The 71,570-nt window shown below is 41.5% G+C and overlaps 5 protein-coding genes across 9 annotated transcripts; 4 read left to right on the forward strand and 1 right to left on the reverse strand.

Moving 5' to 3' along the window:
* Nucleotides 1-1,707: 1,707 nt before the first annotated feature.
* Nucleotides 1,708-4,064, forward strand: LOC115202374 (ecto-ADP-ribosyltransferase 5). 4 transcript variants are annotated; one of them, XM_029766503.1, is made up of 4 exons: nucleotides 1,708-1,974; nucleotides 2,094-2,169; nucleotides 2,292-2,374; nucleotides 2,982-4,064. In XM_029766503.1, the coding sequence occupies exons 2-4, from the start codon at nucleotides 2,142-2,144 to the stop codon at nucleotides 3,762-3,764; spliced, it is 894 nt and encodes a 297-aa protein (XP_029622363.1). In that variant the 5' UTR covers nucleotides 1,708-1,974; nucleotides 2,094-2,141; the 3' UTR covers nucleotides 3,765-4,064. The 4 variants fall into 4 exon arrangements, with proteins under 4 accessions (XP_029622363.1, XP_029622362.1, XP_029622364.1 ...); XM_029766502.1 differs by having other exon boundaries at nucleotides 2,099-2,169; XM_029766504.1 differs by having other exon boundaries at nucleotides 2,105-2,169.
* Nucleotides 4,065-4,754: 690 nt separating this feature from the next.
* Nucleotides 4,755-8,465, forward strand: LOC115202368 (ecto-ADP-ribosyltransferase 5-like). The gene is made up of 3 exons (XM_029766491.1): nucleotides 4,755-5,841; nucleotides 6,998-7,105; nucleotides 7,259-8,465. Exons 2-3 carry the CDS (start codon nucleotides 6,998-7,000, stop codon nucleotides 8,126-8,128), a joined length of 978 nt encoding a protein of 325 aa, XP_029622351.1. The 5' UTR covers nucleotides 4,755-5,841; the 3' UTR covers nucleotides 8,129-8,465.
* A 17,016-nt stretch (nucleotides 8,466-25,481) lies between these two features.
* Nucleotides 25,482-43,455, forward strand: LOC115202373 (CD209 antigen-like protein C). 2 transcript variants are annotated; one of them, XM_029766499.1, is made up of 6 exons: nucleotides 25,482-25,740; nucleotides 25,939-26,040; nucleotides 26,145-26,420; nucleotides 26,521-26,663; nucleotides 38,019-38,113; nucleotides 38,379-38,817. In XM_029766499.1, exons 1-6 carry the CDS (start codon nucleotides 25,599-25,601, stop codon nucleotides 38,524-38,526), a joined length of 906 nt encoding a protein of 301 aa, XP_029622359.1. In that variant the 5' UTR covers nucleotides 25,482-25,598; the 3' UTR covers nucleotides 38,527-38,817. The 2 variants fall into 2 exon arrangements, with proteins under 2 accessions (XP_029622359.1, XP_029622360.1); XM_029766500.1 differs by lacking the exons at nucleotides 38,019-38,113; nucleotides 38,379-38,817 and adding an exon at nucleotides 43,289-43,455.
* On the reverse strand, nucleotides 42,367-44,152 carry LOC115202377 (ecto-ADP-ribosyltransferase 5-like). The gene is made up of 2 exons (XM_029766507.1): nucleotides 44,026-44,152; nucleotides 42,367-43,408 (listed from the first exon to the last, which is right to left on the reverse strand). Exons 1-2 carry the CDS (start codon nucleotides 44,101-44,103, stop codon nucleotides 42,656-42,658), a joined length of 831 nt encoding a protein of 276 aa, XP_029622367.1. The 5' UTR covers nucleotides 44,104-44,152; the 3' UTR covers nucleotides 42,367-42,655.
* Nucleotides 44,153-63,362: 19,210 nt separating this feature from the next.
* Nucleotides 63,363-65,483, forward strand: LOC115202379 (C-type lectin domain family 7 member A-like). The gene is made up of 5 exons (XM_029766513.1): nucleotides 63,363-63,866; nucleotides 64,069-64,170; nucleotides 64,275-64,424; nucleotides 64,520-64,662; nucleotides 65,241-65,483. The coding sequence occupies exons 1-5, from the start codon at nucleotides 63,725-63,727 to the stop codon at nucleotides 65,301-65,303; spliced, it is 600 nt and encodes a 199-aa protein (XP_029622373.1). The 5' UTR covers nucleotides 63,363-63,724; the 3' UTR covers nucleotides 65,304-65,483.
* The last annotated feature ends 6,087 nt before the right edge of the window (nucleotides 65,484-71,570 follow it).

Raw genomic sequence — 71,570 nt, forward strand, 5'->3', positions numbered from 1 at the left:
CAACTAATCCAAACCGGACCTCATTTCTCAACCCAGGAAGCACCGTCAATGTGTTTCACCTTTGCTAGATTACATAGCACTAGCAATACTGTATGACTTGTATGACTACAACATAAATTATTGTAACTTTCGTGACCCAGGTCAGATGTACAACAATGGAACCATTTTATCCAAACACATCAGAATGTTTGCTGAACGTTGCTGGAATGCAGACATCCAGCATTCTGTTCTCCAGAATTCTTGAGATAACATTAACCCCACTTCAGAATCTGTAGAAATATGTGACTGTGTGCCAATGTATCCTCCTTCTGAAGCCTTCTGCTGTTTCGACACAGTCACCCACAGGGGAAACTCTTAACATTCACTGTGTGTGCATACCATAGCAGCACCCACTCGTAGCATGCGCTCCAGCAGGTATGTCTCACTGGTCACCCCCAAAGCCAATTCCTCCTTTGGTCGTCTTTCCTTCCGGTTCTCTGCTGCAAATGACTGGAACGAACTGCAAAAATCTCTGAAGCTGGAGACTCATATCTCCCTCACTAGCTTTAAGCACCAGCTGTCAGAGCAGCTCACAGATCACTGCACCTGTACATAGCCCATCTGTAAACAGCCCATCTATCTACCTACCTCATCCCCATACTGTATTTATTTATTTATTCATCTTGCTCCTTTGCACCCCAGTATCTCTACTTGCACATTCATCTTCTGCACATCTACCATTCCAGTGTTTAATTGCTGTATTGTAATTACTTCGCCACCATGGCCTATTTATTGTCTTAACTTACCTCATTTGCACTCACTGTATATAGACTTTTTGTTTTCTTTTACTATATTATTGACTGTATGTTTTGTTTATTCCATGTGTAACTCTGTGTTGTTGTATGTGTCGAATTGCTACGCTTTATCTTGGCCAGGTCGCAGTTGTAAATGAGAACTTGTTCTCAACTAGACTACCTGGTTAAATGAAGGTGAAATAAATAAATAAAAAAACACGTGTTTGGGTGTGTCCGATGTGTTGACATTCTGAAGGACAGCAATCCATCAGTCTTTATCAATAGAAACTTTGTCCTGAACAAACACTGAGGGGTTATTCATCTGACATATTACTGTGTTATGGAGACAAAAGAAAGTGTGTGTGTGTGTGTTAGAATATGAGCTGTATTGATCTGTGCAAACAGACATCACTGTACATATACAGTATAGCTGTTGGATTAGGTGCTACCTCTACAGTGGCTGCATAAACTACACAGTCAGCCGCTGTGATACCAAACACCCGTAAGGTCACGTCCCAATCTGATTAATTCCTTTCCTTGTCCTCTTTCCTTGTCTCCTGTCATCATTCCTTTGTAACCACCACAGATCTGAAAGACCTTGCCATATGAAAGCAATATGATGGAACACCAATAGAATTAAATAGAATGTAATGAGTCTCTGTGGGGAAAACATCCGGGTCTCACGCTGACAACAAAGTAAAGGAAACAACAATAGGAAGCTGTTTGAGAGTAAGCGGGAAACTGCCTAAATCGTCGTCTTGACATGATGCACTGTGGGCACAAGAAGTCAGAATCTCACCAGCTGAGAACATGATTGGCAGACGAAGCTTAGAAACAACTGACACTCCCTGCCATTGCAGTTACCCTGGTAACCTTTGACAATTCCCCTTTCTGGCTACATGCAAATATAATAATAATCTGAGCTAAATTATGTCTAGTATGACCATACCTCACTATCACAGAAATATATTATATTGTAATGAAGAAAATGAAGTTAAAGTTTTATCCAAATTGAAAGAGAAAGTAACTTTAAAGTTGTCTTTCAGTTTAGACCTCAACGTCACTGTGGGGTGGATCATCATTATCACAGCCATAAAAAGAAACACATGACTGGGATGACAGAGAGAACTGATCCACTGTAAGAAGAGTTTGACTGAAGAGCTCCTTGCATCACCAGTTACTGTACTAGTACAGAGTGCAGGTGAGTAATTCTCCATTTGACAGGATGTGATCTTTTATTCCAGTCTTAGGAACAGGGATCACTTGTTGCATCACTTGGAAGTTGAATTAAGAGTTAATTTCATATTTTTTTAATGTTTGATTATACTTTGAACATGCTCTAGACTTGAGGTCAACAACTTCTGCAACATGGGTGGTGGATATCTCTTAATTGATGGTGAGATGTTTTTATAATGTTTTACAATGACAACAGTTTTGTATGTATCTGTAACTTATTTGTATGTAAAGGCACAATGGAAATATTTATCATCCTTTCACTGGTTTTGTTCTCATCTTTAGATGTGAAGAGAACTGAGAAGAAGACAAACACAATATTTGTCTTTATGTTGATTCTCTGTCTTCACTTTGGACGGGTGAAACAGGTACACTAAGAAAAATACAACCTCAAACGTAATATTTAATTTACCTAGTTTAGTTTATTTACCCTGCTTATAATAAATTATTTCAAATCAGGAAATCAAGTTGAGTAGACGAAAAGCCAATGAAATACAGTTACATTGTAACATATTTGTTACACGTTCCTACAACTTTACATTTAACACCAGCAGGGTTCATTTATATTTCTAAGTTGAACAGGTATTCCTTTTACAGAGACATAAGAAGAGAAAATAGTGTCCCACTACTGTTTTTTCTGACAAGAAAAGAAAGGCCTTAAATGTTATGGGAAATACCTGTGAATAGTCTTCATGTTGTTTTGACTACGCCCTGAGCTATGCAGAAAAAACAATTGTGGATCATATCTTTGGCATCCTGCTTTAGGACTTGAGCAGTGCCATTATTTTGTACTTTCATTTTGCACATTGACATAAAACCACAGACAAACACACAACTTAATATTGTTTTCCTCACATTTAGCCTCACAAACAGGAAACTGCGTCCAATAAGGGATTGGTAAACATTTTATAACCCAAGCAGGGACCTGTTAGGTCTGTATCAGGAGAATGTCACTAAAGAATGTTACTGTTACAGAACAAGATTTTCCCACTGGACATGGCACCTGATTCTGTTGATGACAAATATGATGGCTGCAGAGACGAAGCCTTTAAGAGGGTGGATAGCTACTATCTCCCACATGAGAAAAACACCACCACTAACTTCATAAAAGCCTGGGACATAGCAGAGAAACATGCATCCATTCCAAAAGATGGTCTGCAAAAAGTGCATTCCATCTCTATGTATTTGTACACAAATAACAAACCCCAACCTCCATCCGAATCCATCTACCTAGACTTCAACGAAGCAGTTAGAGAAGGCAGTTATGGGTATGGAAGATCATTCCAGTACCATTCCCTGCACTTCTATCTAACTGACGCCATTCAGATTCTCAAACAAAGTCAAACAACATGTAGGACCACCTACCTTAGAACCAACGTAACTTTTGATCAGGATGTTGTCAACAAAGAAATGCGCTTAGGTTATTTTGTCTCAAGTTCTATACATAAGACCTTATACGATTTTAGAGACACATCCTGCTTTGAGATCAACACATGTTTTGGTGTTAACCTGACATATTACTCTGCCTATGCAAACAAGGGGGACATTTTGATTCCTCCCTATGAGGTATTCAAAGTCACCAACATCCAGACAAAGTCAGCAGTCAGTAACCTGTGGTGTAAAGTCGTCTACACTCTAAAGAGCACTGGGAAATGGAAGAGCGACCTGAATTGTAAAGCAATAGATACAGGCTACTGCTACATAAAGCTATTAACTGTGTTCATAGTCACAATAGTGTTCATATATTTACAACACTAAAATAGGTATTTAGTCAGACAGCATAGGCAGCAGCTCTATAGAGATGAGATGATGACTTGGAATGACATCCTCAAGTCATAAAATAAAACCAATGTAACTGAAATATTTAATTAAAGTAATGTGAATAAATGATGGTTAAAAATGATTAAGTGATAACCAGTAATGGTCAGCCACTACCATCATGGGACCTTTATTAATAGTTTTATTATGTGTTGTTACATCATTCAACCCACATATTGCATAGTGTATTTAATGTTTACAAAAATAATAAAACCATTTTTTATTATCAAACAAACCAAACCAACCTCAAAAAGCACTAATCGTTCAGCACTACTAGCTATCATAGAACCAAAGTTTATTTTGATCAGAATGTTGTCAACAAAAAAGATTAGGCACATTCACCTTGGACACTATGCAGGGAAATAGACAGAGATTCATTTGGAGAAACGCCCTGCTTTGAGATCTCCACATGTTTTGGAGTTGACATATTATATTACTCTGTATTTACAGGGGAGAGAGAAGTCTTAATTCCTCCCTATGAGGTATTCACAGTGACCAACATCCAGATGAAGCCACCAGAGAAAAAACTGTGGTGTGACGTCATCTACACATTAGAGACCACTGGACTTTGTAAGAGCTGAACTGCAAATTGGTGGCAAAATTAATCAGAAAAGTCATTTTTTTTAAGTTTCTTTTACGACCAGCTGATACAGGCAACATAATTATCTTTAATTATGTTCTGTATATTACTGATCATCCCCCCAGCAATGTACAACCGGAAGTCATCTGAAACAAAGACATCTTTGTCACGTCCTGACCCTAGTAAGATGTCATTTTCATTAGTAGAGTAGGACAGGGCATGACAGGGAGTGTTTTTGGTTGTTCTATGTTTTCTATTTCTAGGTTTTAGTTGTAGTTGTTCTATTTCTATGTTGGGATTGTTTGGGGTTGATCTCTAATTGGAGGCAGCTGATCCTCATTGCCTCTGATTAGAGATAATTCTTAAGTAGGGTTTTTTGTCTTACTGTTTTGTGGGTGATTATCTTTTGAGTAGTGTGTTTCTCTCTCTGTGTCACGGTTTGTTGTTTTGTGATTTCAAGTTACTTATGTACGGCATTCAGTTTCACTTCTAATAATTATGTGGAACGAAACAGACGCTGCATTTTGGTCCGCTCATTCAAACAGCCGTGACAGAATAACCCACCACCAAAGGACCAAGCAGCGTGGAATGGAGCAGCAGGAGAAATGGACTTGGGAAGAAATCCTAGATTGTATTAGAACACAGATAACTAACCCAAACCCATCTACCTAGACTGTATGAGAACACATAACTAAACCCATCTATCTCCTCTCTGAAGTGTGCATGTGTAACAACTTGAATTCGACCTTGCACTCCTAAATCTGATGCCCGACCGCTAAGTCGATGACGTGGCACACAACAATTGGGCGCGGTAGGTAGCCTAGTGGTTAGAGCATTGGGCCACTAACTGAAAGGTTGCTAGATCAAATCCCCGAGCTAACAAGATAAAAAATCTGTCGTTCTGTCCCTGAACAAAACAGTAAACCCACTGTTCCTAGGCCGTCATTGTAAGTAAGAATAATTCTTAACTGACTTGCCTAGTTAAATAAATTATGCCATTTTTAGAAACTTTCTCAAATGTTGAAGAATACTGAGATCAGATGTTGAATTTATTATAACATTATCAGAATGTTGGCCCAGTTACATATTGTCCGTCTTCTCCCACGTCTGGCCACTGGGCTTCCTCTCATCACCATATTTGGTAGTGAGTGGAAGCCCCCACCGGATGCTTCAGGTTTTTACCCCTTGTGACACATCAGTGTTAACTCTTTTACCTGTGCTAGAACTGTAATGCAAGGTATACTCAGGGTTAAAGTCACCAAGGACCAGAAAAAACAATGATGTGTCATACATGGGTGGTTCCATAAAAAGAACCTGTTGTGCGTATTGACCTAACAATGGAACACACAAGAGAAGAGGATTAATAGGTTTTGCTCATAACTTGGCTTCATAAAAAAAGGATACTGTAACGTTGAGTGACCACAATTCAACTAACAGGTAAGAATGTAACATTTCTACCTGTACATCCAGTTTTCTACAGATTATTTCACAAGCAAAATACACTAAAAAGTAATGATTAAAGAATGATTATAGTGGTAACTTTGCCCTCTCACAGAGTACAGTATAACACTAACTTGTGAGTGATAAGGAAAAGTGACTAACTAGCAAGAACAGAGAGCACAAATACATTTGATGGCAGATATTACAAATGCCACATTTACATTTCATTTAATTTCAAGTTCTTCCAATTGTACCTCTCAATATGAATACCTCTGGAACAGGCACAGTAGGACCTGAGCTGTGTTGGAATACTCAAACTATCCGCATGAACCATACTATTTGTGATGTAAATGGAGTATGTAATATGCTTATTGGTCATAGTAAGTCCCCGGATGTCGTACTAAAATAGGAAGTATAACAAGCAGTGGACACTATTTCAATGCAATTCTTCAGAAAATGGGCTTGGCTTCACAACATTTTCAGATTTGAAGAAAATTGCGAAAATATGCAGCTGAAGTCCGATGAAAGCGGACACAAATGCATTGCTTTAACTAATTATGAAAAATGTTAAGAAAATGTTGAGCAATGTAATAATGTAATGACTTTTCAAATAAATGTTACACGTTATGTTGGGTGACAATTTGTTAGGTACGCTAGCCTTACGAACCGTATAGCATATCATTACAGCAGTTGCTTGTATGTACCGGTATGTTAGCTAGCTACCTAACGTTAGTTGGCTACTAATACATCAAACTTGCCAGGATATTAACTATATGCTATCTAACTAACTACCCAACATTTATTGACTTTATTATTCAAATCATTCTTAGGTTAGTTAAGTGGTATAGTCATTGTGCGTTCTCATTGGACATTGTTCACAAAGTCGTAAGATGTCTAGCTAGTCATTTGTTAGCTATGCTAACAAGCTAGCAAGAAGTTGCATAGCAACAGCATCAACTTCCGGTAGACAGGCAAAGCGCTAGTACACTCAACTGAAAGGATACTGTTCATTTACAGTACCAACATGAAATTATAGTGTGTAGTATGTACTCATTAATATGTAGTATACAGTATGTAAGTATGGGTATTCGAACACAGCACTGGTTTCTTGTTGAAATTAACTGTAATCTTTTACTCCCTTCAACGTCACTAGATGGAAATCAATAACATACACAAAAAGAAGACAATCGTCTTTTCTGTTATTTTTCTACTTGTTTTGATGGTAATCTTAGTTTTGATCCTCGGCATTCCCCATTCAAAGGTGAGATATTTTACATTTTAATTAAATACATTTTTTTTATTACATATTAAATAGAAATTTTGCCCCTACAGTAGATCAGCATTTCCAAACTTTAGTACAGTTTGCCATAAGTTTTATGAATGGAAACGTGTTTAAAAATTTTCACTGTTACAGGATGGAGAAACTGAGATCGCAGGGATTCAAGATGGAGGGATTCAAGATGGAGGGATTCAAGATGGAGGGATGCAAGAGATTCTACCTCTAGACATGGTCCGTTCTTCTGTTGATGATAAATACGATGGTTGCAGAGATTTAATGTTGTGGGCGGTTGAAAACATGTACCTCTACGATGAGTTAAACACGAATCCTCAATTCAATACATCCTGGAACATAGCAAAACCACATGCTATACCACATGGAGACAGTTTGAATACAGAGCATTCCATTGCTATCTATTTGTATACAAAAAACAAACCAGGACACAATTCCAGATCGATGTACCTGGACTTTAACAAAGCAGTTCAAGAGGACAAGTCTGCATATATGACAATATCATTCAAGTACCATGCATTGCATTTCTACCTGACTGATGCCATTCAGATTCTTAGAGAAAGACAAGAGACATGTAAAGAAACCTTTCACAGAACCAACAAGAAGTTTGATCTGAGTGTTCTCAACCACGAGATCCGTTTCGGCACCTTCGCCACAAGCTCTTTAAGATCTGACTTAACCAACTTTGGGAATGTGTCTTGCTTTGAGATCCACACTTGCTTTGGCGCTGAGCTAACTTCTTACTCAGCCTTTCCTGAAGAGAGAGAAGTTTTAATTCCGCCATATGAGATTTTTGAAGTCACCAAAATCCAGACAAAGTCACCAGTGAATAACCTGTTGTGTGAAGTCGTCTACACACTAAAGAGCAAGGGAGTAGACAGTGATCTGAATTGCAAATTGATTTTGAATGGAGGAGAATCAAACATCATCAGAGCATCAGATACAGGCTACATAATTCTCTATATTATGTTGATTACTACTGTATATTACTGATCATTACCAACGTACGATGAGAAGTAGCCTGATCTGACACAGCTGACCCAGCTTTACAGTGTAAAGATTCTGGCTGTGTTCCAGGTCAGCTACATTGCAGACGCATGCCTAATCTCACGCCTGGATAGGCCTTTAATAACATATCAACTAACCACATCATATCGCAATCTGATGCCGATTGCGCAGTCGAGGACGTGGCACACAACCATTGGTTGATGCAATGCAACATCAGAAATGTATTCGGCCTGTAATGCAACCCCTGTTCAGGCTTGTTTTAACCAGCATTGACTGCTACTGTATTACAATTGTTGAGATTAAATGTCTTGGTCATATGTAATAATTTCTTGACATTTGCTGGCATGTACACCTTGACCACGGCTAGCTACAGTACACGTGGCAGCTTTTGAGGTTTGGGAGGGGAGGGATGTTTCGGCCTTACGTTGCACGAGACTTGCAAAGAGGGGGGGGGGGGGGGGTTCTACCAAAGATGATCGTCCCTAGTTTCACCACTAGTCCAACATCTCAATCCCCCACAACCAACACTAGTAACTGTCCAGAGGCCAGTGCTTATGCAATAATTGGTTCTGAGTTGCCGAGATGAAGCCAAAGAGAACCAGCCACTATCATCACATACACATCTGAGTGACATTGTGGCTAACATGATAAAGCTTCTTTCACATTACACCATTTTCAAAATCCTTAAAATCACCTTATGTGCCTGACTGTCATGCCTAATGGCTGTACAAAGACATGACATGTTAGTACTGGCTTTAAAGCTTGCATCACATTTCATGGTTTACAAAATCCTACAGTTTACCTTTCACACTATGCAAGTCTTGACAGGATTGCACGTGTCTCATCATGTCTAATCTGAAATGAATTATACCAGACAAGCTGACTCAATTGAACCTAAGGTCAGTTCATACCGGGTTGTAAGAGTGAGGAGAAAATAAAACTTGGAGGACTCTCTGAGGCTGAGTGAGAGGGTTGGGTGAGAGAGCACTGAGAAAGGTTAGTCTTTTCCTGTCTGTGAGATCACTGGCTGTACGCCTCTCAGAGTAGGAGTGCTGATCTAGGATCAGTTTTGCCTTTTAGATCATAATCAATATGATTATATGGACAAGGGATCCTAGATCAGCACCAGAGCTCCATACTGCTCAATAAACCAATCACAACTAGGAGAGAGAGTGGGAAGAGGAGGCTGTATCAAAGATGAATGATACAGCTACAGTACCTATCCTAAATACCATGCTAGCCTTTTCATGCAAGTGATATTCTGTCGGTTTCATTAAGTACGTTGTTCACCTGGAAAAACTGGTTTGAGAGACTCAGTCAAGCATAACCGACATACGTTGATAACGTGTAAGAACAATATAGGCCATAGGTTAATAGAGAGAAAGGACTATATCTAGGTACTGTCTGGTATGTTGTTCTACCATATGACTAAACACACTGGCCACGTCCAACTCCCCATACTAACTAGTAGGCTGATGGATATGAGAAAATACAATGTTTTAAAGTACGTGAAATGTCTTCTATTGAGTATGCTTTCAACGCCAGGACGTCATTCATTTCAGCCTTAATGTCACGTCCTGACCAGTAAAGGGGTCATTTTGTTATTGTAGTTTGGTCAGGACGTGGCAGGGGTGTGTTTGTTTTGTGTGTTTTGGGGTTTTATGTATGTTCTATATTTTCTATTTCTATGTTCCTATCTATGTTGGGTATTTCTTTGTGTTGGCCTGGTATGGCTCTCAATCAGGCACAGCTGTACATCATTGTCGCTGATTGGGAGCCACATTTAGGTAGCCCTTTTTCCACCTGTCTTTTGTGGAAAGTTGTTTTTGCATTGCTGTGTGTAGCCTGCAAAACTGTCTAGCTGTTGTTCGTTTTCTTGTTTTTCTTCAAGTGTTCAATGAAAGTTAAAGGTGAGCACTCAACCCGCTGCGCCTTGGTCCATTCACTACGACGGCCGTTACACTTAATCTGGTGTAATTCACTACATACTATTGAGGAAGAGAATTGTCACATCAGACACAGATTATAAACTGATAATAAGATATGTGGATAGACTGTAGAAGACATTCTCAGTGTGGGTGAGTCTAGTATGTTAAAATGTGTTATTGTATACATTTTAAATAGACTATACATTATAAGTAGGGTAGCAATAACCAGACAGATAACCATGTAGCATAATATTAATGTAACAGATCCGGCCGGCTCGCCAGGCTACATTCTAAATAGTATGTAGTATGATTAGAACACAGTAGTTTTAGTCAGTAGTAGTCAAGACAGATGTCAGACACAGTCTAGGTGGTTTGTCTAAGAGGCAGGTTGACAATAAACATCAAATAGTAAAACAATCAAAGATATATTTTAGTCATTAACCTTTTAGTAATTGATCTGATAAAGGAGTTTTCATATTCACATGACTGTCTCACACCTGCAAATGGGCCACACACTTATTTAGGAGTTGGATTCTGGGGAAATAAACATTTTCAATAGATGGTTGACAGATGCTTCGGTCTAGGTAGGCTGCAGTGACATGGAGCATTGTTCATAGTTACCAGAAGAGGGAAGCATTTCACTTAACCAATTACAGGCATGATTGACAGAGAAAGCTTAGACTAGGGTTATTCAAATCCAGTGTCACACAGTAGGGGTCAGTTCAGTGATTGCCTAAATTCAACACACCTGGTCTTCTCTGTGGCATTCCAGGACAACGGTTGCCTACAAGGTGCAGTACTTCCCAACCCTCTCCTCTGGATTCACCAGACTGGCACACCTGCATCAATTAGTCAAGGGGTTGATGGTTAGTAGACTGAATCAGGTGTGCCAGATTAGGGCTAAAACCAAAATGTCCCTTTTTCTCCCCCACCTCTTCATGCAAATCACAGAGATCCGGGCCTGTTCCCGAGAAAGCAGTATATCGTCGGCTTCGTCAGACTTGTTAAAGGAAAAATAGGATTCTGCCAGTCGTGGTGAGTAATCACAGTCCTGATGTCCAGAAGTTATTTTCGGTCATAAGAGAAGATAGCGGCAACATTATGTACAAAATAAGTTAAAAAAAGAAGTTACAGACAATGCAAATAAACAAACAAAAAACATGTAAAATGTCTGCCTTCTTCTCCGGCGCCATCTTAGTCATCTGTCCTGTTATAAACGATACCCACATTGTTTGCTTATATTGTTAATATTTCTTCTGCCAGTGAATTGGCATTTGTTGTCATGTGCACCGCAGCTTTTGTTAAAACCAATAAAGAAAAGCATTGAGCATTATTACATCTCCTGTCCTATTTATCCGCTACCTGTACATCTGTTATAAAGATATTAATTTCAGCTCACTTGAGGACATTTTGTTTGTTGTCAGGAATAATTAGAAGTGGCTACAAAGATATTTAGATTTGTTAAAGTTGTGTCTATTCGTTTCTGGTATCAGAACAAAATAGTCAGCACATAGTAACTTCTGATTTAGCTGTACTTTAATTAATGCAAACACGTGTATGGTAAATATGTCGTTCGTATACGGTCTCTCTGTGACACCTCGCAGGGCAGACAGAAGAAGAGAGCATCACATTCTATTGTTCTCTCTTTTATACTCTGACAGAGATCGTTCCCGCTCAATGCTGGCCTGTCAGAGGGAGGAGGAGCGTGGTTTAAACTTGCTCATCCTAACGTCGGCGTGCAGGCAGGTCCCAGCCTAGTGACACACTTCCTGTCGCCGGGTGTCATTCTTCCTGTCTTCAGCAGTTGATTTATCCGTAGTTTATATAGGTGCAGACAAACAGAGAACACGACTCTGGGGCCGATGAGAGCTTTTTGGACGCTACCCTGGCTTCCGAGCTGAACATCCCCACTCAGTCCTGATGTTAGAGTGCAGGACGGGTGCTCAATAGGCCGGGTCACTCATAATACCACTCCAATCAACCTATGGGTGTCAGGGAATCACCGCGAGACAATTACATTTCTGCTCATCAAGTGTCCTCAGATTCCCGTGGTTTTGGGATTCTCCTGGCTCCAGCGACACAATGCCATCATTGGCTGAAGTCTATTCTGCCATGCCCATAGTCTAAACGCAGTGCAACCTGCCCCGTGACGTCTTCCTGGGGGCTCAGATGGTGCCCCAGACCTCTCCGCATGGAGTACCAGGACCTCCGGGAGGTGTTCAGCAAGACCCCTGCCACTTCGGCCGCACCAACCCTATGACTGCGGGAATACATTTACATTTTAGTCATTTAGCAGACGCTCTTATCCAGAACGACTTACAGTAGTGAATGCATACATTTCATACATTTTTTTTTTCTCCATACTGGTCCCCCGTGGGAATCGAACCCAGAACCCTGGTGTTGCAAACACCATGCTCTACCAACTGAGCCACACGGGAGCCACACGGGATTGACCTTCTCCCTAGCACCACGCCACCCCGGGGACGTTTGTACTCTCTGTCGGGACCGGAGACCAAGGCTATGGAGACCTACATTGCAACAGGATTTATACGACCAGCGGCCACTACGAGTATCTGGTCATGCGTTTTGGCCTCACCAATGCCCCTGCTGTTACAGGCTCCAGTAAATGATGTTCTCCAAGACATGTTGAACCGGTTTGTCTTCGTCTACATTGAATAAATCATTGTCTTCTCCACGTCCGACAGGTTCTTCAACGCTTTCTGGAGTATCAGCTGTTTGTGAAGGCAGAGAAGTGTGAGTTCCATCGCTCCACCATCCCTTTTCTGGGTTACATATTCTCTGCTGGGTGTGTCTAGATGGATCCCGGGAAGGTGAGAGTGATGGTGGATTGGCCTCAGCCTATGTCCAGGGTGCAGCTGCAACGTTTCCTGGAGTTTGTCAACTTTTATTGCCGTTTTCTCCGGGGTCACAGCATGTGCTGACTAACAGAGAACACAGGGAGGTAGTGAACAATCTTACAATATACCGTCTATCCACTTTGACACTTAACGGTTGCTTTGACACTAATACAAAAAAAAGTATTTGTTATCTAAGAGATGGACATGATAATGAATGTCTTTTACAGTAATGGCACATACAAAGTTACATATTGGTAACTAAATGACATTTATCTTATCTTTGTTAGGTTTTTTGTCTGTTGTGCTTTACACCAAACTCAACCTGATGACAGTCTCTCACACCTTCAAGAGGGTCTCAAACTTGTTAGCAGGGGGTTTCTGAGGGGGGAAAGATCACAAAAGATATCTGTTAGGGACAGTTAGAAATTGTTCAACGTAGGGGTAGGTTGTCAAACTTTTCTTTTGCATTTGGGAGGGTAGTGCGGGTTTTTCTGGGCACAGGGGCACATTCTTTCCCTGGTTTACATCTACCATTTGGCAGGTTTTACTATTGAATGTATTCTACTGCATATAACCACATGTCCTCATCTGCTTGCATGCACTTCTGCTATTAAGGTGAATGGTACTTGTCTTATGCACTATGCTTTTCCGCACGCTTACTATACCACAGGTCAATATAGTCTACCAGCCAACTGTCCATCCTGCCCTCTATCCACCATTCATAGTGACAATAGTGGTAGGTGGATCATTTCTCCAGGTCTGCAATCGGCTGGCTAGCAATCATACCACACATACAAGCATTCAAAGCTGCATCAATGTTTAATATAAATCCACAACAACAAATAGGAATTGCTGATAGGCACCACAGAGGCCAGGTGCATCATTGCGCATGAAAGAACAGTGAAGACGCATGCAGATCCCTTATTGATCTTGCTTAGGGACAATACAATAATCCTACCTAGACTACAACACCAAAAACCAATGAACAATTGTATTATTGTTCTACTCTAGGCAGTAGACTGCAGTAAAATGTAATTATAAGCCTTGTTTTTGGAATGTTTCATTCCATTCATTCCATTTGGATCAGTTGTGTGTCTACTCTGATAGATTCTAGAAAGGCACAGCAGCAGACCAGTCTAGCTGTATTTTTACTGCTGATACTGATGTGCTGTCTCTTGCCGATCATCATTCTCCCAAGTTGTTCCATATAGTGTGGCCACATTGACCTATGATCCCAGCAGGCCCAGTTATTCAGAAAAGCTCAACACACCTGCCTGCTTTCTGATCCGAGCTCCTATTTCTCAACCTAGAGCCTAAAGCTTAAATATAGCCTAAATGCTTGTCATTTAACTTTTAAAATGTATCACCTTTTATGTGTGGTGTAAACATAAGTAGTCACAATGTTTTAGTCTGATTAGGCTACTTTAAGTCTCCTGTAGGCTACCTGCAAATGTTCATCCCCTCCCCTCTAATGTAATTCAAGCATCCAAACTGCGCACTGTCCATTCCATTAAACCAAAAAATGTAAAGACATTGGGAGATTGTCAAGCCAAGACTTTAATACTGAGTAGGGAAGGTTATATATAACGCAAACCATGATGATAAGCACCCAAAGTCAGTAATCGGTATGCAGTTCTGCGTTGCTTAGTGGTTGGTTAAAAATGTGTTGCATATATCTTATAATTCTAAATATAGCACCAAAATGTTAACTCTTATATCCCCCTAGCTCATTATCTGAAGCTGGCTCTGATCATAGTGTAATAAAACAGGCAGAGAGTTGGCTCGTCTGTGGTGATCGGCGAGCCCATAACCTTCTGGCCCGTTAGCCCTGCGTGGCATCCACTGTGGTAAAGTCGATATCCACGTTTATAAGTACAGGGTTGCCACAGTTATTTATGGTGGTAATACATTTTTCTGAGTACTTTTTAATAGTGGGGAGTGTCTGCACATTTTTGGACAGTACAAGGGGAAGGTTATGTGAAAATATTTTTGACTTTGCAGAGGGGGATGAATCTTTTATGACACCTCAAGTTAGCAAGACAGTACAAACAGATCTGGGACTCAGGCTAGAAAAGATCTAAACAGCAGTCAGAAGTCATGAGTGAATTCACCCTGATGACTGACTGATGACTGGTATCCTTCCATATCACAGGAGGTTGGTGGCACCTTAGCTGGGGAGAACAGGCTTGTCGGCCATTATTATGAGCCGTTCTCCCTTCAGTAGCCTCCACTGTTTCACATTTACCAAATGTGATATATTTTAATTGACAATTTAATTGACAATTTTCTATTTTATTCTATTGAAATGATGATACTTTGTTCTGAAGCAACATTTGTAAATAAAACTTGTTGCTGAGAAATAGATAGAACTCATCCAGTGACGTCATTACCAGTCACACAACCTCAGAGACAGTGACCTTGACAACTGACTGACCACATATTGCGGTGTTTGACTTGGGGTTGAGGGGAGTGTGAGAGACAGAAACGGGGAACATTAACTCTTTCTCAGCACCATCACTTTTAGTTGCAAATGGCCCTGTGGTGAACCAAAGTAGAGCTGTGTACATCCTCATGCATGTGTACATGTGCAGACATGAAGACCTGCATGACTTTGTGCACATATTATCTTGGTTCTTCAGAGTGGGAACAGGATTTGTAGTTTGTCTGCTTGTAAAGTCAGAAATCTGTAGATCTTAGCAGACAGTATGCAAAACACAAGTCCTGAAGCTGAACAATAGAGGAACATCTGCATACAGTCTACCCGCACCCACATATCCTCTTTGCCTCTGTCTGGATTTTTCAGCTCCTCAGCTTCCTGTGGTTGAAGCCTCTTCCGTCCTTTTTCTTCTTCATCCTCCTTGTCTCAGTGTTACCATAGCTCTGACTGGAGACTGGAGGAGTCAGCAGGTCATACTGACTAGGCTCATTCACAACATCTTAAGATATGGGGAAAACGTGCAAAGTCGTAATTCGTTTTTTTATTGTGGCGGCAGCATTGGCGTTGACCCTGGGTCTTTACTTTGGACTGGTGAGATCATTTTTATTTTATCCATATGCAACTGTCATTGTCGTCTGCCCCTAAAGATTAAGGATTCCAGAATAGTGGAACATTGTTTACTGCATCATATAGTTTATTCTTAATAAATTATTTGATATGTAAAGCTTCATAGTTTGATCATCTATACCGACATCAGACATGAGTTTAAATACTTGAAAATACTTGAAAAATAATCTAAAATACTTTAGTCTACCTGAAGTACCAGATGGGACATTTCTATTGGTTTATTAATGTCACGTCCTGACCAGCAGAGGGTGTAGTTGTGTAGTATTTTGGTCAGGACGTGGCAGAAGATGTCTGTGTATGTTTGTTCGGGGTTGTATGTTTCTATGTTGGTCTGTGTGGCTCCCGATCAGGGACAGCTGGTTATCGTTGTTCCTGATTGGGAGTCATATATTAGGTGTGTGTTTTTCACTTAGGTTTGTGGGTTGTTGCGCTAGCACTGCTATTATTTTGTATGTATAGCCTGTCGTGAGTCGTTATTGTTTATAGTTTTTTTTGTGTTTGCTTCATTCTTTACATTAAAAAGATGAGTATCCACATCCCGCTTGCATTTTGGTCATCCATACCCAATGACAGCCGTTACAGAACAACCCACCAAAACAAGACCAAGCAGCGGAAGAAGGAGAAGAGGAACGCTGAGTATATGGACTATGCTGAGAAAATTGATTTTGACATGGACAATCGCGAGAAGTGGACTTGGGAACAGATTCTGGCCAGAGGGCCCGTTGAAGAAGGCTGGGGAGGACCGGGAACGCTACCGGGGTACATGACTGGCGAGGAAGCCGGAGAGGCACCCCCAAGAAATGTTTTGTGGGGGGCACAAGGGTAGTTTGGCTAGGCCAAGGAAGAGCCATAAGCCAGCTACCCGTGAGTATATGGAGGAGCGTATGTAGTGGAGGGTGCCGTGTTTCGCTGAGGTGCGCACTATCTCGCCCATACGCACGCACAGTCTGGTACGCGCTATTCCAGCCCCTCGCAGATGCCGTGCTAGAGTGGGCATCCAGCCTGGTAGGAGGATGCCTGTGCAGCGCGTCTGGTCGCCGGTACGCCTCCTAGGACCAGGCTACCCTACTCCCGCTCTACGCATGGCAACCATCAGGCCCCTGCACAGCCCAGTTCGCCCTGTACCAGCATCCCGCTCGTATAGGGCTGCTAGTTCCATCCAGCCAGGACGGGTTGTGCAGGCGATGTGGTCAATGCCACCTGTGCGCCTCCATGACCCAGTCTTTCCGGTTCCCGCCTCTTGTGCTAACCTGGAAGTGAGTACCTCCAGTCTGGCACGACCAGTACCAGCAACCAGGACCAAGCTTCCCATTAGTTAGCCTAGTCCTATTCAGCCTGTTCCCACTCCTCGCACTAGTCCTGGGGTGCGTGTATCCAGCCTGGTACCTCCTCTACCAGCCCTACGCATCAGGCGTCCAGTGTGCAGTCCAGAGTATCCGGCACCAGTGTGCAGTCCAGAGTATCCGGCACCAGTGTGCAGTCCAGAGTATCCGGCACCAGTGTGCAGTCCAGAGTGTCCGGAACCGAGGGAGTCTGCCTGCGACCCGGAACCGAGGGAATCTGCCTATGACCCGGAACTGAATATAATTAACTATGAACTAAATGAGTCTGCCTACAGCGTTGACTGGAAGGAGTATGCCTACGACCTGGAACTGAAAGAGTCTGCCATCCATCCACAACGGAGTGAGTCTGTCTACGACCCGGAACCCAATGAGTCTGCCTACAGTCTGGAGGGCAGTAGGCCGGAACCAGAGCCACCTCCAGGATAGGTGAGTTGGGGAGGGGGGGGTGTAGCACAGTGCCGTCGTTGACGGCAGCCACCCTCCCTTCCCTCCCTTATTGTTTAGGGGGTATTTCTTTTTGTTTTGTTGTGGTATTGGGAATTTGTTGTTTCTTTTTAGGTGCATTCAGGGAATGCACCTTGAGGGGGGGATACTGTCACGTCCTGACCAGCAGAGGGTGTAGTTGTGTAGTATTTTGGTCAGGACGTGGCAGAAGATGTCTGTATGTTTGTTCTGGGTTGTATGTTTCTATGTCGGTCTGTGTGGCTCCCGATCAGGGACAGCTGGTTATCGTTGTTCCTGTTTGGGAGTCATATATTAGGTGTGTGTTTTTCACTTGGGTTTGTGGGTTGTTGCGCTAGCACTGCTATTATTTTGTATGTATAGCCTGTTAGCCTGTTATCCTGTCGTTCTTGTTTATTGTTTTCCGTGTTTGCGTTATTCTTTATCATTAAAGATGAGTATCCACATCCCGCTTGCATTTTGGTAATCCATTCCCAACGACAGCCGTTACAATTAAGCCAGGCAAGCTCAAAATGACACAGATAAAACATTTTAACTTATTTTTTTAACTGTATTTTAAACCCAGGTCTGATTGACATTATCACCAATATCCCAAGTTCCTGTTGAGTGTATATATGATATGAGAAAATATACATTAAGGGGTCGTTCCATGAATAGAGGGCCTTTTGGGTAATTCAATGAAACATTACTATTTATTTCACCTAATTTTAACATTCTGTCAAAGAATACATGTTTATCTTCATAAAAATATATGTTTTCCCATCTCCAGAGGTTAATGTAATAAAAACCTGTCTAAAAGATGACAATTAAAAGGTAACAGGGTGGACGATCTTAAATCAGCCATAACTCCACTTGTGACAGGGGAATGGAAGCGTATTGTGTGCGAAAGAGAATGTGAATTTAAAAAATATAATCTGTTTAGTTAGTGTAGCTGTATGTGATTAAACTGTTAAATGTAGTGTTTTATCAAAATTTACACACAATGTTACAAGAACATAAAAGGCACTTTATTTATGGAACGACCCAAATCTGTTGCACAAAGGAGTTAGCCGACATTGTTCTCAACGGGAGAAAAAGAGAACTGGTAAGTCTTGTGAAGTAATGTATCGAAACTAAATGTTACTTTTACAGAAGCCTTTCTCACTGGAAATGACCCCTACATCTCTTGATTATCAATACGTTGGCTGCAGTAACAACATGCACAATGAGGTGAAGACAGTCTACCTCCCACTTGAGAAGAATACCAATTCAGACTTCAATAATGCCTGGAACGAAGCAGGAGAAAAAGCCAAACCATCTATCGATGTGTACACAAATGAAAGCCCAATATCTACCCGGACTTCAACAGACAACTTAGATGTAATTATGGGACAACGTTCCAGTACCATTCCTTGCACTTCTATCTGAGGCCCTTCAAATGTTCAAACAAAGTGGAACAACATGTAGGACCACCTACCGTGGAACCAAAGTAGATTTTGATCAGAACGCTGTCAACAAAACTATCTGTTTCAGCACCTTCGCCTCGAGCACTCTAGAGAAGAAAAACATAACTAGATAATTTAGAACGAAGTCCTGCTTTGAGATCTTCACATGTTTTGGAGCTGACATATCATATTACTCTGTATTTACAGGAGAGAGAGAGAAGTCTTAATTCCTCCCTATGAGGTATTCACAGTGACCAACATCCAGACGAAGCCACCAGAGAAAAAACGGGGGTGTGAAGTCATCTACACATTAGTGAGCACTGGAGTTCAGAGTGACTTGAATTGCAAGTTGCAAAATCAAACCTGAGAAGCAGCTTTTCTGCATTCAACCGCACATCAGGAAAAGGCTACATTACTCTCTATATTATATTGATAATTACTGTATATCACTGATCATTCAGTGATATACAGTAATTAAAAATGTTTACATTCCTTCTTTCAGTTGTAATCATCCTGTGAAAACTGTTTACCCCATATTGCTGCCTCAGATTAAGATCAAGGCTATTTTTCTTCATATTGTTTAATTTGTTGACATTGAATCAAATTGTAATTTGTGATTTGTTGACATTTGTTAGCATGTGCACTGTGTTTGTTTATATTCACCGTTATGTTACTGATTCCCTCCATCAATATTGTGTTAATATTCACCATTATGTTACTGATTCCCCCACATCAATATTGTGTTTATATTCACCATTATGTTACTGATTCCCTCCATCAATATTGTGTTTATATTCACCATTATGTTACTGATTCCCCCACATCAATATTGTGTTTATATTCACCATTATGTTACTGATTCCCCCACATCAATGTACAAAGAGAAGTAATTCAATACAAATGTTCCTTTTCTCTTATTTGTTGACATTTAATGTAATGGTATTTTTGTTATTTGTTAACATTTGTTAACATCCATCTTTCTATTGTAATACAATGATCTTGTTTAACCTGTAATGATTACTGTTGTCCTCTTGACATTGTATGGTCATTTGTTGATTTCTGATGTGTTATCGTGCACTGGACCTGGTGTTGAAACCAATAAAGAAAAGCATGAAATATTATGACATCTCTTGTCCTCTTTATCCACTGTTTTAATAAACCTACAGAGGATAATATTCCATCACTTTGAAAGCAACTTCACTGCAGATCTGCACCAAGGGCTTTGAAATAAAATTCAGGCCAGAGAGAAAGGTAGGCAGGCTAAACAGAGAGAGAAGAGGAAACTGACTGTCAGGAGGGAGGTAGGGAAGGAGGGAGAGCAGTAGTATTGTTAGTAGTTTCCTGTGTCTGTGAGGTCAGAGTGAGTTGGGAGGGAGAACAGTAGTATTGTTAGTAGTTTCCTGTGTCTGTGAGGTCAGAGTGAGATGGGATGGAGAACAGTAGCAGGGTTAGTAGTTTCCTGTATCTGTGAGGTCAGAGTGAGATGGGAGGGAGAACAGTAGCAGGGTTAGTAGTTTCCTGTATCTGTGAGGTCAGAGTGAGATGGGAGGGAGAACAGTAGCAGGGTTAGTAGTTTCCTGTATCTGTGAGGTCAGAGTGAGGTGGGAGGGAGAACAGTAGCAGGGTTAGTATTTTCCTGAGTCTGTGAGGTCAGAGCTCAGTACTGCTCAATATATCAACTACAACGAGGAGAGAGCGGTCTCATTCCAGGCCTACTATATTGTTGTCAGGCTGCCCAAAGCAACCAATGGGCATCAGATTGCTATATCGTATGTTGTGGTTAACTGATATGTTTAACACCTATCCAGGAGTTGTGAAATCTGGAAGGCGACTTTAATGTAGTCAGCCTGGAACATGGCCAACGTCATGATTGGGGTTGGATGAGAGATGGGGAGGGACTTTATTATGAAAGAAGCATTCAGCAGCCATCATGTTGACTAGCAGAGACAGAGGACATAGGGTGGAAGTGAACTGTCCTAACATCTACTGTCTATCCACAGGTTAACTGTCATAACATATACTGTCTATCTATGTCATAACATCTACTGTCTATCCACAGGTTAACTGTCCTTACGTTTACTATCTATCCACAGGTTAACTGTCTTAATGTTTACTATCTATCCACAGGTTAACTGTCTTAACGTTTACTGTCTATCCACAGGTTACTTTAACAATAACTTTTGCTTTGACACTAGTATAACAATTAGCATGTTCTATTTTTTTGTATTGTATTCAATATGGGATGCTTGATTCTGCCACCAATGTTACTGAGAAATGGATGGAACTCATCCAGTGACAACATGAGAGACGGTGACCATGACAACTGACTGACACACTGCAGTGGTTAACTTGGGGTCGAGGGCAGCGTCAAAGACATAAAGGGGGAGCGTTAACTCTTTGTCAGCAGCATCACTTTTAGTTTCAAATGGCCCTGTGGTGAACCAAAGTAGAGCTGTGCACATCCTCATGCATGTGTACATTTGCAGACATAAAGATCTCCATATCTTGGTGCTTCAGTGTGGGAACATGGTTTGTGGTTATGTCTGCTTGTAAAGAAATCTGACCAGGTATTTTTTTTTTACCTTTATTTAACTAGGCAAGTCAGTTAAGGACACATTTTTATTTTCAATGACGGCCTAGGAACAGTGGGTTAACTGCCTTGTTCAGGGGCAGAATGACAGATTTGTACCTTGTCAGCTCAGGGTTTAGAACTTGCAACCTTTTGGTTACTAGTCCAACTCTGTAACCACTAGGCTACAGTCTGCAAAACACAAGTCCTGAAGCTGAACAATGCAAAACTACCTCTATCACGCTCCACTCTGGAAAATTCAACTATCATATCGTTATAGTCTATCATATCATTACAGTGGTGACATCAGAAAAAGTGCAACATTTTCATAGTGCAAAAAGTATGACAAATACTGTAAACATTGTAATCTGTGATTTCATTTGGTAACACCTTTTTTGTATAGTCCATCTGTAGATGCTCTATCACTGGCCCTTAAAATTAGGACCAAATTAGAGCCGGATCGAATTACATTTTCAAATTGGAACTGGGATGTGGGAAACCCGGTCCAGTGCAGCCCAGTTTCACAACTGGTGCCAGCTCTATTACAATTCGGGCTGGTGACACCGTTACTATGCAACCATCAGCTGATCACTGCTGGATTCTGACACCAAGTTTTGCTAACTCGTTGACGGTTTGTTGCTGTTAGCTAGCACATGGACAAGCAACACTGCTGTAGTCAGACATGACACAAATGACCACCATAGCTGGATCATTCATTTATTTAGCTAACAGGAATTTTTGCTGGCCATGTCATATTAAAAGTTGGCGAGCTACATACAATATATATTCACCAATATGTTACTGATTCCCTCCACCCCATCAATATTGTGTTTAAATTCACCATTATGTTACTGAATCCCTCCACCCCATCAATATTGTGTTTATATCCACCATTATGTTACTGATTCCCTCCATCAATATTGTGTTTATATTCACCATTATGTTACTGATTCCCTCCATCAATATTGTGTTTATATCCACCATTATGCTACTGATTCCCTCCATCAATATTGTGTTTATATTCACCATTATGTTACTGATTCCCTCCACCCCATCAGTATTGATGGTTCGGAAAATCTGACCACGACTCCATTTTGTTGTTCCCAGCCTATAGACAGAAACTAAAACTGTAAACGCCCGTGCTCAGGTCTGTTCAACGCTGGTCCGACCAATCCGATTCCACGCTTCAAGATTGCTTCGATCACGTGGACTGGGATATGTTCCGGATAGCATCGAACAACAACATTGATGAATACGCTGATTCGGTGAGTGAGTTTATTACCAAGTGCATCGGTGATGTTGTACCCACAGCGACTATTAAAACATTCCCCAACCAGAAACCTTGGATTGATGGCAGCATTCACGCAAAACTGAAAGCCCGAACCACTGCTTTTAATCACGGCAAGGCGACCGGGAATATGACCGAATACAAACAGTGTAACTATTCCCTCTGCAAGGCAATCAAACAAGCTAAGCGTCAGTATAGAGACAAAGTAGAGTCGCAATTCAACGGCTCAGTATTTATATTCTGATAATTTTTTTTGAACTGTTTGGCCATAATTACCATTGTTATTTTTGGAGGGAAAAGGGGGGCGCTTGCAAGCCAAAGAACACCATCACAACCATGAAGCATGGGGGTGGCAGCATCATGTTGTGTGCGTGCTTTGCTGCAGGTGGGACTGCCGCACTTCACAAAATAGATGGCATCATGAGGGAGGAAAATTGCGTGGATATATTGAAGCAACATCTCAAGACATCAGTCAGGAAGTTAAAGATTAGTCGCAAATGTGTCTTCCAAATTGAAAATAACCCAAAGCATACTTTCAAAGTTGTGGCAAAATGGCTTAAGGACAACAAAGTCAAGGTATTGGAGTGGCCATCACAAAGCCCTGACCTCAATCCTAAAGAAAATGTGTGGGCAGAACTGAAAAAGCATGTGTGAGCAAGGAGGCCTACAAACCTGAGTCAGTTACACCAGCTCTGTCAGGAGGAATGGGCCAAAATTCATCCAACTTATTGTGGGAAGCTTGTGGAAGACTACCCAAAACGTTTGACCCAAGTTAAGCAATTTGAAGGCAATGCTACCAAATATGAATTGAGTGTTTGTAATCTTCTGACCCACTGGGAGTGTGATGAAAGTAATAAAAGCTGAAATAAAAAATTCTCTCTACTATTGTTCTGACTTTTCACATTCTTAAAATAAAGTGGTGATCCTAACTGATCTAAGACGGAAGTTTTACTCCGATTAAATGTCATGAATTGTGAAAAACTGAGTTTAAATGTATCTTTTTAAGGTGTATGTAAACTTCCGACTTCAACTGTACTTTCCTTACTCCCATCCTTTTATTACTTTTACTTTGCTTTACTTTCATCCTTTATTCTGTCATCAACTGTCATCATCGTTCGGTCATCATCGTCAGCAGCATACCACCCTGCATCCCACTGCTGGCTTGCTTCTGAAGCTAAGCAGGGTTGGTCCTGGTAAGTCCCTGGATGGGAGACCAGATGCTGCTGGAAGTGGTGTTGGAGAGCAAGTAGGAGGCACTCTTTCCTGTGGTCTAAAATCTTTAAAAAAAATATCCCAATTCCCCATGGCAGTGATTGGGGACATTGCCCTGTGTAGGGTGCTGTCTTTCAGATGGGATGTTAAATGGGTGTCCTGACTCTCTGCGGTCATTAAGGATTCCATGTCACTTATTGTGGGGGTGTTAATCCTGGTGTCCTGGCTAAATTCCCAATCTGACCCTCAAACCATCATGGTCACCTAATAATCCCCAGTTTCCAATTGGCTCATTCATCCCTCTCCCCTGTAACTATTCCCCAGGTTGTTGCTGCAAATGAGAATGTGTTCTCAGTCAACTTACCTGGTAAAATAATGGATAAATTTAAAAAAATCAACCTCCTGTAGTTAGTACTACATCCACCAGAGGGCCACCTTTGACTCTGTCCCTGTATTTAAGGATCTCTGTGATGCTTTCTCTCCTCCAGTGGAATAGAGTAGAGCTATAGAGTTGTGTAATAGTTCATGTAGGTAGATGTCATGTGGAACAGTGGAGTCAGTGCAGAGGGAGTTGTCATTAGATGTAACCAGTATGTTATGTTGTAATAAAAGGGTGGAAATATAAACTTTTTGTCTTAACATGTGAAGAGTTTTTATTCTTATTTCTATAAAGTCTGTCAAACTGAAACTATGGAGATATTATCAGAACTTCTGCTTTTTCATTCTGAGTATCTCTTCACAGTCAGCATAGATAGAACAAAGACCCAATATGGTACAGATCTAGAATCAGGTTTCCCTCCCCAAATCCTAACTTTAACCATTTGTGGTGGAAATTCAAAACGGACCAAAGATCAGTGTCTTGTTGCAACTTCCCCCTGCACCGCCTGTCACAGAGTGCAAGACATAATTGTCTCTCCATTTGAAGGCTGGGGGTGCGGTAAACCTAGTCAGGATATATGTAGGGTATATGTGTATTTATCCAAAATTGGGACCCTGTGAATTCATACATACATCATATAGCATGATATAGAGTCATATCATGTAGTATATTATCACTTCAGTTGAATCATATGTTTAAAACTGATGAGCACTGTGAGAAACAAACGTGTTCAGATTAGAAACTAAGACTGGTGCAAGTCACGTGGTGACCAGTTTCCCCTTCACTGTGGTTGAAAGTTTAAAAAATAGTGTCACTACAGTAAATCACACAGACGAAGGGCAGTGCAGGGAGAAGACACAGCTACAGACGTATATTAGAGTTGAGGTTAGAAGTAGAAGTTACTGTATTTGACCACAAGTGTGTTAAGATGTCAGAGGGAGTCTATGAAAATTCAGATGGATATAAAGACGATGAGCCTGATGCAATGAAGAACACAGACATTGATGGCCAATTATATGGCAACGTAAGAGCCTTCATCCCCAGTCCAAGAGATAGAGTTGTTGCTTCAGGTAAGATTGCATGCATGCACACACATACACACGCACACACACACACACACACACACGCACACATACACAAATTACACACTACATTAAACAGGTGAGATTACCCTGTATTACTATATCTTTATTTGTCCCAATACTGGATGATACAGTAAAACACATTACTAAATATTACTTTACTTTCTTTAATAATTTGTGATACAGTACATGTTCAGTGGTGGAAGAGACCCTCTGGAATTGCTGCGGTGTGTCTGGGGCTGCTGTGTGTTCTCCTACTGGCTGGGATCATAGGCCTGTCTGTCTACTGTAAGTTTAGTATGTTGTCACTGAGACTTAAGTAGCCAACTTAATCATACTTAATCATCAATGGTGTGGTAATTACATTTCTGATTAACTCTTCCTTTTTACAGATGGAGTCATTGGTCATCGCGACTCAACAGAGCGAGACCAGCTACAGGCCAGTTACAGCCTTCTGACTAACGAGAGAGACCAGCTGCAGACCAGTTACAACAACACCATTGAAGAGAGAGACCAGCTACAGACCAGTTACAGCCTTCTGACTAACAAGAGAGAACAGCTGCAGACCAGTTACAACAAAGTGACTGAAGAAAGAGACCAGCTACAGACCAGTTACAACAGCATGACTGAGGAGAGAGACCAGCTACAGACCAGGGTTCGGTTCTATGGTGAGTGGAGTTCATTCATTTAATTTAGTACATACAGTACAAGAGATGTAGTATCTTTGTAGGCATTTGAATGCCTGCTGTTCTGTTGTGTTTATATCAGAGAAACCATGTCTATCTGGATGGTGGAAGTTTGGCACCAGCTGTTATTATGTCTCCTCCACGATGAACACAGCTGGGGCCGGTCAGAAGGAGTGCAGAACAATGGGAGGAGAGGTGGTTGTTATAAACAGCAGAGAAGAACAGGTAACAGATAATACATTATTAATACTTCAATGCTTGCTACTGTCTCTTTATTATCATCTACTTCTCTGATTAGTATTCAACATGTATAACCAACTGAATCGCAAATGTTCATGTCACTGTCAATTTATAAAATAGATTTCCTGTCAGAAACGAAAGTTTGCATGAGATTATATAAACTCAGCAAAAAAAGAAACGTCCTCTCACTGTCAACTGCGTTTATTTTCAGCAAGCTTAATTAACATGTGTAAATATTTATATGAACATAACAAGATTCAACAACTGAGACATAAATTGAACAAGATCCACAGACATGTGACTAACAGAAATTGAATAATGTGTCCCTGAACAAAGGTGGGGTCAAAATCATAAGTAACAGTCAGTATCTGGTGTGGCCACCAGCTGCATTAAGTACTGCAGTGCATCTCCTCCTTGTGGACTGCACCAGATTTGCCAGTTCTTGCTGTGAGATGTTACCCCACTCTTCCACCAAGGCACCTGCAAATTCCTGGACATTTCTGGGGGGAATGGTCCTAGCTCTCACCCTCCGATCCAACATGTCCCAGACATGCTCAATGGGAAAGAGATCGGGTTTCTTTGCTGGCCATGGCAGAACACTGACATTCCTGTCTTGCAGGAAATCACGCACAGAACGAGCGGTATGGCTGGTGGCATTGTCATGCTGGAGGGTCATGTCAGGATGAGCCTGCAGGAAGGGTACCACATGAGGGAGGAGGATGTCTTCCCTGTAACACACAGTGTTGAGATTGCCTGCAATGACAACAAGCTCAGTCCGATGATGCTGTGACACACCGCCCCAGACCATGACGGACCCTCCACCTCCAAATCGATCCCGCTCCAGAGTACAGGCGGTGTAACCCTCATTCCTTCAACGATAAATGCAAATTTGACCATCACCCCTGGTGAGACAAAACTGCAACTCGTCAGTGAAGAGCACCTTTTGCAAGTCTTGTCTGGTCCAGTGACGGTGGGTTTGTGCCCAATGGCTACGTTGTTGCCGGTTATGTCTGGTGAGGACATGCCTTACAACAGACCTATAAGCCCTCAGTCCAGCCTCTCTCAGCCTATTGCGGACAATCTGAGCACTGATGGAGGGATTGTGTGTTCCTGGTGCAACTTGGGCAGTTGTACCTATCCCGCAGGTGTGATGTTCAACTGTACCAATCCTGTGCAGGTGTTGTTACACGTGGTCTGCCACTGTGAGGACGATCAGCTGTCCATCTTGTCTCCCTGTAGCGCTGTCTTAGGTGTCTCACAGTATGGACATTGCAATTTATTGCCCTGGCCACATCTGCAGTGCTCATGCCTCCTTGCGGCATGCCTAAGGCACGTTCACGCTGATGAGCAGGGACCCTGGGCATCTTTCTTTTGGTGTTTTTCAGAGTCTGTAGAAAGGCCTCTTTAGTGTCCTAAGTTTTCATAACTGTGACCTTAATTGCCTACTGTCTGTAACCTGTTAGTGTCTTAACAACCGTTCCACAGGTTCATGTTCATTATTTGCTTATGGTCTACTATACTACTACTTGTACTTCTACTATATTATTACTACTCCTACTATTAATGTACTACTACCATACTACTAGCGTGGAACCCCGTATTATCGGCATATTCATCAGCGTTTAAGAAATATATTACCTTCAACTGTGTTATCCTGTGATCAAGCCATCAATATTTTGTGATTATTGGTGTCGTAAAATGTTAGCTAACGGGTTAGCAATTACCTTGTTTGACACTTCAGTGGAAGTGGAACTACTACTACTACTACTACTACTACTACTACGTCCCGTATTATCGGCATACGTTCCCCAGTTATTGGCCACCTTACTATTTTATTACAAGACATACGTTCAATTTTGTTCAGAAAAGAAACACCAACTTCGTCTCCGAAGTGTTTACAAGATAGTTGACTAGTTGGCTAGCCAACTGGTTTAAAAGAAAATTAATTGTCCATCAACTTTTAAATGCATAGCCCAGTGCACCCTCCTTTGGACTCTTCAAAAGGGTTCTTCACCAACATCCTCTTCAGTTTTGTAACCAAATAATGTCTCAATTTGTTTTACAGATTAACCTTTTGTTTTGAGGAAGTAGATAACAGATTAATACTAAAATATGAGTATGACTCATTTACATAAAATAAAACTTTAATTTCAGTAATGTGCATTGACATGCACAATGAAAACACTGTTGGAGTTTGTTGCAGAGATGCACTTGGAAAGTAAAGGAAGAAATACACAAGATGGGTTGAGTAAATATATATTATATTTTAGACGTAATTTAGAAAAAATGTTTCCTAATAAATAATTGCATATGAAAACAAACAATTAAATATTGGCCTCCATCCCTATATTGTTGCAGAAAGCACAATATTCAAAAGGCACTCGCACATCTGAGCAATCTTGTTGCAGGTGCATGGCAACAGTTGAAACAGGATGAAGGAAAAGAAGGAAACCGCACACTGCTCTGGATAGTATCACTGATATTTAATAAGCTTACGTATCGGCCTAACGGCCTTCGTCAGAGCTTTTGTGAATTTTCTGAAAACAGCACCTCTATGTAGACCTAGACCCACCTGGAGACAAAGGAAAAATAAATAAGTGCTACCAAACATAACAATATGCATTTCACAAATATTACAAAAGTGTATAAATAAGACGCATTGAATACGTCCATAAAACCACAATGAGGACATAGCAAGTTCTCATTAATCATTGGGTACATCATACGAAAAACATCAGAGTAATCTTAAATAGGGATATATTTCAAATTCACAACATAACATACATAGGCATTTCATCATTAAGTCCTTTAGGAAATAATGTCTGGAGGGTAAAAATCCCAAAACATTATCTTTTGCTCAGAGTATTATTAATATCACCTCCCCTGTCTGATATCTTAACTTTCTCTATGCCACAAAATCTAAAAGGTAGAAATGTCATGCTTTAGGTCATTAAAATGTACTGCGACTGGATAATCCCTGTCGTTTCTCCTGATTGAACTTTTATGTTCACTAATTCTCTGTTTGAGAGAGCGGGAGGTTACCGACATAGCAGAGCCCACATGGACATTTAATAATGTAAATAACATGGGTGGTGGAATACGTAATGATATCGTTTATTTGAAACCGTTTTCCTGTGTGTGGGTGGCAGAAATATTCACACTTCATCATATTGTTGCACTGTGCGCATCCTCTGCATTTATTGCTACCATTTGGTAGAGGGCGTAAAAGAGCCTGGCTGATTTTCTTTCGTGGCTGGCAGTTGGCATGAACCAATTTATCGCGTAAATTGCGACCTCTCCTATACACAATGAGTGGTGGATTTTTTAATTCAGCCGCAAAACTGGGTCCGATGATAAAATATGCCAGTGTTTCTTGACCACACCTCCCACTTTTCGCGAATTCAAAGTATATGTGGTTGTGAACATTACGGAGTGTTCTTTTGCTTTAGCGGGTCTTTTTTGTAACAATTCATCTCGTGTTTTTCACAATGCCTAATGAAGAGCTTCATCCACACATTGTGGCGAATAGCCTCTTCTTAGAAACCTAATGCGCATCTCCGCTGCTTTTTCTAGATAATCCTCTGTGGAGTGGCATATACGGCGCAGTCTGAAAAACTGGCTTCTAGGAAGTCCTCTTTTTAATGGCTCAGGATGGAAGCTGTCCCCCTGTAATAGAGTATTTATGTCTGTTTCTTTTCTATACAGAGTTGTAAACAGGTTTCCATTTGATTTCTCAATCCACATATCGAGGTAATGAACGCGTTGAGTGTCACTTTCAATAGTGAATTTGAGATCAATGTCATTGAGTATTGCCATAAAATCTGACAGCTCTTGTTCAGTTCCTTCCCATATGCAAAAAATGTCGTCAATATATCGATACCACTTCAGGATTTTATTAAAAAATGGGTTTTCGTCTGACGCAGGCCGTTAGGCCGATACATAAGCTTATTAAATATCAGTGATACTATCAAGAGCAGTGTGCGGTTTCCTTTTTTCCTTCATGCAGAAAGCACAATAAAACCTGCAGTGGAACTAGTGTTGTCAGAAGTCACAGCACACCCATGACACCTCGGACTCACACTCCTGCGGGGAGCTTGCAGGCAGATAATGCGCTCTGCAGTGAGCACTGCAGGTGGTGTCTTGTTTTAAAAAACAAATAGTAATAAAAAACTCAAACTGATTAACATGGTTTGTAAATGTAGAAGTACTGGAGCAATACTAGTAATTGACACAACTGAGAGAGAAAAACAACCAGATGATGAAGTACCTGAGGGTGGAGCCATGGGTGGTGGGACAGAGGTGGCTGCTGGAGCTGTTATCTTCCTTTCTGTGCTGCAGAGAGAAAAAGTAGTGTTAGACAGAGCTTGTTTCATGAAAACAATTTAACTTTTTACATCAATACCTTTGTAGGAAGTTGCAGAAGTTTTGGAGGAGGTGGACATGCCTTGAGGGCTGGTGCTATGGACTGAAGCTATGTAAAGAGAAAAATGTTTAAACATTGCAGTTTTATAAAAAACATAAACAGATTTTTTTTTTGTAATTTAACATGTGAGGTGGCTGTAGTCAAATTGCAGGGTGCAGGGACACCAGACAAGGCTGCTGTGGTGGTGTGACTAGGGGAGATGGAGGAAGTAGTTGGATGGAGACGGAGGAGGCCGCGTCGGTGGTGACAGATGGGGGGTGGTGTGCATCGTGGTGGTGGATGAAACCGCTGACAATGGCTTGGAGGAGCTAGTGTTTCTGGTGGTGGGGTTGAGGGGCCGACAATGGTGTGGCTGAGAGAGCAGGCACGTGGCCTATTTCTGCAGCTGGAGGCTCCGGCGGCTCCTACAGGTGTTGCACACTGGGAGGCGATGTCGGTGGTGACGCAGCTGTCAGGAGGGATTCCTGTGGGGCGTCCAGCAGAGGCGATGGCATCAATAGTCTCATCCATAGCAGCCCTCTCCTGTGCCCTCTGTGTTCTGAGGGCTGCCCGATGCGCTTTCTCCTCTGCCTTCTCCTTCTCACCCCTCTCCTGCCTCGTGTATTCCTTCCCGGTGAGGCATGCCGCGACCACTGGGAGTCTTCTGTATTGGTATAGCCGATACTTCAGGACAGTTAGGATGTGCCCCAGGTCCTTCGCTATCAGCCCCTCTATTAGGGGGTGCTCTTGTAGGGCTGGGACTGGAGCAGGGGCTGGGGGTCGTCCTGTAGTCGCTGGGGAGGAGGTGCTGGTGGACGGCACAGTGCTGCTATTCCAGGAGAGGCGGTGGTGGGACACGGAGGGACCAAGGCAGCATTAAACGGGACAATTCAATGGCTGAAGCGTCAAAAAGGAAGAGGCCACATTTCTTAAACCCTTCCACCACATAGCGCATGTCCTTGCAGCACTGGTACGGGTAACGTAATACTCTGGCAAATTCTGATTTGTTCACCATGTAGGAGTGGTCAACATGGCTGAGGTCTCCAGCTACCTTGGAGAACTCAGCCTTTAAAGGGCCAAACTACGCAACGTCCAGAGGCTACAGGGCATGGGTGCAGTGTGGTGGAAGACAAAGAAGTATTCCCTTAGTGCTGCCGCGATCACCTCCGGGTCCATGTGGATCCTGTGCCCATCGAAGAGAAGGAGAGGGCGCTCTTTCACTGTATACTTATTGAAGTGCTCATACCACTTCCTGAACAGGTCCCCGTCAATGTAGCCTCTGTTTGACCGTCCATACAAGGCTTGGGGGGGGCTCCCAGTGTGTTGTGGCCGCAGGGGAAACACTTGGGGTAGATGATAAACGGGGGGGGGGGGGGGGGGGGGACGTCATCTCTCTCCGTCTCGTCCTTTCTCTCTGAAAAAGTCCAGCTCGATGATGTGCTCCTTGGTCCCCAGAGCCTGCTGGTACATGTGTTTCACTCCCCAGGGGGCCAGCACTTTGTGCCTGCTTTGACCGTTACGAAATCCAGATGTATATACTTATAGATTTGTCTGGGTTTCTCCCTCAACCCACTCTCCTACAAGTGCTTCTCATAAGAAGTGAAGAAGGTGTCCATGGTCGGACGTGTGGCACACTCAGATCTCACCCTCTCCAGGGTGTCCAGCCTCCTCATGCTCAGATTCTTGTGCCTCCTCCTGAACATTTCCCACCACCTCTTCCCCAGTGGTGGGATTGTCTTCCCTGGGTGCTGAAACCTAGGATAGAATGTAAATTGTCCATCCAGGATGAACATTTTTATTTTGGCATCACAATACACATCCACATTTACATCACACACATTGAGAACAGTCTGTCCAGCATTCTACATACCTAAACCCATTGAACACCAGATACCGACAGATTTAATCAGCCTCTGTCTGGTGAAGGGGAACCCATGGCTGGAGCAGTAGATATAATACTGCTACAGAGAATTTTCATCCTCAGTGCAAGCAATGTGGGTGGTCCACTGCGACCACCATGGCTGAACTGACAGGGGGTCTGCCGAGGTACACCATGCACCTTGGTAGATAAGAAAATAAAACTGTTACAAGCAGATAAAATTCACATACATGTGGTAATCTCCTAAAAACAAAATATGCCTAAACTTGGCAGACTGGCAGATAGCCACCCCTGTCCCCAGTCCTCCATGGCATGGAACATGTCCACCTGACTCCACTGCTTCACTTCCTGCATGCTGTGGTGGGAATGTAGCTAAATAACTTGCCATAATTTACACATTCTAGAAAGATAACTCCATCTGAATATGTATAAACATTTGTAATTCATAGCTAAGGCATTGAAAGGTAATGATGAAAGATTTCACAATAACTGAAAGTGTACCCACCTCTGTTGTTGTTTTAATAAAAATTATTTTGATATCATACAGTTGAAGTCAGAAATGTACATACACTTAGGTTGGAGTCATTAAAACTCATTTTTCAACCACTCCACAAATGTCTTGTTTAAAAAATTAAAGTTTTGGCAAGTCGGTTAGGACTTCTACTTTGTGTGTGACACAAGGCATTTTTTCAGCAATTGTTTACAGACAGATTATTTCACTTATAATTCACTGTATCACAATTTCAGTGCGTCAGAAATGTACATACAGTCGTGGACAAAAGTTGAGAATGACACAAATATTAATTTTCATAAAGTCTATTGCCTCAGTTTGTTTGATGGCAATTTGCATATACTCCAGAATATTGTGAAGAGTGATCAGATGAATTGCAATTAATTGCAAAGTCCCTCTTTGCCATGCAAATGAACTGAATCCCCCCCCCCAAATCATTTCCACTGCTTTTCAGCCCTGCCACAAAAGGACCAGCTGACATCATGTCAGTGATTCTCTTGTTAACACAGGTGTGAGTGTTGACGAGGACAAGGCTGGAGATCACTCTGTCATGCTGATTGAGTTCGAATAACAGACTGGAAGCTTCAAAAGGAGGGTGGTGCTTGGAATCATTGTTCTTCCTCTGTCAACCATGGTTACCTACAAGAAAACACGTGCCATTATCATTGCTTTGCACAAAAAGGGCTTCACAGGCAAGGATATTGCTGCCAGTAAGATTGCACCTAAATCAACCATTTATCGGATCATCAAGAACATCAAGGAGAGTGGTTCAATTGTTGTGAAGAAGGCTTCAGGGCGCCCAAGACTGTCCAGCAAGCGCCAGGACCGTCTCCTAAAGTTGATTCAGCTGCGGGATCGGTGCGCCACCAGTACAGAACTTGCTCAGAAATGGCAGCAGGCAGGTGTGAGTGCATCTGCTCGCACAGTAAGGTGAAGACTTTTGGAGGATGGCCTGGTGTCAAGAAGGGCAGATAAGCCACTTCTCTCCAGGAAAAACATCAGGGACAGACTGATATTCTGCAAAAGGTACAGGAATTGGACTGCTGAGGACTGGGGTAAAGTAATTTAATCTGATGAATCCCCTTTCCGATTGTTTGGGGTATCCGGAAAAAAAAAGCTTAATAAGAATGGTACCAACACATCCTCCGAGAGTAACTTCTCCCAACCATCCAGGAACAGTTTGGTTACGAACAACGCCTTTTCCAGCATGATGGAGCACCTTGCCATAAGGCAAAAGTGATAACTAAGTGGCTCGGTGAACAAAACATCGATATTTTGGGTCCATGGCCAGGAAACTCCCCAGACCTTAATCCCATTGAGAACTTGTGGTCAATCTTCAAGAGGCGAGTAGACAACAAAACCCCACAAATTCTGACAAACCCCAAGCATTGATTATGCAAGAATGGGCTGCCATCAGTCAGGATGTGGCCCTGAAGTTAATTGACAGCATGCCAGGGCGGATTGCAGAGGTCTTGAAAAAGAAGGGTCAACACTGCAAATATTGACTCTTTGCATCAACTTCATGTAATTGTCAATAAAAGCCTTTGACACTTATGAAATGCTTGTAATTATACATCAGCATTACATAGTAACATCTGACAAAAATATCTAAAGACACTGAAGCAGCAAACTTTGTGGAAATTAATATTTTGGTCATTCTCAAATTTTCGATTCGACTGTACCCTAAGTTGACTGTGCCTTTAAACAGCTTGGAAAATTACAGAAAAGTATGTCATGGCTTTAGAAGCTTCTGATAGGTTAATTGACATAACTTGAGTCAACTGGAGGTGTTCCTGTGGATGTAATTCAAGGCCTACCTTCAAACTCAGTGCCTCTTTGCTTGACATCATGGGAAAATCAAAAGAAATCAGCCAAGACCTCAGAAAAACTTTGTCGACCTCCACAAGTCTGGTTCATCCTTGGGAGCAATTTCCAAACGCCTGAAGGTACCTGTAACGTTCGTCGTGAGGAATGGACCAAGGCGCAGCAGGTTGAGTGCTCATAATTAAACTTTTAATGTGAACACTGATAAACAAGAACACGATGAATAACAGTCTTGACGGCAACTTACAGCAATACAAGAACAACCTCCCACAAAATCCCATGACAAACACATACCTATATATAGGACCCTCAATCAGAGGCAACAAGAAAACACCTGCCTCCAATTGAAGGTCCAACCCCCAATTAACTAAACATAGAAATAGACTAGACTAGATAGAACATAGAAATACACTAACATAGAACAGTGCCCAAAGACCCCGGAATACATAAATCAAACACCCCTCTACATAGACACACACCCCGAACCACATAAACAAAATACCCCCCTGCCACGTCCTGACCAAACTACAATAACAAATAACCCCTTACTGGTCAGAACGTGACAGTACCACGCTCATCTGTACAAACAATAGTACGCAAGTATAAACACCATGGGACAATGCAGCCGTCATACGGCTCAGGATGGAGACGCGTTCTGTCTCCTAGAGATGAATGTACTTTGGTGCGAATGCAAATCAATCCCAGAACATCAGCAAAGGACCTTATGAAGATGCTGGAGGAAACAGGTACAAAAGTATCTATATCCACAGTAAAACGAGTCCTATATCGGCATAACCTGAAAGGCCGCTCAGCAAAGAAGAAGCCACTGCTCCAAAACCGCCATAAAAAAGCCAGACTACGGTTTGCAACTGCACATGGGGCAAAGACCGTACTTTTTGGAGGAATGTCCTCTGGTCTGATGACACAAAAATAGAACTGTTTGGCCATAATGACCATTGTTATGTTTGGGTCTTCCAAATGGACAGTGACCCCAAGCATACTTCCAAAGTTGTGGCTAAATGGCTTAAGGACAACAAAGTCAAGGTGTTGGAGTGGCCATCACAAAGCCCTGACCTCAATCCCATAGAAAATATGTGGGAAGAACTGAAAAAGCATGTGTGAGCAAGGAGGTCTACAAACATGCCTCAGTTACACCAGCTCTGTCAGGAGGAATGGGCCAAAATGCACCCAACTTATTGTGGGAAGCTTGTGGAAGGCTACCCGAAACGTTTGACCCAAGTTAAACTATTTAAAGGCAATGCTACCAAATACTAATAGAGTGTATGTCAACTTCTGACCCACTGGGAATGTGATGAAATAAATAAACGCTGAAATAAATCCTTCTCTCTTCTATTATTCTGAAATGTCACATTCTTAAAATAAAGTGGGAATCCTAACTGACCTAAGACAGGGAATTTTTACTCTGATTAAATGTCTGGAGTTGTGAAAAACTGAGTTTAAATGCATTTGGCTGAGGTGTATGTAAACTTCTGACTTCAACTGTACATTGTAACATTTGACAAAATACTACCTCAATGTAGTTGTTGTAAGAAGAAACACAGCCAACAGTGATAGGTGTCAAGAAGTTAATGGTTCAAAGTAGAAACCCCCCGTCAGACGACTCCAATTTTGACACGGTAAAGCTTGACAACGTTCAGCTGTTTTCATGATATGTAATATCTAACACTTTCAATTCATTTAGTTTTTGGTTACTATTATACTACTACTATCATGAAACTACTACTATACTGTACTATACTATACTACTACTAATATAATACTACTATACTAATATACTACTACTACTATTATACTACTAATATTATACTACTACCATTATACTGCTACTATTACACTGCTACTATTATACTTCTACTATTACACTACTACTATTATACTACTAGTATTATACTACTACTTTTATTATACTACTCTTATACTGCTACTATTATACTGCTTCTATTATACTATGTCTATTATACTATGACTATTATACTACTACTATTATACAGTGGTGTAAAGTACTTAAGTAAAAAATACTCGAAAGTACTACTTAAGTAGTTTTTTGGGGTATGTGTACTTTTACTTTCTACTTACTTTTCCAGCAGTGGTGGAAAATGTACCCAATTGTCAAAGTAAAGATACCTTAATAGCAAATGATTGAAGTAAAAGTGAAAGTCACCCAGTAAAATACTACTTGAGTAACAGTCTAAAAGTATTTGATTTTAAATATACTTAAGTATCAAAAGTAAAGGTATAAATCATTTTAAAATCCTTATATAAAGCAAACCAGACGGCATAATCTTCTTGTTTTTTTAATTTACGGATAGCCATGGGCATGCTCCAACACCATGGGCATGCTCCAACACAAGCATGTGTTTAGTGAGTCTGCCAAATCAAAGGCAGTCGGGATGGCCAAGGATGTCCTCTTGATCAGTGTGTAAATTAGACAATTCTCTTGTCCTGGTAAGCATTCAAAACGTAACAAGTACTTTTGGGTGTCAGGGAAAATGTATGGAGTAAAAAGTATATAATTATCTTTAGGAATGTAGTGAAGTAAAAGTCCTATAACACTATTACTATTATATTACTACTATTATAATAATACTATTATACTACCACTATTATACTACTACTACTAATATTATACTACTACTATTATGTAAGTCTCTGAAGTGGAGATTAAATAATGGCCATTGTTTTTCTGCCAAAATCATATTATAGATATTCATTCATGGATTTAAGAAGAATGTCTGGATTGGTACTTATAAAAAAGACGGAATCTGGCAGTGGGTTGGCAACACACCGTTTACAACTACGTGAGTGATTGACAGTTCTGAATTACTTTTACTATCTGTTTCTCTGTTGTCGTAATGATCATTTTTACAGTCCGGGAATCTCATCCCCAGTCAGCTCTCTCTCTCTCTCTCTCTCTCTCTTTCTCTCTCTCTCTCTCTCTCTCTCTCTCTCTCTCTCTCTCTCTCTCGAATGGTAGCAATTAAGCCTGGTGACGAGGTTAATTAATGAACTGATTCTCTGATGTTTTAGATGATTTTCAACTCTGATTCACTGTGTGGTTTATAGGTATTGGATGGAAGGGGAACCTAACAACTTGAATGACAAGGTGGCTTGTGTTGAGATCTCACAGACAGCAACAGACCCATTGAAGAGTTGGAAGGACGGACCATGTGTTGAACAACACTGGGTCTGTGAGAAACCAATCAAACTGTAATTATTGGTTATCCCTGTGAGGCTTAAGATGCTTTTGTCTCTCTCTCTTTCTCTCTCTCTCTTTTCTAGTTGTTTACTGGTAGTGTCTAGTAGTTATCATGTTAATGGTTGGAAACAGTGCTGAGTGGTTAAGTGATGATGGCTAGTAGTTATCATGTTGATGGTCATGCTGAATGGTTAAAGGTGTTTGTAAGGGGTATGACATATGGTATGACCAAATGTTAGGTATAAAAGGCTGTGTACATTGTATGATATTCAGAGCTCTCGTGAATAAACTTGGTTGACTATTGTAGGCTGGGCCTCTGTCTGACTTAGAATTTCTCACAATCAAATGCAGACCGTATTACCACCCAAGAGAACTTGCATGGGTTATCGTCAGAGCCGTGTATATTCCCCCGAAAGCGGATACCAAGAAGGGCATCAAGGAACTTCACTGGACTTTATGCTAAATATATACTGAGGCTGCATTTATTGTAGCTGGGGATTTTAACAAAGAAAATCAGAGAACAAGGCTACCTAAATTCTATCAGCATATTGATTGCACTACACGAGCGAGTAACACAGTCGACCACCGCTACTCTAACTAACTGTAACGGCTGTCTTCGTCGTCAGATGAAACAGAGAAGTCATCATCGGAAAAAGTGGACCAATACGCAGCGGGGGATGTGTTCATCATTAGTGTTTTAATGAAAAAAGAGAACACTACAAAAATTAACAAAAGACGACAGCAAACAGTTCTGTTAGGAAAACACACTAACAAAATACAATTACCCACAAAACCCAAAGGAAAAACATGCTCCTTATGTGTGACTCCCAATCAACAACAACGAACTTCAGCTGTACTGATTGGGAGCCACACATGGCCCAAAACACAGAAATACAAAAACCTAGAAAAAGAACATAGAACGCCCACCCAATGTAACACCCTGGCCTAACCAAAATAAAGAACAAAAAAACCCTCTCTATGGCCAGGGCGTTACACTAACTCAATTCATTGAAGGTCCACCTACGCCCTGCTTTTGGCAAATCTGGCCATGACCCCATCTTTTCGCTCTCCTCCTATAGGCAGAAACTAAAACAGGAAATGCCTGTGCTTAGGTCTATCCAATGCTGGTCTGACCAATCTGATTCCACGCTTCAAGATTGCTTCGATCACGTGCATTGGGATATGTTCCGGGTAGCCTCAGACAATAACATTGACGTACACGCTGACTCAGTGAGCGAGTTTATAAGGAAGTGTATAGGAGATGTTGTACCTGCTGTAACTATTAAAACCATCTCTAACCAAAAAATGTGTATTGATGGCAGAATATGTGCAAAATTGAAACCACCTACCAATCAGTAACATAATGGTGAACACAAGCACACTATTGATGGGGTGGAGGGAATCAGTAATATAATGGTGAATATAAACACAATATTGATGCGGTAGAGGGAATCAGTAACATAATGGTGAATATAAACACAATATTGATGGAGGGAATCAGTAACACCTTCGTGCCCTTTGTGCTGTTGTCTGTGCCCAATAATGTTTGTACCATATTTTGTGCGGCTACCATGTTGTGTTGCTGCCTAGCTATGTTGTTGTGATGTATGTTTTTTCATATATATATATTATTATTTATTTTATTTTTTTTCCCAGCCCTCTTCCCCGCATGAGGCATTTTGCCTTTTGGTAAGCCGTCATTGTAAATAAGAATGTTTTTAACTGACTTGCCTAGTTAAATAAAGGTTAAATAAAAAATATATAAATGATGTCAAAAAAAAAATGACCAAAGAGGACATCACTAACTATTACGGGTCAAACTGGTTATAACTGGATCATTACAACGGAAAGAAGGACAGTTCAGATTACTTTATGGTACATTGGTTGGGGTTGTGGAATGATCAGTGATATACAGAAAATATGAACATAATAAAGAGTATTAAGTAAGCTGTATCTGATGCTCCGTAAAATAATATTTACACATGACCCTCCCCTTGTACAGTCAAAAAATGTGCAGACCCTCCTAATATTAAAATTAACTAAACAAATGTATTACCACCACAAATTGCAATAACTAGCAATATGTTGAAAAACATATTGCTACAATTTGTTTTATTAATTTTAATATTGGGAGGGTCTGCACATTTTTTGACAGTACAAGGTGAGGGTCACGTGTAAATATTTTTTTACGTTGTGGAAGGTAGTGATTTTATTTTTATGACGCCTCAGCAAGTCAGTTATATATATATTTTTTTTTTCTTCTGAGCTTTCTTATATCTGTCACGTTCGTCATAAGGATCGGACCAAGGCGCAGCGTGAGTAAAGCTCCACATAATTTTAATAAATTCAAACTCACTGAACAAAACAACAAACAACCAAAGGAAAAGTGCACATCAGTAGCTCCACGAAGGCAACTATACATAGACAAGATCCCACAACACAAATGAGGAAAATGGTTACCTAAATATGATCCCCAATCAGAGACAACAGCTGTCTCTGATTGGGAACCATATCAGGACAACATAAACATACACAAACACCATGACATACAAAAACCCTAGACATACAAAAACTAGAGTACCCACCCTAGTCACACCCTGACCTAACCAAAATATATAGAAAAACAGAGATATCTAAGGTCAGGGCGTGACAATATCTAGGACAGACACTTCCAAACCTTTTTCCTTTAGATGTCATTATTATTTTAAAGCTTTGCCATTTATGAATGTGTTAGTCAATGTGTTTCTGTGGACTATAGTAGTAATGTTCCAAATCAAATAGCTACAATTAACTGCAGTATGTTACCTTAGTACCCCCCCCCGTTGTCAAAGCAACAGTTGTCAAAGCAACAGTTTAGTGTCAAAGTGGATAGATGGTAGGTTGTGTGATTGTTCACTGCCTCCTTGTGACTTCTGTTGTCTCTGTCAGTGAACACATGGCTGCTGAAAGGATTCTTGATAACTGAGCCCCACCCCCGTTGTCAAAGCAACTGTTGTCAAGCAACAGTTTAGTGTGTCAAAGTGGATAGATAGTAGGTTGTATGATTGTTCACTGCCTCCCTGTGGCCTCTGTTGTCTCTGTTAGTGAACACAATGGCGGCTGAAAGGATTCTCGATTACTGAACCCCGGCCCCTCTCTCCTCCCACGCCTCTCATAACGTTGGCAAGGTTCCAGGCTGACTACATTGCAAACACCTGACAGAACTCACAACTTCTGGATAGGTATTTAACATATCAGTTAACCAAATCATATGGTATAGCATTCTGATGCTCATTTGTTGATGCGTGCAACTCAACTGCAATATGGTTGGCCTGGAACGAGACAGCTCTCTCCTCATTATGGTTGATTGATTGAGCTCTGACTTACAGAAAACATCTAACCCTGCTACTGATCTCCCTCCCTCCCTCCCTAATCTTTCTTTGAATCTAAATATCTTTGTAGCCACTTCTAATTATATCTGGGAACAAACACATTTTCTTCAAGTGAGCTGACATTAATATCTTTATAGCAGATGTACAGGTAGTGTCACGACTTCCGCCGAAGTCGGTCCCTCTCCTTGTTCGGGCGGCGTTCAGCTGTCGACGTCGCCGGCCTTCTAGCCATCGCCGATCCACTTTTCATTTTCCATTTGTTTTGTGTTTGTTTTACACACCTGGTTTCAATTCCCCAATTACATGTTCACTATTTAACCCTCTGTTTTCCCCATGGTTTTTGTGGGGGTTTGTTTTATGTATTTCGGTCCTTTTGTGTGGGCTTGGTATATCTACATGTATTTGGTAATGTTGAGTAAAGTTACTTTTATTACTCATCTCTGCTGTCCTTACAGGTAGTGGATAAATAGGGCAGGAGATGTAATATTGCTGAATGCTTTTCTTTATTGGTTTTAACAAAAGCTGCAATGCACATGACAACAAATGCCAATTCACATGTCAGAGGAAATTTGAACAATCTAACAAACAATGTGTGTAGCATTTATTACAGGACTGGTCTGACAATCTGAAAGTTGGGAAAGTTCTGCTTTTATTACTGAATATTTCCTGCATTTGTAGGCGGGAGCGATGATGGATGGGGACGCTGGGGGTTGCAATAAAATCTGCTTGTCATATTTGATTGAAAGCAGAAAACTTGTGTTGCTGGTTTGATTTTATTCTCTTTGGAGTGTTTTCTTAACCATCTGGCAATTCAGGTCACTTTTTCCTTTCTTAGTACTCTGCAGTTTGTAAACGACGTCACACCACAGGTCTTTCTTGTCTGTTCTCTTCATCACCTCTGTAATTTTGAACACCTCGTAGGGGGGAATCAACACTTCTTTCTCATGTGGCAGCTGAGAGTACTTCCCCAGTGGGGCACCAAAGTAGGTAGCGATCTCAAAACAGGATTTAGTTCGAAAGCCTTTAGCAATTTCCTTGTCTAAAGAGCTCGAGGTGAACTGTCCGAATCTTATTGTAGGATTTCGGTCATGGTGGAAAGTCACATTGGTTCCACGGAAGGTGTAGAAATGCTTTTTAATAAAGCGTTTCAAAAAATTGTTGTTCAGGATTCGTAAGGCATTGGTCAGAAGGAAGTGCAGGGAGTGGTACTGGAATGTTGTGCTGTAGCTCTTCTTTTGGGTACGAGTGGCCTCGTTGAATGACTTGTAAATGTTGGATGTTGCATTCACATACACCTGGATTGCCAGGGAATAGTTTTTAGACAGTTTTCCTTTTATTTTGTAATGCTTCTCAGCAGCGGTCCAAGCCTGGTTGAAATCTTTGTTCTCTTGTCTCTCTTTTGGCAGGTAAAGGTCTAGCACCTTCCTGAGCATCTTATCCTCACAGCCCTTGTAGGAGTCATCAACAGAGTCTGGAGCCATGTTTAAAGGGATGTTGGATTTTAGACCATGCAGAGGGAGACTGACCTTTAGTGAATGGAAGAAAGAAAAATAGACAAACAGGTATGAAACAAGAAAATGCAGATAATATTATTATGATGAGAGACAGCTGTAAGTCTGTTAGTTATTTAAGATGTTTAAGATGTTGTGGGTGGGTGGGAGGTGCTGAGTTGACATGGAATTGTTTTAAGATGGTCATACTATGGATCATTTAGCTATTTGATTTTGAATTTTAGGACCCCTTTAGGTATATAAAAAAGTAATAATAATTTGATGAAAAATAAAATAATTAGCCATTCCTTCTAACCCCATAGAAACACATTGGATAACACATTCATCAATGGCAGAAAGCACAGTCAAAAAATAATTCCCGAAAAAACAAGGTTCTAAAGTGTCGGTCCTAAAGCTAGGCGATATAAGAAAACTCAGGAAATGTGTATGTATATATATATATTTCTTTACACATATATAACACCTTTTTTGGGGTAGGCACAAAACTACCTTCATTCTTTGATTCATCTTTTTTAAACCGGTATCTGTTACCTTCAGACGAGTCCCGTGACACTTAACTTTGTCCATACAGAAATGTTGCCTGTTATTTTGCTCTTTCACTCTCTCTCTCTCAAAATAGTGTAGTATCTTACCATCTTGGAGTCCAAACCCAAAATCCAAGCCTGGACGAAATACATCACAGTAAAGGTTAGGATCTTATGTCTTGACATGATGTCAAAATGTATTGGTCAAGGGGCAACTTGTAAGATACAGAATCAGCATTCAAATGTTAAACTTTCAGGAGCCTTGTGCCAGTGCTCACCAGTGCGCTTGTGGTTACTTTCACAGTCCCGCCTCTCATGCTGAGAACAGGCACAAGTACCACTGAAACACCATAGCACAGTGAACACACACACACACACACACACACACACACACACACACACACACACACACACACACACACACACACACACACACACACACACACACACACACACACACACCAAATGACTTCTGAGAATTGTTTGTTCACACTTCTTCCATGCTGATCTACGTGTGAACATGACCAACACCAGCAACACCGCTGCTGGTACTAAATAAAGGTTCCCATGGTAACAGTACAGAAAGACCCTTAACCTCATCATCATCCTTCTCCTCTAATCAGGGACTGATTCAGGTCTGGAATACTGATAGCCAATATATCACTTGAATCAATCAATACCCCAGAATAATGGAAAGCAGCACTACAGTGAAGATTGAGGCCCCCAGTCCAGGGTTTTCCAACACTCTCCTCAGGGACCAACAGACGTTTCACATTTTTGATTTAGTTCTAATCTGGTCAACCTGATTCAGTCTACTAACCATCAACCCCTTGACTAATTGATGCAGGTGTGCCAGTCTGGTGAATCCAGAGGAGAGGGTTGGGAAGTACTGCACCTACTGTACAGTGTAGTATGGAGACCTGGTCCTGGAGTGCTGCAGGCACTTCATGGTTTCATTTAACTGACCTGGAAGACCAGGTGTGTTGAATTTAGGCAATCACTGAACTGATCAATTAGCTAAGTGGCTCAGTGTGGTCTGTAGTTGTGACAAAATCCTGCAGTACCTGCAGCACTCCAGAAAGAGGTTTTTCCAGTCTGAGTTTTGTCTGCCAATCCTTCCTTTTGCTGGTGGAGTTAAATACTGCCCTCTTCTGGCTGCTGTGCAGAATGAACCATGTCAAATAACTAAAGCAGGGTTTCCCAAACTCAGCCCACGGGACCCCAAAGGGTGCACATTTTGGTTTTTACCCAGCACTACACAGCTGTTTAAACTAATCATTAAGCTTTGATAATTTGAAACAGCTGTGTAGTGTTCAACAAAAAGTGCACTCCTTTGAGTCCAGAGGACCAAGTTTGGGAAACACTGCACTAAAGGCATCTGGGTACATTAGTGTGTGTTTGGTTTTCAGTGGTCTCTCCTGCCAGTTTCCAGGGTATGATTTAGACAGTATCCCAATATTCTAATTCTGCTGGTTATGGTTGTTTCCTTTACTTTGTTATGACTGAGATGTGAGAGACGTGGTAGGTTGACAGGGATCCATTCCTTTGTTATGACTGAGATGTGAGAGACCTGGTAGGTTGACAGGGATCCATTCCTTTGTTATGACTGAGATGTTAGAGACCTTGTAGGTTGACAGGGTTCCATTCCTTTGTTATGACTGAAATGTGAGGGACCTGGTAGGTTGACAGGGATCCATTCCTTTGTTATGACTGAGATGTGAGAGACCTGGTAGCTGGTTAGGGTTTCATTCCTTTGTTATGACTGAGATGTGAGAGACCTGGTAGGTTGATAGAGTTCCATCACATTGCATTCATATGGTGAGGTCTTTCAGATCTGGGGTGGTAAAAAAATGAAAGGAGACAAGGAAAGGAAGGTAGCAGGTTGAGACTGTTGGGATGTGACCTTAGTGATTGTGAATATAGTTGATGAATGTGTCAAGTTTATGCTGGAGTCCAGCCACTGTATAGACAGCACATAATCCAGCAGATGTAGCTGTGTAGAGCGATGTGAGTTTGCACAGATCAATAGAAAATCAAATAAAATTGTATTGGTCACATACGTGTTTAGCAGATGTGATTGTGGGTGTAGCAAAATGCTTGTGTTTCTAGCTCCAACAGTGCAGTAGTATCTAACAAGTAATATCTAACAATTTCACAACAATACACACAAATTCAAAGTAAAGGAATGGACTTAAGAATATATACATTTTTGGATGAGCTATGTCAGAGCGGCATAGACTAAGATACAGTAGAATAGGATACAGTATATACATATGAGGTGAGTAATGCAAGATATGTAAACATTATTAAAGTGAGGTCACATTCTAATGCCGCACACAGGCAGGAAACACCACATGGCTTCTGAGAATTGTTTGTTCACACTTCTTTCATACTGATCTACTTGTGAACATGACTAACAACAGCAACACCACTGCTGATACTAAATAAAGGTTCCCATAGTAACAGTACAGAAAGACCCTTAAACCTCATCATCATCCTTCTCCTCTAATCAGGGACTGATTCAGGCCTGGAATACTAATAGCCAATATATCACTTTAATCAATCAATACCCCAGAATAATGGAAAGCAGCACTACAGTGAAGATTGAGGCCCCCAGTCCAGGGTTTCCCAACCCTCTCATCAGGGACCAACAGACATTTCACATTTTTGTTTTAGACCTAATCTGGCACACCTGATTCAGTCTACTATCCATCAACCCCTTGACTAATTGATGCAGGTGTGCCTGTCTGGTGGTCCCAGAGAAGAGGGTTTGAAAGTACTTCATCTACAGTGTAGTATGGAACCCTGGTCTTGGAGTTCCGCAGGAACTTCATGTTTTTCATTTAACTGACCTGGAAGACCAGGTGTGTTGAATTTAGGCAATCACTGATCTGATCAATTAGCTCAGTGGAGACAGTTCTCTACGTATTGTGGTTGATAGATTGAGCAGTACAGGGCTCTAACCTCACAGACATATGAAACTACTGACCCTGCTTCTGCTCTCCATCAAGTTTATTTCGAAGCCATTAATAAGTGTCATTTATTTAAACAACTATTTCTTCATCTTTGTTAAACTTTGAATTTTTGTTTAAATCTAAATATCTTTTGTAGCCTTTTCTAATTATAAAACTGAGAACAAACTCATTTTCTTCAAGTGAGCTGAAATTAAAATCTTTGTAACAGATGTACAGGTAGTGGATAAATAGGACAGGAGATGTAATATTGCTCAATGCTTTTCATTATAGGTTTTTAGCAAAAGCTGCAGTGCACATGACAGCAAATGCCAATTCACTGGCAGAAGAAATGTTAACAATCTAACAAACAATGTATGTAACATTCACAATAGGACAGATCTGCCAATCTGAAAGTTGGGAATGTTCTGCTAATGTTTTATTACTGATTATTTCCAGCATTTGTGGGAGGGAGCAACAATGGATGGGGAAGCCAAGGGTTACAATACAATCGACAATACAACACAAAATGTCAAAATTTGACTGAATGCAGAAAATCTGTGTTGCTGGTTTGATTTTATTCTCCTTGGAGTGGTTAAACCATCGGAGTGTTTTATTAACCATCTGGCATTTCAGGTCACTTTTTTATTTCTTAGTACTCTTCAGTTTGTAAACTCTCTTGCTAAGAACAGGCACATAAGGGCACAAGTACCCCTCAAACACCATAGCACAGTAAACACATGCACACACAACACCAAATGACTTCTGAGAATTGTTTGTTCACACTTCATTCATGCTGATCTCTGTGTGAACATGACCAACACCACTGCTGACACTGAGAAAAGGTTTCCCATAGTAACAGTGCAGAAAGACCCTTAAACCTCATCATCATCCTTCTCCTCTAATCAGGGACTGATTCAGGTCTGGAATACTAATAGCCAATATGCCACTTTAATCAATCAATCACCCAGAATAATGGAAAGCAGCGCTGCAGTGAAGATTGAGGCACCCAGTCCAGGGTTTTCCAACACTCTCCTCAGGGACCAACAGACGTTTCACATTTTTGTTTTAGACCTAATCTGGCACACCTGATTCAGTCTACTAACCATCAACCCCTTGACTAATTGATGCAGGTGTGCCAGTCTGGTGGTCCCAGAGGAGAGAGCTGGGAAGTACTGCATCTACAGTGTAGTAGGGAACCCTGGTCCTGGAGTGCTGCAGGAACTTCATGTTTTTCATTTAACTGACCTGGAAGACCAGGTGTGTTGAATTTAGGCAATCACTGAACTGATCAATTAGGTAAGTGGCTCAGTGTGGTCTGTAGTTGTGACAAAATCCTGCAGTACCTGCAGCACTCCAGAAAGAGTTTTTTCCAGTCTGAGTTTTGTCTGCCAATCCTTCCTTTTGCTGGTGGAGTTAAATACTGCCCTCTTCTGGCTGCTGTGAGGAATGAACCATGTCAAATAACTAAAGCAGGGTTTCCCAAACTCAGCCCACGGGACCCCAAAGGGTAGTTTTGTCCTAGCTCTACACAGCTGATTCAACTAATCATTAAGCTTTGATAATTTGAAACAGCTGTGTATAGTTCAGGCAAAAAACAAAAAGTGCACTCCTTTGGGTCCAGAGGACTGAGTTTGGGAAACACTGCACTAAAGGCCTCTGGGTACATTAGTGTGTGTTTGGTTTTCAGTGGTCTCTCCTGCCAGTTTCCAGGGTATGATTTAGACAGTTTCCCAATATTCTAATTCTGCTGGTTATGGTTGTTTCCTTTCCTTTGTTATGACTGAGATGTGAGAGACCTGGTAGGTTGACAGAGTTCCTTTCCTTTGTTATGACTGAGATGTGAGAGACCTGGTATCTGGTTAGGGTTCCATTCCTTTGTTATGACTGAGATGTGAGAGACCTGGTAGGTTGACAGGGTTCCTTTCCTTTGTTATGACTGTGATGTGAGAGACCTGCTAGGTTGATAGAGTTTGCACAGATCAATATAGGTCACATTCTAACGCACGGACACAGGCAGGAAACAACACATGGCTTCTGAGAATTGTTTGTTCACACTTCTTCCATACTGATCTATGTGTGAACATGACCAACACCAGCAACACCACTACTGGTACTAAATAAAGGTTCCCATAGTAACAGTAAAGAAAGACCCTTAAACCTCATCATCATCCTTCTCCTCTAATCATGGACTGATTCAGGCCTACTAATAGACAATATACCACTTTAATCAATCAATCACCAAGAATAATGGAAGTGAACAGTGAAGATTGAGGCCCCCAGTCCAGTCCACTCCTCTCAGGACCACCAGATGTTTCACATTTTGGTTATAGCCCTAAACTGGCACACCTGATTCAGTCTACTATCCATCAACCCCTTGACTAATTGATGCAATTGTGCCAGTCTGGTGAACCCAGAGGAGAGGGTTGGGAAGTACTGCACCTTGTAGGCAACCGTTGTCCTGGAATGCCACAGAGAAGACCAGGTGTGTTGCATTTAGGCAATCACGGATGTGACCCCTACTGTGTGAGACTGGATTTGAGTAGCCCTAGTCTAAGCTTTCTCTGTCAATCATGCCTTTAGCTGGTTAAGTGAAATGCTTCCCTCTTCTGGTAACTGTGAAGAATGCTCCATGTCACTGCAGCCTACCTAGACCGAAGCATCTGTCAACTCTCTATTTAAAACGTTTGTTTCCCCAGAATCCAACTCCAAAATAAGTGTGTGGCCCATTAACAGGTGTGAGACAGTCATGTGAATATGAAAACCCCTTTATCAGATCAATTAATAAAAGGTCAATGACTAAAATATATCCTTGATTGTTGTACAATTTGATTTTCATTGTCAACCTGCCTCATAGACAAACCACCTAGACTGTGTCTGACATCTGTCTTGACTACTACTGACTAAAACTACTGTGTTCTAATCATACTACATACTATTTAGAATGTAGCCTGGCGAGCCGGCCGGATCTGTTACATTAATATTACTCTACATGGTTATCTGTCTGGTTATTACGATGCTATTTACAATGTACAGTCTAGTTAAAATGTATGCAGTAAGCATCAAATATTAACGTACTAGACTCACCCATACTGAGAATGTGTCTTCTACAGTCTATCCACTTATCTTATTTTCAGCTAATTATTATCTGGGTCTGAAGTGACAATTCTCTTCCTCAATAGCATGTAGTGAAGGACACTAAAATCAAATCAAATCAAATCAAATCAAATTTATTTATATAGCCCTTCGTACATCAGCTGAAATCTCAAAGTGCTGTACAGAAACCCAGCCTAAAACCCCAAACAGCAAGCAATGCATGTGAAAGAAGCACGGCGGCTGGGAAAAACTCCCTAGGAAACACTCCTGAGAAAGGCCAAAAACCTAGGAAGAAACCTAGAGAGGAACCAGACTATGAGGGGTGGCCAGTCCTCTTCTGGCTGTGCTGGGTGGATATTATAACAGAACATGGTCAAGATGTTAAAATGTTCGTAAATGACCAGCATGGTCAAATAATAATAATCATAGTAGTTGTCGAGGGTGCAACAAGCACGTCCGGTGAACAGGTCAGGGTTCCGTAGCCGCAGGCAGAACAGTTGAAACTGGAGCAGCAGCATGGCCAGGTGGACTGGGGACAGCAAGGAGTCATCATGCCAGGTAGTCCTGAGGCATGGTCCTAGGGCTCAGGTCCTCCGAGAGAAAGAAAGAAAGAGAGAAAGAGAGAATTAGAGAGAGCATATTTACATTCACACAGGACACCGGATAAGACAAGAGAATACTCCAGATGTAACAGACTGACCCTAGCCCCCCGACACATAAACTACTGCAGCATAAATACTGGAGGCTGAGACAGGAGGGATCAGAAGACACTGTGGCCCCATCCGATGATACCCCCGGACAGGGCCAAACAGGCAGGATATAACCCCACCCACTATGCCAAGGCACAGCCCCCACACCACTAGAGGGATATCTACAACCACCAACTTACCGTCCGAAGACAAGGCCGAGTATAGCCCACAAAGAACTCCGCCACGGCACAACCCAAGGGGGGGGCGCCAACCCAGACAGGAAGACCACGTCAGTGGCTCAACCTACTCAAGTGACGCACCCCTCCCATGGACGGCATGGAAGAACACCAGTAAGTCAGTGACTCAGCCCCTGTAAAAGGGTTAGAGGCAGAGAATCCCAGTGGGAAGAGGGGAACCGACAAGGCAGAGACAGCAAGGGTGGTTCGTTGCTCCAGCCTTTCCATTCACCTTCACACTCCTGGGCCAGACTATACTTAATCATAGGACCTACTGAAGAGATAAGTCTTCAGTAAAGACTTAAAGGTTGAGACTGAGTCTGCGTCTCTCACATGGGTAGGCAGACCATTCCATAAAAATGGAGCTCTATAGGAGAAAGCCCTACCTCCAGCCGTTTGCTTAGAAATTCTAGGGACAATTAGGAGGCCTGCGTCTTGTGACCGTAGCGTACGTGTAGGTATGTACGGCAGGACCAAATCGGAAAGATAGGTAGGAGCAAGCCCATGTAATGCTTTGTAGGTTAGCAGTAAAACCTTGAAATCAGCCCTTGCCTTAACAGGAAGCCAGTGTAGGGAGGCTAGCACTGGAGTAATATGATCAAACTTTTTGGTTCTAGTCAGGATTCTAGCAGCCGTATTTAGCACTAACTGAAGTTTGTTTAGTGCTTTATCCGGGTAGCCGGAAAGTAGAGCATTGCAGTAGTCGAGCCTAGAAGTAACAAAAGCATGGATTAATTTTTCTGCGTCATTTTTGGACAGAAAGTTTCTGATTTTTGCAATGTTACGTAGATGGAAAAAAGCTGTCCTTGAAGCAGTCTTGATATGTTCTTCAAAAGAGAGATCAGGGTCCAGAGTAACGCCGAGGTCCTTCACAGTTTTATTTGCGACGACTGTACAACCATCCAGATTAAGATCTCTTTGTTTCTTGGGACCTAGGACAAGCATCTCTGTTTTGTCCGAGTTTAAAAGTAGAAAATTTGCAGCCATCCACTTCCTTATGTCTGAAACACAGGCTTCTAGCGAGGGCAATTTTGGGGCTTCACCATGTTTCATTGAAATGTACAGCTGTGTGTCGTCCGCATAGCAGTGAAATTTAACATTATGTTTTCGAATGACATCCCCAAGAGGTAAAATATATAGTGAAAACAATAGTGGTCCTAGAACGGAACCTTGAGGAACACCGAAATTTACAATTGATTTGTCAGAGGATGAACCATTCACAGAGACAAACTGATATCTTTCCGACAGATAAGATCTAAACCAGGCCAGAACTTGTCCATGTAGACCAATTTGGGTTTCCAATCTCTCCAAAAGAATGTGGTGATCGATGGTATCAAAAGCGGCACTAAGATCTAGGAGCACGAGGACAGATGCAGAGCCTCGGTCCGACGTCATTAAAAGGTCATTTACCACCTTCACAAGTGCAGTCTCAGTGCTATGATGGGGTCTAAAACCAGACTGAAGCGTTTCGTATACATTGTTTGTCTTCAGGAAGGCAGTGAGTTGCTGCGCAACAACTTTTTCTAAAATTTTTGAGAGGAATGGAAGATTCGATATAGGCCGATAGTTTTTTATAATTTCTGGGTCAAGATTCGGCTTTTTCAAGAGAGGCTTTATTACTGCCACTTTTAGTGAGCTTGGTACACATCCGGTGGATAGAGAGACGTTTATTATGTTCAACATAGGAGGGCCAAGCACAGGAAGCAGCTCTTTCAGTAGTTTAGTTGGAATAGGGTCCAGTATGCAGCTTGAGGGTTTGGAGGCCATGATTATTTTCATCATTATGTCAAGAGATATAGTACTAAAACACTTTAGTATCTCCCTTGATCCTAGGTCCTGGCAGAGTTGTGCAGACTCAGGACAATGGAGCCCTGGAGGAATACCCAGATTTAAAGAGGAGTCCGTAATTTGCTTTCTAATGATCATGATCTTTTCCTCAAAGAAGTTCATAAATTTATTACTGCTGAAGTGAAAGCCATCCTCCATTTGCGAATGCTGCTTTTTAGTTAGCTTTGCGACAGTGTCAAAAAGAAATTTCGGATTGTTCTTATTTTCCTCAATTAAGTTGGAAAAATAGGATGATCGTGCAGCAGTGAGGGCTCTTCGATACTGCACGGTACTGTCTTTCCAAGCTAGTCGGAAGACTTCCAGTTTAGTGTGGCGCCATTTCCGTTCCAATTTTCTGGAAGCTTGCTTCAGAGCTCGTGTATTTTCTGTATACCAGGGAGCTAGTTTCTTATGACAGATGTTTTTAATTTTTAGGGGTGCAACTGCATCTAGGGTATTGCGCAAGGTTAAATTGAGTTCCTCGGTTAGGTGGTTAACTGATTCTTGTCCTCTGACGTCCTTGGGTAGGCAGAGGGAGTCTGGAAGGGCATCAAGGAATCTTTGGGTTGTCTGAGAATTTATAGCACGACTTTTAATCTTCCTTGGTTGGGGTCTGAGCAGATTATTTGTTGCAATTGTAAACGCAATAAAATGGTGGTCCGATAATCCAGGATTATGAGGAAAAACATTAAGATCCACAACATTTATTCCATGGGACAAAACTAGGTCCAGAGTATGACTGTGGCAGTGAGTAGGTCCAGAGACATGTTGGACAAAACCCACTGAGTCGATGATGGCTCCGAAAGCCTTTTGGAGTGGGTCTGTGGACTTTTCCATGTGAATGTTAAAGTCACCAAAAATTAGAATATTATCTGCTATGACTACAAGATCCGATAGGAATTCAGGGAACTCAGTAAGGAACACTGCATATGGCCCAGGAGGCCTGTAAACAGTAGCTATAAAAAGTGATTGAGTAGGCTGCATAGATTTCATGACTAGAAGCTCAAAAGACGAAAACGTCATTGTTTTTTTTTTTGTAAATTGAAATTTGCTATCGTAAATGTTAGCAACACCTCCGCCTTTGCCGGATGCACGGGGGGTATGGTCACTAGTGTAACCAGGGGGTGAGGCCTCATTTAGCACAGTAAATTCATCAGGCTTAAGCCATGTTTCAGTCAGGCCAATCACATCAAGATTATGATCAGTGATTAGTTCATTGACTATAACTGCCTTGGAAGTGAGGGATCTAACATTAAGTAACCCAATTTTGAGTTGTGAAGTATCACAATCTCTTTCAATAATGACAGGAATGGAGGAGGTCTTTATACTAGTAAGATTACTGAAGCGAACACCGCCATTTTTAATTTTGCCCAACCTAGATCGAGGCACAGACACGGTCTCAATGGGGAAAGCTGAGCTGACTACGCTAACTGTGCTAGTGGCAGACTCCACTAAGCTGGCAGGCTGGCTAACAGCCTGTTGCCTGGCCTGCACCCTATTTCATTGTGGAGCTAGAGGAGTTAGAGCCCTGTCTATGTTCCTAGATACACTACATTAATTAAAAACTGAAATTATTATGACTCAATAGTAGACATTATGACTCAATAGTAGACATTTCACATACTATAAAACATTGTATTTTCTCATATCCATCAGCCTACTAGTTAGTATGGGGAGTTGGACGTGGCCAGTGTGTTTAGTCTTATGGTAGAACAACATACCAGACAGAACCCTACATATAGTCCTTTCTCTCTATTAACCTATGGCCTATATTGTTCTTACACGTTATCAACGTATGTCGGTTATGCTTGACTGAGTCTCTCAAACCAGTTTTTCCAGGTGAACAATGTACTTAATGAAACCGACAGAATATCACTTGTATGAAAAGGTTAGCATGGTATTTATGGTTGATACTGTGCTGTATCATTCATCTTTGTTTTGTCTCCTCCTCCCACTCTCTCTGCTGGTTGTGATTGGTTGATTGAGCAGTAGGGAGCTCAGGGGCTGATCTAGGAACCTCTGTCCATGTAATATTATTTGTTATGATATAAAAGGCCAAACTGATCCTAGATCAGCACTCCTACTCTGAGAGGCGTACGCCTCTGACCTCACAGACACAGGAAACGACTTACCCTTCTCAGTGCTCTCTCACCCAACCCTCTCACTCAGCCTCAGAGAGTCCTCCAAGTTTTATTTTCTCCTCACTCTTGTTATTCTTACAACCCCTTACGAACTGACCTTAGGTTCAATTGAGTCAGCTTGTCTGGTATAATTCATTACAGATTAGACATGACGGAACATCGTGCAATCCTGTCAAGACTCGCATAGTGTGAAAGGTAAACTGTTGGATTTTGTAAACCATGTAATGTGAAGGAAGCTTTAAAGCCAGTACTAACATGTCATTTCTTTGTACAGCCATTAGGCATGACAGTCAGGCACATAAGGTGATTTTAAGGATATTGAAAATGGTGTAATGTGAAAGAAGCTTTATCATGTTAGCCACAATGTCACTCAGATGTGTATGTGATGATAGTGGCTGGTCCTCTTTGGCTTCATCTCGACAACTCAGAACCAATTATTGTGTGAGCGCTGGCCTCTGGACAGTTACTAGTGTTGGTTGTGGGGGATTGAGATTTTGGACTAGTGGTGGAACCAGGAAGGATCATCTTTGGTAGCGCCCCTCCCCCCTTCCTTTGCAAGTCTCGTGCAACGTATGGCCGAAAAATCCCTCCCCTTCCAAAACTCAAAAACTGCCAGGTGTATTGTAGCTAGCCGTGGTCAAGGTGTACATGACAGCAAATGTCAAGAAATTATTACACATGACCAAGACATTTAATCTCAACAATTGTAATACAGTAGCAGTCAATGCAGGTTAAAACAAGCTTTAACAGGGGTTGCATTACAGGCCGAATACAATGCAGACGCTGCATTTCATCAACAAATGGTTGTGTGCCACGTCATCGACAACGTAGTGGGCATCAGATTGCTAAATGACGTGGTTAGTTGATATGTTAAAGGCCTATCCAGGCGTGAGATTAGGCATTCGTCTGCAATGGAGCTGACCTGGAACACAGCCAGGATCTCTACACTGTGAAGCTGGGGCTGTCACAGTTCCTGAGTTATTTTGAGTGTGTTTCCTTGGGTTGCCGCTGGATGGCACCCTTGCCTTGTTTTCTAGTACCCAGGTTACCCTGATTGTTCTCATTATTTTCACCTGTGTTTAATTACCTTTTCTGTTCACCTGGTTGCCTGGCTATTTTGGTTCCTCAGTTGGCCTGCTGCGTTGCTGAGGTCTTATGTTTTGTTTAGTGCACGCTGGTGCTGAAGCCTTGTTTCTGCCTAGGTTTTAAGTAAATATCTGGATTTACCCTTACCTCTGCTTGCTGTGTTTCTCTGCGAATGGGTTCCAGTTCATACAAGCATCATTGTAACAGAGGCAGCTGTGTCAGATCAGGCTACCTCTCATCGTACGTTGGTGATGATCAGTAATATACAGTAGTTATCAACATAATATAGAGTATTATGTAGCCTGTATCTAATGCTCTGATGATCGATTCTCCTCCACTCAAAATCAATTTGCAATTCAGATCACTGTCTACTCCCTTGATCTTTAGTGTGTAGAAGACTTCACACAACAGGTTATTCACTGGTGACTTTGTCTGGATTTTGGTGACTTTGAAAATCTCATATGATGAAATTAAAGCTTCTCTCTCTTCAGGTAAGGATGAGTAAGAAGTTAGCTCAGATCCAAAGCAAGTGTGAATCTCAAAGCAAGACACATTCTCAAAGTTGGTTAAAACTTGTTTGGGCTAGGGGGCAGTATTGAGAATTTTGGAAAAAATATGTGCCCATTTTTAACTGCATCCTACACCAACTCAGAAGCTAGAATATGCATATTATTGTTCAGGTTTGGATAGAATATACCCTAAAGTTTCTAAAACTGTTTGAATGGTGTCTGTGAGTATAACAGAACTCCTATGGCAGGCAAAAATCTGTGAAGGTTTCATGCAGGAAGTGGCCTGTCTGACAAGGAGTTGTGCGTCTTGCATCTGTTTATTGAAGAGTAAGGATCTTAGCTGTAACGTGACAATTCCTAGGGCTCCAATAGGCTCTCAGAACCCGGGAAAAACCTGAACGATGACGAGGCAGCCTCAGGCTGAAACCCATTATCGCCTTATCCAAGTGTCCCATTAGGTGACAATGGAATTATGCGCGTGCGCAATTCGCCCCGTGGAGTATTTTCATTCGGCTGTTTAGCTTATTGCAGATTCCCGGTCGGAATATTATCGCTTTTCTACGAGATAAATTGCATAAAAATTGATTTTAAACAGCGGTTGACATGCTTCGAAGTACGGTAATGGAATATTTAGAATTTTTTTGTCACGTTCTGCGCCATGCGCTCGACCGTAGTTTACTATTCTGATAGTGTCTAGAACTCACGAACAAAACGCCGCTGTTGGACATAACGATGGATTATTTGGGACCAAACCTACATTTGTTATTGAAGTAGACTTCCTGGGAGTGCATTCTGACGAAGACAACAAAAGGTAATCAAACTTTTATAATAGTAAATCTGATATTGGTGAAGGCTAATCTTGCCGGGTGTCTAAATAGCTAGACCTTGATGGCTGGGCTATGTACTTAGAATATTGTAAAATGTGCTTCATCCGAAAAGCTATTTTAAAATCGGACATATCGAGTGCATAGAGGAGTAATGTATCTATAATTCTTAAAATAATTGTTATGCTTTTTGTGAACGTTTATCGTGAGTAATTTAGCAAACTGTTAGTAAATTCCCCAGAAGTTTGCGGGGGTATGCTTTTTCTGAACGTCACATGCTAATGTAAAAAGCTGTTTTTTGATATAAATATGAACTTGATTGAACAGACATGCATGTATTGTATAACATAATGTCCTAGGTGTGTCATCTGATGAAGATCATAAAAGGTTAGTGCTGCATTTAGCTGTGGTTTGGGTTTTTGTGACATTATATGCTAGCTTGAAAAATGGGTGTCTGATTATTTCTGGCTGGGCACTCTCCTGACAATCTAATGTTTTGCTTTCGTTGTAAAGCCTTTTTGAAATCGGACAGTGTGGTTAGATAAACGAGAGTCTTGTCTTTAAATAGCTGTAAAATAGTCATATGTTTGAGAAATTGAAGTAATAGTATTTCAAACGTTTCAAAAATCGCGCCACTGGATTTAAGTGGCTGTTACGTAGGTGGGACGAATTCGTCCCGCCTAGCCCATAGAGGTTAAGTCGGATCTTAAAGAGCTTGCGGCGAAAGTGACGAAACGGATCTCGTGGTTGAGAACACTCAGATCAAACTTCTTGTTGGTTCTGTGAAAGGTTTCTTTACATGTCTCTTGTCTTTCTCTAAGAATCTGAATGGCATCAGTCAGGTAGAAATGCAATGCATGGTACCTGAATGTCATATATTCAGAATCTTGAACTGCTTTGTTAAATTCCACGCAGATTGATTTGGAATTCGGTCTGGGCCTGTTATTTGTATAAAAATAGAGCAATGGAATGCTCTGTTTTCAAACTGTCTCCATGTGGTATAGCGGGTACACAACATTCTGTAGACTTGACCTTTTGTGAAAGTTAGAAACAATTGCATTATTTAGGAGTGCCAGGGCGAATTCCATTTCTTACACAAGCACACGCCGACACATTAAGATATACTACATACGCACACTAGTGGTGCGAGGGTCATCTGTTTGTTCACCCACACCCGCCCACAATTGCTAATAACCCATCCGCAACCACCTGACTATGTGATAAGGTGAAAATCTGACCCCCACACTCAATATTTCCTTGACATGGGGTGCATGACTTTGTTTTGCTTGATTTAGATATGTTCCTGCTTATAATTTCCAACATTTTGGTAGGCTGTTTGTTAGACAACTTGTAAATAATTAGATACATGTATCATTTTTTTTGCCTTATCTCTGCTCGCTGGTCTCCATAGCTGCACCCACCCGTAGCACGCGTTCCAGCAGGTATATCTCACTTGTCACCCCCAAAGCCAATTCCTCCTTCAGCCGCCTCTCCTTCCAGTTCTCTGCTGTCAATGACTGGAACGAACTACAAAAATCTCTGAAACTGGAAACACTTATCTCTCTCCCTAGCTTTAAGCACCAGCTGTCAGAGCAGTTCACAGATCACTCCACCTGTACATAGCCCATTTATAAATAGCCCAAACAACTACCACTTCCCCTCCTGTATTTATTTCTACTTTGCACACTCATCTACTGTCAAATCTACCATTCCAGTGTTTTAATTGCTATATTTTTATATTGATATTAAGGCTATATGAGAGGTTGCAGACCTCTCATATAGGGTGGACCAATGACTTGGTTAAACTTTAAAGGGAATACAATTTTCTTTCATTAAAAGGGTTAACTTCTTACGGATCATTGGAACGCTAGCGTCCCACCTCGACAACATCCGGTGAAAATGCAGAGCGCTAAATTCAAATGACAGAAATCATAATATTAAACATTCATGAAAATTCAAGTGTCATACATCATTTAAAAGCTTAACTTCTTGTTAATCCAGCCGCTTTGTCAGATTTCAATAAGGCTTTACGGCTAAAGCACACCATGCGATTATCTGAGGACAGCACACACATGGACAAATCCTCACGGTATTCGGAACTGACGTGACTTTGGTTCACAGGGCTTTTATAGAAACGTAGAAAAGGTGTTGGTTCATAATTTCCAACCAATGCCTATTCACTTGGGCGTGGCTACTGACTTAGTTAAACTTTACAGGGAGGACAATTTTCTCATTTTAAAAGTTAACATCACATTGCATCATTTCGCAAATAGTTTAATATTTACTCATTCATTTTATACAAGAATTAGATTCAAACCTCATAACTTTGACACTTGTATAAACAGAGTTAGGGTAATGTGTCTGTATTGTCTTTCATGAGGTCACAAACATGAAACAAAATGGACCGGTTCGTAGCTGGTTTCCCTGTGACCGTTTACACATTCTTCAAAATAGGAATATTGTTCAATTCTCAAATCTGGGATGTAGTAGAATTGGTCAGGAGAATCCCTTTCTGTGAAACTCTCTCTCTCTATACCACATGGTCAGTGAGAGAGGAGTCTCTGTGGTATTTACTGCCCCCCCTCCCCTCCTAACAGAAGAGGGTGGGGTGGTTGTTTCCATCTCTGCTAGCCAATTCACAGAAAGGGCTAGCGTCAAGACACCTCCATATCAAAACAATATGACCGTTCACAAAAGCATACTTTTTTCCCCATAAAAAAACAACGATGTATAAAAAAAGCAAATAAAAAACGACAACGTAATTAAAAAAAGGTGGTGAAACTGTCCGCTGGTGACTCATCGGGGAAAGAGTCACCTAGATAGAAGACACCTCCATACCAAAACAATATGAAGTGTCTGTCATCACCACCTCTGAGTAGACAGCAGATACTTCTATACCAAAACATGCTAAATTGTTGGGAGGAGCTAGGATAACAAAGGGTGTTTTTGGTTCCTAATTACTACTCCATAATCACTCTCATTCTCCCTTCCTCTCTCCCTCCCTCCCTCCCTCCCTCCCTCCCAGGTTGATAGGCATCACCCAGTCATCGTTGTTGTGTTTTGTCTTCGACACCACAGGCGGTATGAGTGATGACATCACTGAGGCTAAGAGAGTGTCCTTCTCCATCATGGACTGCAAGAGAGGAACCCAGCAGGGACCTTCATCATACATCCTGGTCCCCTTCAATGACCCAGGTGGGTGTTAGCCTGGTCCCAGATCAGCAGGAACATACATCCTGGTCCCCTTCAACAACCAAGGTGGGTGTTAGCCTGGTCCCAGATCTGTTAGTGCTGTCCTACTCCAACATTATTGTCACATCACATGCCAAGTGCCTCCCCTGAAATTGGGACCAGAAAAACAGTTTCAACCCAAAGTTCTTCTCTTTCTACTTGTGTAGAATAACAATACATGTTCCCTTCTGATCAAATCTTACACAATTAGTCATTTGAGGTGTGTGTGTGCAGACCCATTTAACTATACTTGTGGAGAACAGAAGTCCCCACAAGAAGAGTAAATATCATTTTTTTACCAACTCTGGATATTTTGTTGGTCCCCACAAGGTTAAAATGCTATTTCTAGATTTTTTTGGAAAATGTTATTTCCTATAGAATTCCAGTACTTGATCCCAGTGTGGTCTGACTCTCTGATGTGTGTGTTGTAATTCCCAGCTGGCCCTCATGGCGGCGCCACCCTGCTCTGAGATCTTTCTGTTCACTGATGCTCCTGCTAAAGACAATGCACTGAAGAGCACACACACACACACATACACGCACACACATACACGCACACACATACACGCACACACATACACGCACACACACACACACACACATAGATTTATGACCCACTGGGAATGTGATGAAAGAAATAAAAGCTGAAATAAATAATTCTCTCTACTATTATTCTGACATTTCACATTCTTAAAATAAAGTGGTGATCCTAACTGACCTAAGACAGGGAATTTTTACTAGGATTAAATGTCAGGAATTGTGAAAAACTGAGTTTAACTTCTTAAGGTATAGGGGGCAGTATTTTCACGGCCGGATGAAAAACGTACCCAAATTAAACTGGTTACTACTCTGGCTCAGAAACTAGAATGTGAATATTATTAGTAGATTTGGATAGAAAACACTCTGAGGTTTCTAAAACTGTTTGAATGGTGTCTGTGAGTATAACAGAACTCATATAGCAGGCACAAACCTGAGAAAAATCCAACCAGGAAGTGGAAAGTCTGAGAATTGTAGTTCTTTTGAATCTCTATCGAAACTACAGTTTCTGTGGGGTCACGTTGCACTTCCTAAGGCTTAAAATGGTGTAAAATAGTTGATTGTTTGTGAAAATGAAATAATGAGATTTTTGCTGTTTTGTATTTCGCGCCATGCTATTTCACTGGCTGTTGAATAGTGTGTCCCGGGGTGGGACGCTAGCGGGGCGTGACCCTAGAGAGAGAGAGTTTCCTGGACCCAAAATATCGATGTTTTGTTCCCCGAGCCACTTAGTTATCACTTTTGCCTTATGGCAAGGTGCTCCATCATGCTGGAAAAGCCATTGTTCGTCACCAAACTCTTCCTGGAGGGTTGGGAGAAATTGCTCTCAGAGGATGTGTTGGTACCATTCTTTATTCATGGCTGTGTTCTTAGGCAAAATTGTGAGTGAGCACACTCCCTTGGCTGAGAAGCAACCCCACACATGAATGGTCTCAGGATGCTTTACTGTTGGCATGACACAGGACTGATGGTAGCGCTCACCTTATCTTCACTGGACAAGCCTTTTTCCGGATGCCCCAAACAATCGGAAAGGGGATTAATCAGAGAATATGACTTTACCCCAGTCCTCAGCAATCCAATCCCTGTACCTTTTGCAGAATATCTGTCCGTCCCTGATGTTTTTCCTGGACAGAAGTGGCTTCTTTGCTGCCCTTCTTGACACCAGGCCATCCTCCAAAAGTCTTCACCTCGCTGTGCATGCAGATGCACTCACACCTGCCTGCTGCCATTTCTGAGCAAGCTCTGTACTGGTGGTGCCCCAATCCCGCAGCTGAATCAACTTTAGGAGACGGTCCTGGCGCTTTCTGGACTTTCTTGGGTGCACCTGAAGCCTTCTTCACAACAATTGAACCGCTCTCCTTGAAGTTCTTGTTGATCCGATAAATGGTTGATTTAGGTGCAATCTTACTGTAAGCAATATCCTTGCCTATGAAGCCCTTTTTGTGCAAAGCAATGATGATGGCATGTGTTTCCTTGCAGGTAACCATGGTTGACAGAGGAAGAACAATGATTCCAAGCACCACCCTCCTTTTGAAGCTTCCAGTCTGTTATTCAAACTCAATCAGCATGACAGAGTGATCTCCAGCCTTGTCCTCGTCAATACTCACACCTGTGTTAACGAGAGAATCACTGACATGATGTCAGCTGGTCTTTTTTGGCAAGGCTGAAATGCAGTGGAAATGTTTTTTGGGGATTCAGTTCATTTGCATGGCAAAGAGGGACTTTGCAATTAACTGCAATTCATCTGATCACTCTTCGTAACAATCTGGAGTATATGCAAATTGCCGGTATACAAAATGAGGCAGCAGACTTTGTGAAAATTAATATTTGTGTCATTCTCAAAACTTTTAGCCACAACTGTAGAGCTGTAGAATTGTATAATAGTTCATGTAGGTAGATGTCATGTGGAACAGTGGAATCAGTGCAAAGAGAGTTGTGTCATTAGATGTAACCAGTATGTATATGTTATGTTGTACTGAAAGACAGGGTGGAAATATTAACTTTTTGACATAAAACATGTGAAGTGTTTTTATTCTTATTTCTCTTAAATCTGTCAACTGAAACTATAGAGATATTGTCAGAACTTCTGCTTTTTAATTCTGAGTATCTCTTCACAGTCAGCATAGATAGAACAAAGACCCTATATGGTGCACATCTAGAATCAGGTTTCCCTCCCCAAATCCTAACTTTAACCATTTGTGGTGGAAATTCAAAACGGACCTAAGATCAGTGTCTTATGGCAACTTCCCCCTGCACCGCCTGTCACAGAGTGCAAGACATAATTGTCTCTCCATTTGAAGGCTGGGGGTGCGGTAAACTTAGTCAGGATATATGTAGGGTATATGTGAATTTATCCAAAATTGAGACCCTGTGAATTCACATATACGTCATGTAGCATGATATAGTCATATCATGTAGTATATTATCATTTCAGTTGAATCATATGTTTAAAACTGATGAGCACTGTGAGAAAGAAACGTGTTCAGATTAGAAACTAATGCTGGTGCAAGTCACGTGGTGACCAGTTTCCCCATCACTGTGGTTGAAAGTTTAAAAAATTGTGTCACTACTATAAGTCACACAGACGAAGGGCAGTGCAGGGAGAAGACACAGCTACAGACGTACATTAGAGTTGAGGTTAGAAGTAGAAGTTACTGTATTTGAGCACAAGTGTGTTAAGATGTCAGAGGGAGTCCATGAAATCCAAGATGAATTTGAAGACGATGAGCCTGATGCAATGAAGAACACAGACATTGATGGCCAATTATATTCCAACGTAAGAGCCTTCAAACCCAGTCCAAGAGATGGAATTGTTGCTTCAGGTAAGATTGCATGCATGCGCACGCTCGCACGCACACACACACAAACACACACACACACACGCACACATACACAAATTACACACTACATTAAACAGGTGAGATTACCCTGTCTTACTATAGCTTTATTTGTCCCAATCCTGGATGATACAGTAAAACACATTACGAAAGATTACTTTACTCTCTTTAATAATTTGTGATTTAGTGCATTTTCAGTGGTGGAAGAGACCCTCTGGAGTTGCTGCAGTGTGTCTGGGGCTGCTGTGTGTTCTCCTATCGGCTGGGATCAAAGGCCTGGCTGTCTACTGTAAGTTTAGTATGTTGTCACTGAGACTTAAGTAGCCAACTTAATAATACTTAATCATCAATGGTGTGGTAATTACATTTTTTATTAACACTTCCATTTTACAGATGGAGTCATTGGTCATCATGACTCAACAGAGCGAGACCAGCTACAGGCCAGTTACAGCCTTCTGACTAACGAGAGAGACCAGCTGCAGGCCAGTTACAACAACATGACTGAAGAGAGAAACCAGCTACAGACCAGGGTTCGGTTCTATGGTGAGTGCAGTTCATTCATTTCATTTAGTACATAGAAGAGATGTAGTATCTTTGTAGGCATTTGAATGCCTGCTGTTCTGTTGTGTTTATATCAGAGAAGCCCTGTCTATCTGGATGGTGGAAGTTTGGCACCAGCTGTTATTATGTCTCCTCCACGATGAACACACCTGGGGCCGGTCAGAAGGAGTGCAGAACAATGGGTGGAGAGTTGGTTGTTATAAACAGCAGAGAAGAACAGGTAACAGATAATACATTATTAATACTACAATACTACTGTGTCTTTATTATTATCTACTTCTCTGATTAGTATTCAACATGTATAACCAACTGAATCGCAAATGTTCATGTCACTGTCAATTTATAAAATACATTTCCTGTCAGAAACGAAAGTTTGCATGAGATTATATAAACTCAGCAAAAAAAGAAACGTCCTCTCTGTCAACTGCGTTTATTTTCAGCAAACTTAACATGTGTAAATATTTGTAGAAACATAACAAGATTCAACAACTGAGACAAGAACTGAACAAGTTCCACAGACGTGTGACTAATAGAAATTGAATGTGTCCCTGAACAATGGGGGGGTCAATATCAAAAGTAACAGTCAGTATCTGGTTTGGCCACCAGCTGCATTAAGAATTTGCTAAACATATAATATGTTCTGAATTCTACTAACATTAGCCAGCTGGCTAATGTTGGCAATACCAACTGTAACAGGTCACTATATTTCCTATTAATATAAGAAGTTCCCCTCAACAGGAAGAGAGATGGGTTGAGAAAACCACTTTAAAAATACAGCTATTCTTCCTCCATTTACAGATGATACAACAGAGATGCTTCATTCTTTGGGATCATATAAGGCGAATCCTATCTTCCACTTAAGTCAAATTTAGACAGTCATTGATGTCAATGGGAGACTAAAGTGAAACTTTGAATTAAAAGGTTACTGCAGGATTTTGGACCTTTATCTACTTCCCCAGAGCCTGATGAGCTTATGGATAACATTTTTATGACTGTATCCAGTATGAAGGAAGTTAGAGGTAGTTTCGTGAGCCAATGCTAACTACAGGTAGCGTGATGACTGGAGGTGAATGGCATGCTAGCAGATATCCAGGAAATCAGCTCCTATTGATTTAAATTTTAGAAATCTGTTCTCAATTATACTAGAGAGACAAACACTAATGTAAGTAAGGTTTGAAAATATTATGTTATCTGACTGTTTTTAACCCTGTAGGTGCTGGTATTAACCATGATATCTGACTGTTGTTAACCCTGTAGGTACTGGTATTAGCCATGATATCTGACTGTTTTTAACCCTGTAGGTACTGGTATTAGCCATGACATCTGGATGTTTTTAACCCTGTAGGTACTGGTATTAGCCATGATATCTGACTGTTTTTAACCCTGTAGGTACTGGTATTAACCAGGGTTACATCCGTTCCTGGCGAGGTGCTGGTGGGTGCCATGAGGCTCACCGTGCCGTTGGCCATTGGCCTCACCGCCCCTAGTCACCATGGAGATGTTGGCAGGGAAGGAAGAAGTGAATCTGTGATCGTTGGTGGCTCGAACCGTAAAGGTTCCTCAGGTTCTGTAGGCCGTTTCTACGGTGAAGGGGACTGAAATGGTGGAAAACTATGGACAAAACAGGCCTTAGACTCTGATGGGTTAAGTAGCAGCAGTATTGATAAATGAGGCATCCAGACTCTGTTGGTACTGTCCTGTCTGCTGTCTGTCCAGTTTTTAGTCTTGGTTGAGATGTAGTACCAAACTTCAAAACCATCTCCCTCCCTCTGTAGCTGGTCTCTCTCTTTAGTCAACTTGTAACTGGTATGTAGCTGGCCTCTCTCTTTAGTCAGGGTGTTGTAACTGGTCTGTAGCTGGTGTCTCTCTTTGGTCAGGTTGTCTTAGCTAGTCTGTAGTTGGTCTATTTCCTGAGTAAGGGTGTTGTAACTGTCATGTAGCTGGCCTTTCTGCAGATTGTGTCGTGGTGCTGATCTCACCGTTATCTGATTCCTGAGTAACTTCATGGTCTACTTGGGGAAGTTTCACTCACATACAGTGAAGCAACACAAACATAGGCACAGACACATGCATACACAACCACGGTAACAAACACACTATACACACATGTACGCATGGAATTTGTGTTGTAGATATGTGGTAGTAGAGTAGGGGCCTTAGGGCACACACTTATTGTGTTTTTAAATATGTTGTGAATGTATTGTAATGTTTTTAAAATGGTATAACTGCCTTAATTTTGCTGGACCCCAGAATGAGTAGCTGTTGCCTTGGCAAGAACTAAAGGGGATCCATAATAAATACAAATACATACACCAGACACACACACACCCTCTCTTACTACTCTATAGTCTATCACAGTGCCATCCGTTTTGTCACCAAAGCCCCATACACTACCCACCGCTGCGACCTGTACACTCTCGTTGGTTGGCCCTCGCTTCATACCCGTTGCCAAACCCACTGGCTACAGGTTATCTACAAGTCTCTGCTAGGGAAAGCCCTGCCTTATCTCAGCTCACTGGTCACCATAGCAGCACCCACTCGTTGCACGCGCTCCAGCAGGTATATCTCACTGGTCACCCCCAAAGCCAATTCCTCCTTTGGTCGCCTTTCCTTTCAGTTCTCTGCTGCCAATGACTGGAACGAACTGCAAAAATCACTGAAGCTGGAGACTCATATCTCCCTCACTGGCTTTAAGCACCAGCTGTCAGAGCAGCTCACAGATCACTGCACCTGTACATAGCCCATCTGTAAACAGCCCATCTATCTACCTCATCCCTATACTGTATTTATTTATAAATCTTGCACCTTTGCACCCCAGTATCTCTACTTGCACATTCATCTTCTGCACATCTGTCTTGACTTCCGCTGAAGTCCGCTCCCCTCCTTGTTTGGGCGGCGTTCGGCGGTCGACGTCACCGGCCTTCTAGCCATCGCCGCTCCATTTTTCATTGTTCCATTTGTTTTGTCTTGTTCCCCGCACACCTGGTTTACATTCCCTAATCAACTGCATATATATATTCCTCTGTTCCCCCCATGTCTTTGTGTGGAATTGTTTTTATTTTGTGTTTGTTGTATCGCGCCAGTCTGGTTTTCACCCTGGGCATTGCCTGTACCCTATTTGGGGAATTATTGGTGAAACTTATTGTTATATTATTGACGGTATTTTGCGCTTGTCACTTTTGCGGGTTGGCTTGAGTTGTAGCAGTTTGCGCCCGTCTGTTTGTTGTTCTTGGCTAATAAAGTCACCTGATCACCTATTCTCTGCTCTCCTGCACTTGGCTTGAATGACCAGCAGCGAAAACCCTGACAACATCTACCTTTCCAGTGTTTAATTGCTATATTATAATTACTTCGCCACCATGGCCTATTTATTGCCTTAACTCCCTTATCTTACCTCATTTCCACTCACTGTATATAGACTTTTTGTTTTATTTTTTCTACTGTATTATTGACTGTACGCTTGTTTATTCCATGTGTAACTCTGTGTTGTTGTATGTGTCGAATTGCTATGCTTTATCTTGGCCAGGTCGCAGTTGCAAATGAGAACTTGTTCTCAACTAGCCTACCTGGTTAAATAAAGGTGAAATAAAAAAAAAATATATATATATATATCACTGATTAACATATTGGATGTATACATCTTAATAATGTCTCTGGATGCTTTAAAAAATAAAGAATAACCAGACTGGGTTTAAATACTATTTGAAATATGTCAAATATTTTGAGTGTTTGAGACAATTATATTGGTTCCATTAAGCCAGGCAAGCTCAACCAAGCACAGCTAAAGTATCTGGGTCATATTCATTAGGCACCAACTAGAAGAAAGCAAACGGAAACAGGGAGTGATTAACTGTACCTATCCAATAAGAATAACATGTTTTCATTTGCGGTTGTTAAACAATTTACGATGGTGTGCCCTAATGAATACGTGGCCCAGGTCTGCTAATAACCAACAACCACTGACAGACAGGAAACTGTTATTAAAGGAAGTCAGTGTTATGGCTAAATATATGTTGGCACAGCAACGCATGCTGAATCAACTGAAATTACAATACAATAGGTGTTCAAGCAATAACTTCCCTAAACTTACAGTGTCCCAAATGGAACCCTATTTCCTATATAGTGATGGACCCTGGTCAAAATTAGTGCACTTTGCAGGGAATATGGTGCCATTTGAGACATACCCTTAATGTCATTATTCACATTCTATGTAGGTCTTATGTACTGCATCTGTCTTGAAAACACAGGCCACTTTTCATCCATGGATATAAGGTCACCACAAGTACAACAAAAGGAAAAGGCTTCATTTTAAACGTCAAGAATATCATTTTATTTAATCATAAAACATTTATAATCTGTTCAATTTCTGAATTAGTTCAAATTAGGTGAAGGTTAGGGTTAAGGTAAGGGTCAGTTTAAGGTTTTGTCTATAATCTGTATGTCAATGGGACGCCTGTCAGAAAAGTCCCTCATGTTGGGTATATTACCTATTTTAATAAGTGTTTGTCTCCCCCTACTGGCTGTTTTCTACAAGCTCAGTCTCTTCCTTCTATTACTGCGACCTTCAACCATAGCGACAGTGGACTCATCTTTATATCTGTGCCATTAATGCGTCTGTGACAGTATGGGCAGCTCTATTGAGGCTACAACCCATAGGAAAACCCACCCAAAATGTGACTCACCACCTGGATTCGGTCTTATGTAGACAATTTGAAATGGTGTACATTGGATAAAAGTAGAGACTCAGAGCTACAAAATGGTATATCATATACTGCATTTGAGGAACAATGGGAAAGGAATTCTGCTTTGAAAGTTGATCAACTTGGACACTCAATTTTGAGCCTTTGAATGTTTTGATATCTAGTGAAGAGCTCTTCTTTGTCTACACCCATTCAGTATCGTTCACACCCTCTTAAGCTTTAGCCTCACCCATCTCGTTTTGCTCTCGGAGCGTTCAGAGCTCACCCTTGATGCTCTGGCCGATGATTTGTTTACCTCTGGATAACATGAAAACAACATAACCAGCTCTGTTGGCAACAATTTTATCACGCTTTTTTGCAGACGTTTACTGACACCGGCCATATTCAACGGATGTTGTACAACGTCACGTAACGTTAGCTAACGAGCCAGACAGCTAACATTTGCTAGTTAAACAACAATGAATTGTGCCAACAATGCCACAGTGCTGGGAGCTAACCAACCAGGTTCAACGTTAGCTAGCTAACATTTGGCTCTAACTAGAAAAGCAAACAGCTCTGGTATACGAATAATAATGTCAGCTAGGGAGCCAGCCAGCTAACTTTAGCTAGCTAGCTAACAGTACACTTTATCTTAAGACATGTAGCTAGCTAGCTAGGTAAACAATGTCTCCCTGTCAGGAATGCCATGCCACAGTTGCCCTGAGTTTGAAGATGTAATCCGGAGACAGGTGTTTTCTCCATCTCTTTAGCTATCATACTCTAACCCCACTGATTTCAAAACTTGATCCTCCAGAAAGTGGAGAGCAACACATATGCAGCTCCAGTATATAATAAAAAAAAATTAAAGCCGCGTTTGACAGGATTACCAACAGACTGACCAGCTCAAAATCCAACCCGAACTCATCACTCGGCATGTCCAGGCCACTTATTAGCTCAGCCAATCATGGCTATTGGGAAGGTTGTTGGCTTTTTCTGTGGACCAGCAAGGTTCGTAATTCAACAGTTTTATTAGTATTTACAGATGGCATACAAGTTTGTTATTAAGGCACATGAAAGTTCACGTTAGAGAAGGCATTTCTGCCAAAAAATGCATTTTGATAAAAAATATATATTTTACGTTCAAACGTCTCACCTCTGAAGTCGTGACTTGCGACATACGCCAAGTTTCCTGAATCGGGTCACAAATGTACACTGAGTGTACAAATAATGATGAACACCTGCTCTTTCCATGACATAGATTTACCAGGTGATTCCAGGTGGAAGCTAGGATCCCTTAATGATGTCACTTGTTAAATCCACTTCAATCAGGGTAGATGAAGGGGAGGAGACAGGTTTTCTTTTTAAAGCTTTGAGACAGTTGAGACATGGATTGTTTACATGTGCCGTTCAGAGTTTGAATAGATAATACAAAAGATTGAAGTACCTTTGAATGGAGTATAGTAGTAGGTGCCAAGCTCAACGGTTTGTGTCAAGAACTGCAACACTGCTGGGTTTTTCACGCTAAACAGTTTCCCGTGTGTATCAAGAAGGGTCCGCCACCCAAAGGACATCCAGCAAACTTGACACAACTGTGGCAATTATTGGAGTCAACATGGGCCCGCATTCCTGTAGAACGCTTTCGACATCTTGTAGAGTCCGAATTGAAGCTATTCTGAGGGCAAAAGGGAGGGGGGTGCAACTCAGTATTAGGAAGGAGTCCTTAATGTTTTGTATACTTCCAGAATTGTTTTTAATTTGTACCGGGCTAGCTTCAGAAGAGGCTTGTGGGCAATCTAGAGCAAAGCAACCAACATGTACGCTTTCGTGAGAGTCATCTTTCCAAAGAGGTGTAGATCGAACAATTCGGAAGCTACTGCCGTTTATGTGACAAGACATTTTCAGGATGTCTCATGGTCTGACAAACACAGCTGTAGCTCTGCCACCTTCCACGGCAGACGCAGACGGGCGACATCAGTGATTGTGGTGGATTGAGAAGCATCCCATGTAAAAAACATATCTTGTTAACTTCCTCTTTGTGGTGAAAACCCCAGAGTGAAGGGTTGGATCATAAATAACCTTCCAAAAACATAAAAAATAGGAAGAAAGATGTCAGGAACAGAATGAACAAGGGATGGAGAGGACATTATACACAACTGTCGGGTCTACAAGTCAGCGTCCCAAATGGCATCCTATTTCCCTAGGTAGTGCACTCTATAGAGAATAGGGTGCCATTATGGGCACATTTCAAGTCTCCTTCTTATTGGTGGATAGAACCTTGACACATCCTGTCACCTGCTTTGGGCCACAGACAGAGAACAGAGAGGGAGAAGGTGGAGACCCCGTTAGACACCATGATGAGTGTGTAGCAGACAGGTCCTCTGGTGCTTGGTGTTGCCATTGGTAACTTTCACTTGTCTCTTGTACATCAAGGTTGTGAGTCATTCTCACC

Source organism: Salmo trutta, chromosome 11 (genome assembly GCF_901001165.1).
Source record: "Salmo trutta chromosome 11, fSalTru1.1, whole genome shotgun sequence".
Lineage (NCBI taxonomy): Eukaryota > Metazoa > Chordata > Actinopteri > Salmoniformes > Salmonidae > Salmo > Salmo trutta.

Coding starts and splice junctions, on each gene's coding strand:
- LOC115202379 (XM_029766513.1), top strand. CDS start 63,725: ATGTCAGAGGGAGTCCATGAAATCCAAGATGAATTTGAAGACGATGAG. Junction 63,867..64,068: donor AGATGGAATTGTTGCTTCAG/GTAAGATTGCAT, acceptor TTTGTGATTTAG/TGCATTTTCAGTGGTGGAAG. Junction 64,663..65,240: donor TAAACAGCAGAGAAGAACAG/GTAACAGATAAT, acceptor CTCCATTTACAG/ATGATACAACAGAGATGCTT.
- LOC115202373 (XM_029766499.1), top strand. CDS start 25,599: ATGTCAGAGGGAGTCTATGAAAATTCAGATGGATATAAAGACGATGAG. Junction 25,741..25,938: donor AGATAGAGTTGTTGCTTCAG/GTAAGATTGCAT, acceptor TTTGTGATACAG/TACATGTTCAGTGGTGGAAG. Junction 26,664..38,018: donor TAAACAGCAGAGAAGAACAG/GTAACAGATAAT, acceptor ATCATATTATAG/ATATTCATTCATGGATTTAA.
- LOC115202368 (XM_029766491.1), top strand. CDS start 6,998: ATGGAAATCAATAACATACACAAAAAGAAGACAATCGTCTTTTCTGTT. Junction 7,106..7,258: donor TCGGCATTCCCCATTCAAAG/GTGAGATATTTT, acceptor TCACTGTTACAG/GATGGAGAAACTGAGATCGC.
- LOC115202377 (XM_029766507.1), bottom strand. CDS start 44,103: ATGTCAAGACATAAGATCCTAACCTTTACTGTGATGTATTTCGTCCAG. Junction 43,409..44,025: donor TGGGTTTGGACTCCAAGATG/GTAAGATACTAC, acceptor CATTCACTAAAG/GTCAGTCTCCCTCTGCATGG.
- LOC115202374 (XM_029766503.1), top strand. CDS start 2,142: ATGGGTGGTGGATATCTCTTAATTGATG. Junction 2,170..2,291: donor TGGATATCTCTTAATTGATG/GTGAGATGTTTT, acceptor TCTCATCTTTAG/ATGTGAAGAGAACTGAGAAG. Junction 2,375..2,981: donor ACTTTGGACGGGTGAAACAG/GTACACTAAGAA, acceptor TTACTGTTACAG/AACAAGATTTTCCCACTGGA.